Source organism: Hyperoodon ampullatus, assembly GCF_949752795.1.
Source record: "Hyperoodon ampullatus genome assembly, chromosome: 18".
NCBI lineage: Eukaryota > Metazoa > Chordata > Mammalia > Artiodactyla > Ziphiidae > Hyperoodon > Hyperoodon ampullatus.
This window is the reverse complement of record NC_136931.1, coordinates 28,728,817-28,800,905: the sequence shown is the minus strand read 5'-3', so window position 1 is coordinate 28,800,905 and position 72,089 is coordinate 28,728,817. Positions and strand designations below refer to the sequence as shown.

Genomic DNA, 72,089 nt, shown 5'->3' with positions numbered 1-72,089 from the left:
TTTGTGTAGCCATGGTAACAAGTCACCACCAGAACTGGTTTTAAACTTGTTCAATTGATCAATGACAACTTGCTTCAGGGAATGTGCTTTTGCAAATCATCAAATTGTTGTTAGCTCCTAGCTTCTGAAAATCAACCCATCAGGGGGAAACTTACTTTAATAAACACACTTCTGAGTGCCAACCAATCAACAGCAGTCTCACCCAAGTAAGCATGCTCCTATAGATTATGTCAATACACTTATGTTATCTAAAATCCACCAACCCCTGAACTCCATTGTCTAATTGGTCCTTGTGATTTTTTCCTTTGACCCATGTGTAATTTGGAAGTGTATTCCTTGATTTCCAAGTGTTTGGGAATTTTCTAATTATATTTTTTTTTATTGATTTCTGCATTATGGTCAGGGAATATATTCTGTATTATTTTAATACTTTGCAATTTATTAAGACTTGCTTTAGGGCCCAGCATGTGGTCTATGTTGGTAAATGTTCCATGTGCACCTGAAAATAATAATCTGTAGTTGTCCATCTAATATATGTCAATTAGGTCAAATTGCTTAATACTGTTGTTCAAATCTATATCTTTACTGATTTTTTCTGATTATTTTATTAATTATATAGATAGAGCTGTGTTAAAACTTCTAATTATGATTGTAACATTTTCCATTTCTTCCTCTAGTTCAATTTTTTCTTTATGTATCTTGAGCCTCTGTTGTTAGGTACGTACACAATTAGGATTTTTATATCTTTCTTATTACTGTATTTTTTTTTTCATCCACTAAAAAAAATTATATTCTTTTTCTCTGGTAATATTTCTCATCTTGAAATCTACTGTACTGAATGTACTGAAAATCTGTCTTAAATTGCAGTGCTTAGTCTGTTTTCATTAAGCATGTTTACTAGTATGGGTAGGTTAAAGTCTATCATCTGACTATTGGTTTTGTTTTTTTTTTCCCCATCAGTTCTTTCGCTGTTTTTGTGGTTTCCCCTTTCCTATTTTCTTTTAGATTAATTGAGTATTTTCTATGATTCTTATTTATTTATTTATTTATTTGGTCTCTGCTATTGAGTTTTTTAACTACACTGTGTAAGAAACTTAATGTAACATAGTTATCTTCACCTCCCCCATTTGTGCTATTTTGTCACATGTTTTACTTCTGTGCATCTTAGAGCTCCATAATACATTTGCATTATATTTGATTTATCATTTTCTTTCAGCGTGAATAATATACTGTAAGGTTGGTAGTAATGTTTCCACTTTCATTACCAATTTTAGTATTTTGAGTCTTTTCTCTTTTTGTCTTGATTAATCTAGGAAAAGGTTTTTCTTGTTTTGTTTTGTTTATTTTTTTTCAATTTGCTTGGTCTTTTCAAACAAATAGCTTTTGGTTTCATTGGTTCTCTTTATTGCTTTTCTATTCTCTATTTTGTTTATCTCCACCCTAATATTTGTTACTTTCTTCCTTCTGCTTGCTTTAGATTTAGTTTGCTCTTCTTTTTCTAGTCCCTTAAAGTGGAATATTAAATGATCTATTTTGGATCTTTCTTCTTTTTTGATGTAGGCATTTATAGCTATAAACTTCCCTCTGAGAACTGCTTTCACTGCACCCCATAAGTTGTGGTATGTTGTACTTTGGTTTCATTCATCTCAAAAGTATTTTTTAATTCCCTTGTGATTTCTTCTTTGACCTATTGATTGTTTAAGAGTGTCTTGTTTAGATTTCACATATTTGTGAATTTTCTGAATTTCCTTTGTTATTGATTTCTACATTCATTCCATTGTGGTAGGAGAAGATACTTTGTATGACTTCAAACCTTTTTATTTTATTGAGACTTGTTTTGTGGCCTAACAAATGGTATACCTTGGAGAATGTGCCATGGGCACTTGAGAAGAATGTGCATTCTGCTGTGTTACATAGAATTTGCTATATATGTTTTTTGTTGAGGGATGGGCCCTTGGAATTCCATAGTCCGTTTTCTCTGATGTCACTCCATATCTCCTGAAGAACATCCTTTAGTCGTTCTTGCAGTGTGGGTCTGCCAGTAGCGTATTCTCTCCTGAATATGTACTTATTTCTTCTTCATTCTTGAAGGATATTTTCCCTATGTAAAGAATTTTACAGTGACAATGCTTTTTTTTCATCATTTTGTTATCTTTTGCCTTCCATTCTTTCTAATGAAACTAACCATCATTCTTATTGTTTTCCTGTGGAATCCAATATGTATTTTATTCTTTGGCTGCTGGCAAGATTTTTTTAAGCTTTGGTTTTTAGCAATTGATTGTGATGTGCTAAGGTGTAATTTTTGTGCATGTGTTTATCCTGTTTTGGATATGTTGGGATTCTTAGATATGTGGGTTGATGTTTTTCATCAGTTTTTCAACCAATATCACTTCAAATATTTCTTCTGGGTTTGGATTATTCCAGGCCACATTTGAGTAAAACTCCCCTTTAACTATCAAATTAGATAGAAAAGCACATTCATAATTTTAAACTTAACATTTATTAAAGACTTGCTCTGTCAGGCTCTAAGCTAGTCATTGATGGTAAAAGGTAAATCTGATGTGTCCCTGCCCTCATGCAGTCCATACCCTGGTAGGAGAGGTAGATCTGAGGCAATATTAAGATCTGGAAGTCATTCATTGAATGAAAAGGTGACTGAGTCCCTAGGAAAAAGGGCTCTGCAAAATTATGGCAAGTATATACTGTGACAATTTCCTAGTTCTTCTCGAAAAGGACTTATGGCTATTTACTTGGGTGACTCTGTCAGCAAACATTTCCAAGATTATTGGACACAGAATTTGAACTGACATTAATATATGGAGACCCAAAGTGTCATCATGATGCCCTTATCAGAGTGGGGGCCTATAGAGGGACAGGTAATAAATGGAGTTCCAGCTAAATTCCAGCTCATAGTGGGCCCACTGGGTCAATGGACCCCACTCAGTGGTCATTTCTCCAAGTACCCAAGTACATAAATTGGGATTTATATACTTGGCAATTGGAGTAATCCCCCACATTGGGTTCCTGGTTTATGGAGTTAGAGCTATCACAAAGGGAAGGAGGGAAGGCCAAATGGAAACCTGTGACCTGCAAGAAGCCAGGAGGCCCCACTCCATGGCCAAAATGGGAAATAAAAAACAATATTGTATCCTGCAGGAGGGATATGGCATAGATTAGTGCCACCATTAAGGGACTAAAAGATACAGGGGTGGTAGTTCCTCTCACACATCCATTTAATTCAACTGTCTAGCATCTGTAGAAACTGAATGGAACCTGGAGAATGACCGAAGACTACAGTAGAGTAAACCAAGCAGTAACCCTGATCATAGCTGCTGTGCTAAATGTGGTGTCCTTGCTTGAGCACCCTAAAGCCTCAGCTACAAGGTATGTAGCCATTGATTTAGAAAATGCAGTCTTTTCCATTCCAATTTAGAAAGAAGATCAGAAAAAGTTCACATTTTCATAGGATGACTAATATTCATTTATAAGGCTAAGTCTCCACTGTCTGTCATAATATAGTCCAAAGACATCTAGACTGCCAGGTATCCCACAGAACATCATACTCGCCCATTAAATTTACAACTTCATGCTGATTGGACAGGATGAGCAAGGGGTGGCTAGCATTCTGTAGGCCTTGTGCTCCAGAGGGTAGGAGATAAATCCTGTGGAAATTCAGGGAGTGGACACTTCACTGAAGGTTTTAGGAATCCAGAGATTAGGAGCATATGAGGATCTTCTCTCAAAAGTAAAAGACAAATTTATTTAAATTGAAATTCCTAACAAAAGGAAGGAAGCTAGGCCTCCTTGGGTTCTGTAGGTATGACATTTTATACCGAGGCATGTGGCTTCACCCCAAATACCAGGTGACATGAAAGGCTGCCTGCTGTTTGAGTGATAGGATCTGCCAAGCCCTATGATGTTGGAGATGTCAGAGACAGGAAAAGATGCACTCTATAGAGTCTATGTCAAGCTCCAGTGGGAGAATCATCATACAGGTCCCTGGAATTCTGGAGTAAGGCCAGGCCAGCTGCAGCAATCCTATGCCCTTTGAGAAGCATCTCCTGGTATGTTACTGGTCCTGGTAGAGAAGAAATGCTAGCCCATGGGCGCCGAGTGACTGAATCTAAAACTTCCCATTATGAGCTGGATCCTGGCTACAAATTTCTTTAGGGTAGTATTGGGGAATTGCTTATTGGTAGTAACATTGCATAGTTCTTCCTTAAGAGTACCCAACATCCTTTATTCAGTGGGCTCAATAGGTTTTGAAAAATGGTTTAGATCTGCAAATATCTGGTAAGGTATTATGATTTTTCATTGTTATGGCTGACATAAAACTTCTGCTCACCAGCTCTTGACTTTTTCTAGTTTTACAAGTTAAATAATGTTCAAATTGGCTGCCCATCTATCTTCTAGGAATACCATTGTCTGTTATCCACTGTCATAAATCTCTATGGGCTAAGGCACCCTGGTTGCCACCTTGTCTTTGCTGCCCATTAAGGTAATTATTTCTTCCTTATCTGTAGTGGTTAAGTAGCACTACCTGGCCTCTGTTATTTCAGATTCATTCACACGGAATCTGGATAAAGCCTATTTTCATGGTAGAATTGATTACGGTCAACCCTGACCTAACAAGGACTGTCGCCATCAGGCTTCTCAAAGATGCTGGTGACCTTTACACTAGTGCATTCCTTGTTGCCCTTGTGAAGACAGCTCCTGGGTGCTCATGGTAAACATCATCAGGTGGTGGGTTCCCTCCTTTTAGGAAATAAAGGCATTCTAATTGACCCACAATCCCTAGCTTTCTTATCTCTTCATCAGGACTCTGCCATGGCAATTCTAGCATTCCCATCTCATTTACTATAGGCTGTCATCATGTCCAAGCTTCAAGGAGCCATTCCTGCAGCATATTAGACCAGCCTGAGGCATTCTTTCCAGACAATACATCCTGAGTCATGAGAACGTGCTTTTGTATTAATCAATTCTCTCCCACACAGTATTATGTTCTGCCCCATGCCTCAGGTCCACCACCCCCAAGAGTCACTCCCACACATGTTTTTTCAGTTCCTACCAGGACATATTAGCCATGTCATGCAATTAATTCAGTGAGAAGGCCATTTCCTCCCAGAGAAGGAGCTGTTTTCCTTGTTTAGGCTGAAAGCTGCCCCTAGCTATTAGCTTGGGGAAATGCATGGAGCAGGGTGATCTTGACGAGGAAAAGCATTTTCATAGGAGACACAGGTCATAGATCACTTATGCCCTCTTCTAGTGAGAAGGAGAGAGCTGCTGCTGCTAGTCTGGAGAGTTTAAGAGAATCTGGATGGTCATTTCTGAACTGTATACATCCAAATGTCTCCAACCCATGTCTCGGCGTCTTAATCATTTCTTATCTGGGACCTGACTTTAACATAGTGGATCTTTCACAGCTGCACATTCAACCTCCTTTGTAGCTCTCTCGCTCTTATGGTTGAATTTTGGGTCTAGCTTTCAGAATGATCTAACTATGGTTCCAGGAGGTAAGGTATCTTTCAGAACTGACAGAAGGCCTTCCAATTTTCATGGCATACTCTGTGTTAATAGCTGAGCCTGTCATTTTCTTTTAGGTTTCCAAGGAACTTAAAAGCTAGCCCAAACCACAATCCTTATAATTACCATTGCCTCTATACCTTAGAGTCAATCCATACCTTAGTGCTGCCCCTCCAGCTGGAGAGAGCCTTAGTGACATGATGCCGTCTGACTGGTGAACGATCCAGTTACAGAATCCCACTGAGGGTCTCCTTCCTAGGTCTCTTCCTAGTACTAATTGACTTAGTTTGGTTCCCTGAGAGTAGAGCCTGAGGCAGAGAGGTGAGGAAACCACAAGATCAGTGTGTATTACTGAGGCTGCTGCCATGAGCAAGGAGAGACCAATTTCTCTGGGACTTCCTGCCACCTGAGCAGTGCACAGAATGTCTCCAGATGCTTTAGCACAGGGTTACTCCTGGGGGCTTTAACCGTCCTGTAATTCCAGTCTCACTTGAACAAAGACAAAGAGGAGAAGGTCCTAGAGCAGAGAATAGAAAGTCACGTGGCCCACCCATGCTTCAAGTGGCATGCTGTCCATGCAAGATGAGGCTGAGCCTGCACAGAACTGTCCACTGCAGCTATGACTTAAATCAGAAGTAGGCTGAGGTTATGTGACCAAGTGTGAGTAATGTCATCGTCATCATCATCATCATCATCATCATTATTTGTGGCTAAACCAGCTATAGAACAAGGACAGAGTATTATAAATAATATAATAGAAACATCAACAAAATATATAGGAGGAAAGGGAAAAATGAATCTCACATTTGAGAATAAAGAGATCTATATGGAGGAGATGGTATTTCCATGAGATCTTAAAAGAGAAGTAGGATTTCATCAGGTGAAGTCAAGGCAAAACATCCAGGAGAGGAAAATGTAATTAACAAAGACTGTATGGTGTAATTAACAAAGTCATGGTGTACAGTGATGGGGTGCAGTGATGGGTGTAGTTATGGGGTTATAGGGATGGGATGTAATGAGGCATCTATCTGGAATGCCAGTGTTTGGGTTTAACATGAATGTGAAGTGAGTTTGAAGGAAGATTATAAGAAGGGAACTCTAAAGGTCCAGCTCTGGGCCCATGTGGGATGAGACGGGCATTGCCTGGTGACCTGATTCCATCCCCAGACCATCCTCCCTTTGTTTTGTCAACCTGTAGGCCAGTCTCCACTTTGAAGGCCACAGGGTTGCTCCGATGCCTTCAGGGTTCCTTCAGCCTCCCCTTATGAGAATCGGAAAGTGGGCTTTGATCTCCACTACCTATCAGCAGGGGTAGATTAGTGCATGTTTTAAGCCATGCCTCAGACTGAGGTACTCTCTCATTTTGGTTTCTCCCTCAGGGTTTCAGCAGAGCAATCTGGAGAACAGAGAGAGCCCATCAAAGATCTATATCTCTCTGGGGCCATCCAGGCCACTGGTCTGTGCTACTGATGGGGACATCAAAGTCCTAGGAGGTGATGTCAAGTGGTTACTCAGCTTCCTAGATGATTAAGTGATTTTTCATAGTCCAAGAACTGCAGAAGTCAGCCAACCTTCCCGATCTTATTGTTGTTCCTCATTTCTTACTCCATCTTCTCTAAATGGCAAAGCCTGCAGCTTGGAGGCAGGAAATCTGGGCTCAAGTCCCAGCTGTGCTGCTTTTCAGCATTGTGATATTTGATAATTCATCCTACCTTGCAAAGCCTCAGTTTCCTCATCTGCAAAATGGGAATCATTGCATTAAATTAGGGAATGGCTGCAAAGCATTTAGCCCTGGGTCTGGCACGTACAAGGCATTCCATACATGAAAGCTAGTACCATTGTTTCCTGACATATATTAGTGTCTCCCAAAGTGGAGTTCCTGTACATTAGGGGACACCTGAGATAATCAAAGGTGACCTAGACAGAACAGCAAATAGAAGATATGCAATTAGGAAGCCATATCCTCTACAGTTCTCTTTCAGTACTGATTTTGCAGAAAAGATAGACTCAGTTTGGTGGTAGCATATTTCATATATACATACATACATATATATATTAGTAAGATATATGTATATATATCTTATATATACACATATATATGATATATATACTTATATATCTTATATATTAATAAGATATATGTATATAATTATCTTAATAAGATATATATGTATATATATCTTGTTAATTTCCCTTTATAACAAAGAGAGAACACCCTTGTCCCTCCAGTTAATGGGAAAAAGTTACATTGTGTTTAATCTGGTAAACTCAGTCCTATTCAATACTTTAAACAGTCTGTTTAAGTAACATAAGCTTTTTCAGGTAAATGCATGGCCTCTCAGATTTGCTTCCCATCCTCCCTCCACCTCTCCAAGATGCAGTCTGGCTGTATGAGTTAGGGGAAACATATATGACCATATGAGTAGAAGTGCAGAGGGAGCCTGGACCCACTTATGAAAGTACTCTCGTTGTGGTGGTCTCCACAGCAACTTCCCTCTGCACCAGGTTCCTGGGAGGATGATGAATTCTAACATGGTGAGTTCGTGGTCTGTCCCCTTGTCTTGATCAAAGTTCGTGGGTCCTCCCCTGCTAACTCAGCCCCCCACTTTGGCTCTGACCAGCACTCAGCACTGTGCTCCACCCAGGTCAAATTGTGGTTCCACTTTGTTTTCAAGCCTGGGAAGCACCTCTATAGGCCCCCTGCCCTCTTCCCCCTCCAGCTCCAGCCAGGTTCTCAATCACCTCTGAGTTCCCTTCAAGTCCATATCTGGGGTCCTTCCAAGGAATAGCAGGTTTGAGGGAAGTGGGCGCATCCCCTGAGATTTCTCTGTCTAACCTCTTTTATTTTGTTGTGGCTGCTGCAGGATGACTCACAGGTGTGGGCACACAGGTGGCAGCCTCCTCCTGGAGATCCAAGGTTGCTTTGAAACTCTCCCACCTCTCATACCTCCCACTTCGGGACTGAAGTCTAAGAGGGGGAATCAAGGCAACTTGTGGCATCCTCTGCTTTCCCTACCTCTGTTTCCTTCTCCTTCCCAAGGTCCACAGTGCAGGAGGGGCAGACTATCCGCTTTGTCCTATTTTGAGACCCTCTGCACCACACCCTCCTGCTTCACCGTAATGGCTGCCAGGGGAAATGGGAATGATTTTGCAGTATGACAATGCAAAACGTACTGGTTTACTCTTTTTAAAGTACTATCCCATTGCATTAGATATTAAAGATTTCTTTGATAATGAGAAGGCCAACAAAAACTAGAATAAGCCACAAGCAGTTATCCTTCAGAAGGTAAACACACATGAAATCTGATTAGTTCTTTATTGCACATGGAATAAATTATGAATGGCATTGTAATTAATTCCCATGTAGCTCACATGCCCATTCCTTTTAATATCCCTTTTAATAAATGTAACATGCAAATTGCTAATGTTTTATGTAAAGGCAACCTTTCTGAATACTGATGCTGTTATTAGGAAAGGCTTTCCATGAATGCTGGCAAAAACTCCAGGCCTTTTGTTCCCCACACTGGGCTTTCTTATTCCAGGGCAATGTCAGAACCTGTTGTGCAGGGTTCAAGGCTGGCTTCTCCCAGTGCCAACCCTGGGATTGTGCATTTCCATGTTCACCACAAGTCAATTTAAATAAAATTTTAAAGGCCAAGGTCAATTTAAAGAAAGGTCCATTTTTTTAAGGTCAATTTAAAGAAAAATATCAAGTGAATTGATAGTCAAGTTAGTAGTGGGAATGATACAAATTGTAAAGTTAGGAGGTCAATGGCTGTGTTTGGGGAAACACCAGGGTACACGGAAAAAGCTGTGATGGATACATGAATGGAAAAGACCTTCTCAAGGAGAAAGGCAGTCATGTACACAACTCATTAGGAAACAGGAGGGGCGGAAAAAGCAAAGCATTGAGTTGTTCAGGAGAACCTAGGACAGCTTTTTGGAAGAGGTGGCAGTTGAACTGGGTTTTAAAGGATAAGAAGCTGGAGAAGAAAGACTTCCAAAATGTGTGGGGAGAGATGTGACAATAAGACAGTACGTGTGAAGACACTTTCAAAACTGTTGAATGAGTAGTGGTATAAAGAATTAATATTGTTTCTGATTGGATGCAGGGACAGAATTATAGGGCAAGGAGAATCTTTTTGGTGGCAGTGAGGGAGGGCCAGAGTGGGGAGTTAGCCTAAGAAGGCTCAAGATTGTAGACAAGGTGGACATTGAAGATCCTGGTTGGCAGGGCCAGGGAAGATGCACTCTGAGCTGGCAAAATTTGTGCCTAAGAGCCAATCACTTATCCTGTCAGCAGCCTTCTTCCTCTTCTTGGAAACTTCTCTGCCTCTCCATACTGCTCTGGGTTCTTCTGGCATCACAGGCGGAATGGAAACCTCATTCGTACTTGGGTCTCTAGAATTTATAATCCTAAAACGTCTGCTCAGTTTTCATAAGATGGGAGACTGAGGCCCAGAGAAAAGAAAGGTTTAGATTCTGACTTAGCAAACACTACTGACCACCTACTACTATACAGCCCAGACATGAGCTAAGTGTTTTGATGTCTAAACAGCTATAATTCTTTTGAACCTGTTACAACAAGCATGTCTATAAATATTAAATGAATTAAAATATTTGTATGCTCTGGACATATATACACTACCAAACGTAAGGTAGATAGCTAGTGGGAAGCAGCCATATAGCACAGGGAGATCAGCTCGGTGCTTTGTGACCGCCTGGAGGGGTGGGATAGGGAGGGTGGGAGGGAGGGAGATGCAAGAGGGAAGGGATATGGGAACAGATGTATATGTATAACTGATTCACTTTGTTATAAAGCAGAAACTAATTTAAAAAATATTTGTATGCTCAATTTTTTTAGTGGCAAATAGGTTTTTTTAATAGTTCATTTTGCAATTTCAGGATGTTCTTTTTTTTAATTTATTTTTTCTTGAAGTAAAGTTGAATTAAAATGTTGTGTATAGCAAAGTGACTCAGTTATACATATATACATTCTTTTTCATATTTTTTTCCATTATAGTTTATCACAGAATATTGAATATAGTTCCCTGTGCTATACAGTAGGACTTTGTTGTCTATCCATTCTATATTTACCAGTTTGCATCTGCCAGTCCCAAACTCCCACTCCTACCCTCTCCCCCCACCCTTGGAAACCACCAGTCTACTCTCTATGTCCCTGATTTTATTTTTGTTTCATAGATAGGTTCATTTGTGTCATATTTTAGATTCTACATATAAGTGAGATCATATGTTATTTGTCTTTCTCCCTTACTTCACCTAGTATGATAATCTCTAGTTGTATCCATGTTGCTGCAAATGGCATTACTTTGTTCTTTTTTATGGCTGAGTAGTATTTATTCCATTGTATATATGTACCACATCTTCTTTATCCATTCATCTGTCGATGGACATTTAGGTTGCTTCCATGTCTTGGCTATTGTGAACAGTGCTGCTATGAACATAGGGGTGCATGTATCTTCTTGAATTGTAGTCTTGTCTGGATATATGCCCAGGAGTGGGATTGCTGGATCTTGTATGCTTAATGTTAAACCAAAATGAGTAAACCCTGCAGACAAGCTGGAAACATTTTAGATAGTCCCACCCCACCCCCCATTCACTTCCTGGGATTTACGGTCACCTCAAAGGTGGGCAGTTTGAACATTCAGACGTCTGAAATGGGCAGTCCCTTTCTTCCTTACCCCCAGTCCGTGGTTCTCATCATGCATAGGGACTGCTCTCCAGGTGTTCGCTGGATTTCAGAGGCAATTTGAGGGATTTTCAACATTTATTTGAACCATATGTGATTTTTTTGCTGAATTAAGGATCAAACCCTCACATAAGACTCCACCAAAGTCCCCTTTCCATAATTCTTAGTGCCGTCAGTGGCATATCAGAAATGGAGTTGCAGTTGGGAAGAAAGGTATTATTTACTGTAGGACTTCAAATCTGCAAAAGTTATGGAGCACCTGACTTGAGCAAAGTGCATGAGGCAGCCCCTTGCTCTGACCTTGAGGAAGGCCTTCCCTGCTTGTGCAGAGTTCTGTGCCCTGTTTGTCACTCCCCTGCCTCTTTTAGGAGGTGACTATTCTGGGAAACCTCCCATGCATTAGATTGATGCTTCCCAAACCCACTGTTGCTGTTGTTAAATTCCTTCCCCACATCTCCAGGGGGTGGGGCCAAAGAGCGCACTCTTCAACAAGTGCCCCTGATAATTCTGACTCCACCTGCCCAGCCCCAAATATTTGGGAAGCTCTATCCTGGACCCTTAACCCTAAGTGATGCATGGAGCCTTCAAGGGGCAGGATGGTGATGCTCCTGGGTCCTGAGGTGGCTCTTCCATGACCCACCAGTACTGCAATGAGATCCTGGAATGCTGAGGACAGGCCCCAACAGAACTGCTTATATTAATAACTTCACTCCCTAGGCTTGTCTCCTTATATTTACTGTGGGGGGCCTGGGTCTAGATCAGAATTGCAGAGTCTTCATCCACGACACAACTCAAGCCAGTAGAAATGCTGTGTTGGGCTCACATGGTGATTTTTTGTTAATTGAGATCACATTTAAGAATTGAGAGATATCATAGACTTCTGGTTTGGCCCACCTACATTGTCACAAGGCAAATGTTTACTGGAGTTGAGAAGTCATTGCCCCTTTAAACAGAGCATGTGCTGTCTAGTTTTCCACAGTCCCCACAATTCCCTGTTGTCTCTCCTGGCCAGCTTCATTCACAGCTTGTTTGCTGCCTTCCTGGCCTTTATAGATATCTGAGTTGATGCCTCTGGCTTACCTGAACCCAAATGTACTTTCTGCTTCTACCATCCTGTGAGCCCAAAGCCTATCAAATTATCTTTCCCCCGCTCAAGAGTTAATCATCAGCTTCTTATGTAAATCAGAACAGGAAAGTCTTGCTTGGCCAATTCCTCCAAAAATCTTAGTCTGATGCTATTATTGTTCACTGAGCCTGTGTCCTGTGTCTGCCTGCTCAACACTTGTCTCCTAACTGGAAGCCCTTTCTTGTCCCCGACCGAAGATCCCTGAGGCCAGCTGTGGCCGCGGATGTCCAGGGATTTCAGGCGGGCCAACCAGATGAGTGGGGAGTGGGTGCACCCAGGACAGACCCTGATCTGGGCTGTTTGGGTCCTTGCAGCTGCCACCGAGAGTGAGACACCCAGTGGGAGAGGATGGCTCCTCAGGAGATGGGATAGGAAATTTCCCTACCTTGGAGGATTTTCCCTGGTGGAAATGAATTTACTTCTCAGGAGTCTCTAGGGGCCCATGGAGGGCTGTGTAGTAACCTCAGGGCACCTGACCAATGTCCTGGTATTACTGAGAGCCCTAAGCCAGGGTCTTCTCAGGTGTGGGTAGAGCACAGAAGACCCTGTCTTGTCCTTGGGTTGTTCGCACCTTTGGGAGCTTGGAGAGCCCTCTGTCCTAGGCAATGGAGGGGGGCGTGGGATGGAGCCTGTGCTTCTGTAATCCCAGGGAGGACTGTCACTATTGAAATGACATTAGAATAGATAATGCCAAGAAATCTGGGTCCTGCTAAGTAAATAGTTGAGCAGCTAACTTCTCAAGGCTCCATATTTGATGTAGAAACTGAGAAGCTTGCATTGTCCTTCTCCCTAAGAATTATCCTCATACCCCTGGATGTGGATGAGCTGATTTCAGGTGGCATCTGCAAGAGAATTTTTTATGTTCGTTGTTGCATATGTATTTTCATGTGTACTCAAAAGCATATACCTAAGTCATCAAAACCACAATTCCATAGATGTTATTGTTTAGAGTTCCTCTAAACTTTTAAAAATTTATTTCAATTTAATTTTAAGAAAAGATAAAAGCCAGTAGTAGTCACACGGGTGATACACAGACATGCCAGCAATTGTGCTGATGGGTATAAAAATGACTGAAATGTGGGAAACTTTGAGCCAGAAGATTTTTGTAGGGTCCTAGGATCTATAAAGGCTGGTGTGTATCAGTTCCATAGTAAGGGAAAGTTTGTGTGCAGCAGAAGGGAGATGGGTTCCTGAATTAAATTTTGGAAGATGGTGTGGCTTGGTGCTGTGCTCCTAGGAGAAATTAAGTGGGTACTCTGATGCAGATGAGTTCTAAGGGAATGTTGAAGGAGCAGTAGACATGGGTTCATTGAGAAGGAATCCAAATACTTGCACAGCCTCTGGGTTGAGAAAGAGCATCCCACTGTGGGGAGCTCTGAGTCTGGCTTATTCCCAGCCTCTTCCCTGCCAGCTCTTGATTCCTCCATGTGTGTTTCCCTAGGGCCAGCTGCAGATGCACCAGTGAGGAACACCAGGCTGGGATGGGTCTGGGGGAAGCAAGCTACTGTGCTGGGAAACGACATGCCTGTGAACGTGTTCCTTGAGATCCCTTATGCTGCACCCCCTGTAGGACTCCTGCGATTTGCAAAACCAGAGCCTGCATTGCTCTGGAATGATTTCCAAAACGCTACATCCTACCCTAAATTGTAAGAGCTGGCTCGGTCCTATGGGTGGCCTGTGACCTGGGCGTAGGGGCAGAGCACATGATAAAGATTATGCAGCCCAGTGGGAGGATGTGGAGGGTCAGATGTAGGTGAGGCTTCTGTGATGGCATGGCTCCCCGTCTGGTTTAGAACAAGCAGATTCCCTGGGCTCCCTTCCAAACTTCCTAAATCTGAATCCCCAAAGCTGGGCGTGGATAACTGGATTGTAAAGAAACTCTCTAGGAAGTCTGAGGACCAGTCAGGTTTGTGAACCACTGTGATGGGCTTACTGAGTCTTTTGGTTAGAAGGGGTTGTTGAAGCGTTTTCATGTGACCTCTCCCCAGGCTTAGTTTCCACAGTCAGACTAGGTAAGGGCTTTAGAGTGGAATGGATACATGAGAGTGTCTCTGTGCCCCAGGGGAGCTGGGAGGGCAGGAGCTCTCAGACACTGCAAATTTTCAAGCTTAAATGGGCAAGAAGTTCACAGGTAAATTTTGGAGGTGTCTCATGCATTGGATGGGAGGTGAGACTTGGAAATCGCCAAGAATCTTTTGACTCTCAGATTCTGTGAAGCCCTCAGGTTGGGCCATGTTGGTTCTTGGCATTGGGGTCCCAGGCAGAAGGAGTAACCTGGTGCCAGAAAACTCACTAAGCCACAGAAGACCCCATGTGGTCCAGAGACCAAAGACAATAAGCTGAATCTCATCTGTTCATTCATTCATTCATTCATTCATTCAACTGATATCCACTGAGAACCAACAATTGAAATATAGGGTCTAACTGGAGAAATTTCAGAAGGCTTCTTGGAGGAGGTAGCATTTTGACAGAATCTGAAAGAAAGGGAAGAACATGAGCAAGAAGATCTGGGGAGAGAGCAGTCTAGGCAGAAGTACCAGCTTAAGCGAAGGTCTGATTGCAGGAATCTCCCTGCTTGCCTACCTCAGTTGGTTCCTGGTAGAAGGCCTGGAAATGTCCTTTTGTTCCTGTAGGGGAAGAAGGGGGAGCTGCCAGAGTAAAACCCTTGATACGCAACCCAGTGTCCTACCTTTTACAGCTTGGGGAATTGTTGAACCACCTTGAGTCTTTATGTGTGTGTCTGGATTATTGTGATGGGGGTAGGCATGGGTGGGTGCTGGCGGTTAATGGTATAATTATTCTGTATGATGTGCTTTCTTACCCAGGAACCAGATCACAGAGAATTATAGCTTGTTTGTTTGGGCCACCATAGGGGTTGGGGTATTATTAGACTTTGTACCAAGAGTGCTGTATGCCTCTACTGCTCAGGCACAGGAGACCATTAGGCCTCCCTGCTGTCACAAGAACTGGTCCCTCCCAAGGAAGTTTGCTGACAGCAACTCTGGGGGTTTCTCCTTCCCTTTTTCAAGGTGCCTCCAGAACTCAGAGTGGCTGTTCTCAGATCAACACATTCTCAAGCTGCATTATCCCAAACTCAGCGTGTCAGAAGACTGCCTGTACCTTAACATCTGTGCACCGGCCCATACGGACACCTGCTCCAAACTCCCCGTAAGGAGGCCTGCCTTGTTGGGGGCTCCAGTTGGCAGGTTCTGGGCCTGGGACCCAGGCGGAGTGGCAGGATGTCTGGAATCAGATCTAGGCCCCCACTGGGTAAAAGGGAAATGCAATCACTTGACATGTCAATAACTTCCTTAAAAAATCATTCTAATGACAGATTTACTTTATCTCCTTTTCTGATTGCTTCCTTATTGGCAGTGACTTGCTCTTTGATTTTTATTTTGTTTTGTTTTTCCCCTCTGTTGGGTATTTAATGGTCTGTAAACATTTAGAAAAGACTCTGCTTCAGAGGACTCTGATTTTTCAGCTTGGGAAATCCTGTTTTAAAGAGGAGAAATGCCTTTTTCAAATTTTCTGTTTTCAATGAAGACAGTCAGGTAATAATGTGAAATGTTTCACTTAAGAATGTGAAAGATGGGGGCTTCCCTGGTGGCGCAGTGGTTGAGAGTCCACCTGCCGATGCAGGGGATACGGGTTCGTGCCCCGGTCCGGGAAGATCCCACATGCCACAGAGCGGCTGGGCCCGTGAGCCATGGCCGCTGAGCCTGCGCGTCCGGAGCCTGGGCTCTGCAGCGGGAGGGGCCGCGGCACTGAGAGCCCCGCGTACCGCAAAAAAAAAAAAAAAAAAAAAAAAAAAAAGAATGTGAAAGATGGCTGTACAAGTGAGTGGAGAAGGTAATTCTACCATCTAATTTTGAACCACAGCCTCTATTACCCTCTCTCCCCTTGCCACTGCAATGGAGATTCGCTCTATTGTATCGTAACAGCAACACCTATTGAGGGCTGACAATGTGCCAGGCACAGTTCATTATCTCATCTAACACCCACAATAACCCAGTGGGTGAGGATTATTGGACCTATTCTACAGATGAAGAAGCTGAGCCACAGGAGGGCATAAGTGACTTGGTCCATGTTATACACACAGTAAGTGGCAGATCCGGGTGTCAAAGCCAATGCTTTGTCTAGCTCTCCTTTTTCCTCCGTGGCTTTCTTCTCTTTTCCTGCCCCAAGAGTTGTAGTCACTAATATGACCTTAAAAAAGAGAAGAGGAGGGATTTATTATTAATTATATAAATTGTGATAATACCATTTGAATGTTTGATGTTTCCTGGTCCCAGTTTTTCTAATCAGTATAGTAAAGCTTCCATACTTCTCTTCCCGTTTTTCCCTCCTCTCTTCTCTTTTTTCTGTAAGTAGGGAAACGTCTTAGAAAAGCAGCTTTTCCTCTCATATATGGCTTACAGTGATTTCCATCCTCCTGTGGGTGAACAAGTTCAAAGACATTTAATTAACATTTTCTGAGCACTTGAAATATACCAACATTGTTCTATGGACTTTGGATGAAGAATTTTATTTAAACCTAATGATAACCTCATAAATGAGATACTTTCATTCTTCACATCTTACAGATGAGAAAAACAAACCTCAGAGAGGTTAAGGAAGCTGCTCAAAGACACACAGCTAGTCAGTGGCAGAGCTGGGAATCAAACCCAGGCACTCATATGCCAGAAGCCACATGCTTAATCCTGGGCCTTCTTCAAAAGACAAAAACCTCTGATGCTGCTTGGAAAGGAAAGTGAGACATTCATATTTCCCTAAAGAAAGAATGTCCCAACATGCATGGGGAGGGGATATGGGTGCCTGGTGGGCTGACTGGAGAGTTCCTCTCCCCTCCTTAGGTCATGGTGTGGCTCCCTGGGGGTGCCTTGGAGACTGGCTCAGCATCCATCTTCGACGGGTCTGCCCTGGCTTCCTACAAGGACGTGCTTATTGTGGCTATCCAGTTCCAGCTAGGAATATTCGGCTTCTTCAAGTGAGTCTCCCCAAGTGATTGACACCCCTGATCCCCAAGGGGCAGCAGGACAGCAGCCACAGGAGGTTCAGTGCCCAGAAACCTAAAGAGAAATGAGCCTTTAGTGACATTGAACAAATTTGGCCCAAATTAGTTAGGTAATTTTAGCGGCTATAACATGTAAACCCCCAAGTCTTAGTGGCTTAAAACAATAAAAATCTCCTTCTTACTCAACTAAAATCCAATCAAATGTTTCTGACTGACAGATGTTCTTCTATGTGGTCAATCAGGGACCCAGCCTCCTTCCATCTTGTGGCTCTGCCCTCCTCAAGGGCCCCAGATCCTCTTGGATCTGCTGTACTTGGACAGCAGATGGAGAAAGAGCATGAAGAGGATGGTCTTTCTGGGTCAGCCTGGAGGTGGCAATTATCACTGTGTTCACATACAACTGGTAGAACTCAGTCATAATAGCCACACCCAGCTGCAAGGGGGATGTGTGCCCTGGAAGGTGAGGAAACAGGGTGTGTGAGCAGTTCATAGTCTCTGCCATAGGGCCCACATCAAGGCTCCTCAGGCGCTCACCTGAGAGTAATCACTCCATTGCATGGCTTCCCTTCCCCCAGTAACATCGAACATGTTTCAGGTGCTCACCATGAGCCAGGCATGGTGCTGTGCACTTGCTATGCATCCATTATAGCTCACTCTCAGAATAATTCTATGAGAAACATACTGTTGTTATTCCCATTTTACAGTTGAAAAATAGAGGCACAGAGAGGTGAAGCAACTCTGTGAAGAGGTCACAGAATAGAGCTGGGGCTCTTGGCCACTTTCATTATCCTACTTAGAACATGGCAGAACCTAAGCCCTGGCCAGGATGCAGTGTGAGCCAAAGGAGTAGTGAGAGGCCACGGTCAGAAACTGCGGGGAAGGTGGCAAGGAGTCCAGCGTGAATCCTACCCTCGAGAGGCTCTCAGTGTCATGGGGGAGATAACACAGGGACACAAATACCCTACCAGGCAGGACATGAGTAATGCTCTGAGGGTGAGAGGCGACAGAGCTGTAGAAACAGAGGGAGCTGCCAGAAACCAGCGAGGCTTCCTGAGAGAGGTGGAATTTGAATTTCACCTTAAAGATGAGGTTGGGTTTGGGGAGGAGGGGTTGGGAGAAAGCACACTTGGCAAAAGGAGCTGTCTGAGCAACGGCTGGGAAGTTGGAAAGAAATGTAGCAGCACCTGGGCCTAGAGCAATACTTGCAAACTGGGCTTTGAGCACATAGCACGGGGAGGTGGCTATGGGGTTGCGGTGGAGGCAAGAAGGCCTGAGAGGGGTGCCCTGATTACACTTTTAGCAGGTCTGTACATTGGGATTCTGCCTAAGATGGCTTCGACAGAAAGTTTTCCAAAAACTGCTTATAATGTCTGAGTTCTAGTAGACAGGTAGGTGAGGATATAACCGGAGATGGATGTGAAAAGGTAGGGACAGGCCTGACTGGGAAAGACCTTGAATATTAGGCTGTGCACGGCAACTGGTTTTTATTGGATAAAGAAGGAGGGACAAGCGACTTCCCTGGTGGCACAGTGGTTAAGAAGCCGCCTGCCAGTGCAGGGGAGATGGGTTCCAGCCCTGGTCCGGGAAGATCCCACATGCCGTGGAGCAACTAAGCCCGTGTGCCACAGCTGCTGAGCCCACGTGCCACAACTACTGAAGCCTATATGCCTAGAGCCCATGCTCTGCAACAAGAGAAGCCACCGCAATGAGAAGCCCACACACCACAGTGAAGAGTAGCCCCTGCTCACCACAACTGGAGAAAGCCCACACGCAGCAATGAAGACCCAACGCAGCCAAAAATAAATAAATTAATTAATTAAAAAAATTTTTTTCTAAAAGAAGGAGGGACCCAGGAGTGCCCTACAGAGCAGTATAATAGGAAGGTCACTCCAGAGCAGAGTGCAGGCTGGGCTAGGGGCGCCTGGCCTTCAGATGGGGAGTCCGGTAGGGAGGCTGCTGTACAGCATAGGCGCAGGTCATGGGGTGAAGCAGGCTGGAGGGATTGCTAACATATACATGGCACTTGCTGTGTGCCTGCACCGTCAATCTTCACAACAACCATGTGAAGCAGGCACCGATATTAACCCCATTCAGACATGAGAACATTGAGGCAAAGCAAGTTAAGTGGCTTGCTCAAGGTCACCCAGATCATAAGTGACCAGATTATGAATCAAGATAAACAGAAATGGAGAAATGGGGACCAATGTGGGGCCTATGATGGAATGGAGGTAAAATTGGCAGGGCATACGTGGCTCCTGACCAGATGCGGAGGCTGGGGGAGAGAGAAGGCAGAGTCAGGGCCAGCCCAGGGGTCATGGACAGAGAAAGGGAACCAAGGGGAGGAGGGGTGTGGGGGACTGGAGGACAGAGGAGGAGTAGACTATGATCCCGGGGTTACTCTCATACATGGTGGGTACCACACGAATGTTTTGGTCTAGGCGTTTCTTTGATTCTGTGTTTTTCCCCTTGTTTCCCCATTAATTGTCCACTCATCCTGGGAAACAGGCTATTCTGCAGGGGCAGCAGAATGGAACATGGTTAGGAGCATGGACCCAAATCTGCAACTTTCTAGCTCCTGGGCAAGGGATTTAACCTCTCTGTGCCTCCATTTCCTGTCTGTGAGAAGGAAACGATGAATCCATCAGTATCCTTAGAACATGCTTGCAGATATCATTGATGGGCGTGGGGGTGACATGAGCTGTGGCTGCAGAGAAATGCAGCCACTGCCCAAACCACTTCCCAGCAGAGGGTGGTGGGGCATGGGGTGCCAGAATAAACTTCCCAGTCCCTTAGTATCCCACCCTGAACCCCCGCTGGTGTCTCCCACTGGCCGCAGTTCATAAAGATCAGTCTTTTGAGAACAGGGTGGAGAAGGGTGAAGAGAGGACCCAGAGGGATAAAGGAGAAAGACCAAACCACCTACCTCACAGGGTGGGAGGATTATAGGAGCATCAGCTGTAAAGCCCTTGGGACAGCATTGTGCACGATGCTGCAACAGCTGCTATTATTATCATTATTATTCATTTAGTCATTCATTGGAACCCCTGTGCCCAGGGAGGTCTTGCTTCCTGGTGCAGACCAACTCTCAGGAGCAGGACTTTTCTGGAATCCATGGATTCAGGGGAGCCTATGACTACCCTGAATAGCACATAGAAGATCGTCTGTGCATTTTTCTGGGGTGTGGAGCTATCATCAGATTCTCAAAGAAACCCAAATCCCAGCAGAGGGTGAGAATTAAGCCTGGTTTTCCCAGCTGCCCCAGGCCTCTGACTCTCAGCTCCTTTCCAGCTGAGGTGGCGATGCCCTGACACCAGCCCAAGGCCTCTGCAACCCACTCCCTGGGCTGTGAGAAGCAGACAGCGGCCAATGGAGCATTCTCACCCTGCCTCTTGTCCACAGCACAGGGGACAAGCACGCACTGGGGAACTGGGCCTTCATGGACCAGGTGGCTGCCCTGACCTGGGTAGGAGAACATCGAGTTCTTTGGTGGGGACCCACACTGCGTGACCATCTTTGGCGAGTCAACAGGAGCTATAAGTGTTTCCAGCCTTGTGAGTTCTTCTCTTTGGGACTTGAAGGAACCTCGGTGTCACCTCATTTTTGAGGTGACAAAAATGAGGACAATGAGTCATTCACATCTAATTGCTGCTTACATGTTGAACAAACACTTATAAACACATTGCCTCCCTGGAGCCTCACAAATACATCGTGAATTAGGGGCTCAGTCTCATTTCAAGGATGGGGGGGTGAAGGAGCTCGCACTCCCATGGCAGAATGCTTGACCTCCAAGTTCATGAGGAACCTGGGGCTCGGAGAGGTTAGAAAACTTGCCCAAACCTTCGCAGCTAGTCCTTGAAACCCCCAAACCAGGACTTTTTTTCCCTCTAAGTTTAGAGCTCTTAAGAAGGCTTCCTGGGAAGTTTTCTTTAACGAAGGGCTGGGTTTTGTGTGTGATAGGTGGGGATCCCTCTGGATAACTTTTCCTGGGTCTCCTGTGTTCTCTGTCCAGATTCTGTCCCCCATGGCCAAAGGCTTATTCCACAGAGCCATCATGGAGAGTGGGGTGGCCATCATCCCTTACCTGAAGGCCCCTGATTACGAGAGGAATGATGATGTAGGTATATTGTTAACTCTTCTCCAGCTTCCTCTCCTTGGTCAGGAGAGAAATGTGGTCAGGTGTCCATAGACCATGTGCTTGGCTATCCTTACTGACCATGCCAAAGGATCTGATGTTGGCCCAATGTGATCCTTGTTGCTCCATGGAAGGGCTGGTTCAATAGGAAATGGGTCCAGGTACACAATGCACTACTGCTGGTGTGCATGAGTGTGTGTGTGTGTGTGTGTGTGTGTATAAGCGTATGTGTAATAGTTCTTACATCTTATCCATTACTCTTTGCTTGTGATATATAATTCAGTCCTCTGTATTATGTACGGCTTTTCTCCTGTACTAAATCTACTCCACCTAGAGTACTATGTTAAGGAAGATTCTGAGGTTGTTTCCAGCTCAGTGTGAAATAATGTTGTGACTGATAAATGCTGTCTGGCATGAGATTGTGAGGGGGAAGTGAGGCATATGCCCTAGATATTTGTCATCTATCATCTTGTCTTAGTGCTGTACCAGATAAGAGGACCTAGAGACCAAGGTCTCTATATCTTTCATGTCCCAGCATAATGTCTGGTGTATATTAGGTGATTATAAATGTTTGCTGAATGAATGAGTTAACAAATGAGCTGATTCATTCACTGAATATTAATTAAGCCCTGGACTGTGGAGCCATCTCCTGGGTATTATTTACTTTAGTGGTGCATTTTCTTAAACACCTTGTAGAAAATAACAACTTACACCAAGAGTGGGAACATAAAGTTATAATATGGTAAAAAAAATACCCTCAATACACAGGGAATATTGATTTTGGTAACATGATATATCAAGCTTTTTTTAGTTTGTGCATTCGCCACACACATATTGAGTGCTCATTGTTTTCCCTGCTCTATTTTAAGACCCATGGGTTTATAAGTGGAGAAGACATATAATAACTTGAGAAGACTATAATCTTTTTATGGCAAGGATTTTTAACCTGGAATCCATGGAAAGTTTGAGAGGTGGTCCTAGAATTCCTACAGTTGTATGGAGACTCTATGTTTGTGCATTTTCCAGAGAGAAGGTCTGTAGCTTCCATTGGATTCTCAGAGCATCCATGACTCCCAGAAGAGTAAGGACCACCACTCTCAAGGGACAAGTTCTACACATGTGGGAAGTCCAATGACAGGGCAAGAAGGAGTTTAGCAAAGAGCTAGGTAGAGGAGGTGAGGACACTTGGAGTAACAGGGGATTAGAAGAGGAAGGGGCTCATGGGGGCTGCAATGGTCTAAAAGAATATCCTGGAAAAGATGGAACTTGGGCCTCAAAGAATGAATGGAATTGGTATAGAGATAGAAAAAGGATGCTCAGGGAATGTTCAGATGTTCCAGGCTGGGGTGGGGCTGGATCAGAGCTGATAAGCTGAGATCGATCCAGCTCTGGTGATTGCTAAAGATGACAAGGAGGGTCAGGCAAGAGAGTAAGGATGATGCAGTGCCAACCTGTCCTCAATGTGTGTATTCCATTATGGGCACATGGGGGTGGGGAGAGGCAGCAGGCCGGACTTCATATATAAAGCACCAGCCTGGGACTGGATTGAGGACATTTTCCAACTTTCATTTTCCTGGAGGCTTTCAGTCCTGTGCGCTGACCTGTTCCTTCTCTGGAAATAGTTGCAGATGGTTGCAGATATTTGTGCTTGCAACGTGTCAGACTCCGTGGCCCTGCTACAGTGCCTGCGGGCAAAATCCTCCAAGGAGTTGCTGAGCATCAACCAGGTGAAGAGGGAGGGGAGAGTTTGGGGACAGTGTTGCCCTTTGAATGGAGTGGTAGACAAATCCTACCACTCTCTTATTTATTTTGATTTGGGACTTGGACAGATGGGAGTTGGGGATTCATAATAACGGCTGTAAAAAAGCAATGTGGCATATAGAACCCTTATAGGTAATTTAAGGACATTGACAAGCCAGGGTGCTCCTTAGCTTGGATAAGACCCAACAAAATACAAAGGTTTCTCTATATCATTGAAGGCATCTCACTGGAAAGAGAGACCACATTTGCTCCACAGGCCACTAGAAAATAAAGTCCAGATCAAGAGCTGGAAGCTGGGAAGCTATTTTGGCTTGAGATGACCAAGAACTTTCTAAAAACTCAGCTGTCTGAAAAAGGACCAGCTCCTTTAGAAGGCAGTGAGATACTCACCTCTGTAGGTATGCAAGCAGGGTCTACATGACTGCTGACGAATTTCAATCACTGGATGATTCATTGGACTGGATGGTCTTTTATGTCTAATCTTCCAATCTTGAGACCCTCTGGTAGTCCTTGAGAGAGTGAGATCCTTACCTGTTCGATTCTAACATTTGTTAGATAGTTATTTGGCATGGATTGAGAATCTGCTGTGAGTTTTACTAGGGTCCAGGAAATGGGTGATAAGTTCTTGACCCAGTGTAGTGTGAAAGCTCTTTTGTGTGCTCCCTTCTACCCCTACTCCCAGAACAGAGACCTAAAAACAAATCATGAATAGAGCCAGGTGTTGCTTCCTAAGACCCAAGAAATATCCATCCAGACCTAAGGCCCAGTGCTGAGGAAGATGCCTCAGGAAGATGCTCACACCAACCCACACTACCCTGGCCATCCCCTCCCCTCACCACTCTGCCCATTGCATTTGGCCGCTGGTTCCACACTTGAGCATGCATCAGAATCCCCTGGAGGGCTGTTTGCTGGGCTGCACCCCCCAGAGTTTTGTATTCAGCAGGTCTGGGATGGGGCATGAGAATTTGCATTTCTAACAAGTTCCCAGGCGATGCTGATGCTGCTGATCCAGAAGCCATGCTCTGAGAACTGTTGTGCAGGGCTATTATATTTCTTAGGGTATTACTATTATTATCCCTATTTAGCAGATGAGGAAATTAAGGCCCAGAAAAGTTGAGCCCCTTTGCCTAAATGAATGGCAGAGCTGGCCAGGCAGCACTGATGTGTTGGGATGGGCCAAGAGTGGCTTATTTTTCCCTTCTTAATGCCCTTTGCTATAGTGGGTTGGCTCAGGTAGGCTAGGGTTTGGGGACAGCAGATTTCGTGGAGAGAAACAGGTGCCGATTTTTCTCTTCTTCCTTATTTCAGAAAACCAAGTCTTTCACTCGAGTGGTTGATGGCTTTTTCTTTCCTCATGACCCTTTAGACCTGTTGGCTCAAAAATCATTTAAGCCAGTTCCTTCTATCATCGGAGTCAATAACCACGAGTGTGGCTTCCTGCTGCCCATGGTAAGAATTCCTGCTGTGCCTCCTTCTGCTCCCTCAGCAGTGAGGCAGCTGTTTGCTTCACACTGGGTACGCCCATAGATTTCACCCAGCGTTATGAGGGCTGGAGCCCATCACCCAAGTACGCAGTTTGGGTGTACTTCTCATCTTTCCTCTCTCTGAAGGAAGAGAACTGCGGATTGGGGGTAGCCGTAGCAAGTGTCCACCCTGCTCCTCGTATAGGTTTAAAGAAACAACTCTACAAAAAAATAAGAGAAGATTGGACCCATTTGAACTCTGTTCGAGACATTACAAATGATTGTTTCAAATAAGCACTGCTACTACCTCAAAGGTGAAATTCATACGAGTTTAGAAAACTTCAGTCCTTTACACTCTCATGTCCAGCCTTGGTTCTGGTATTTGATTTCCAAGAATGCTCTCTAAGGCAGTGCAAGTTGCAAAATTATTGAATTGTTTCATTCATTCAGCAAGTATGAACCAAGCATTTACTATGTGCCCTGCACTCATAAAAAACCAGCATTCGGCAGTGAGCAAGTCACATGGTTCCTGCTTTTTGCCAGCTTACATTCTCAAGGGGAGAGACGGGTGACATGCAATATTGAAAAGATGGTTTCAGAGAGTCTAAGTGTTATGAAGGACATAGACTGGGAAGAGGAGTCTTCTTTAGGGAGGGAAGCAGGGGTCGGGAAAGGCTTCTCTGAGGAGGGATCATTTGAGCTGAGGCCTGAATGCTGAGTAGGAGCCATGATTTCTTGACCCTGTAGTTTGAGAAGACCCTCCCCACTCAAAATAAGCTTTTCATCTGTCCTCAGAAGAGCAGAGTTGCTCAATTCTCAATATATCAAAGCTCATTTCTGCAGACCAACCTCTGCCTTGCAAGCTGGGGGAAGTGCGGTTATGAAATACAGAAGTTTGTCGAGTTACAAGGCTAGTTGGTGACACTCTAGAATCAGAATCAGAACCCTGAGTTCACTGAGCTGTTAAAGGCATATTCTGGTAATTATTAATTTGACACATAGAGCAATGTTTCGGGGTAAGTAGGGTTGGGGACTTTTTCCCTCGTTGTAAATGAGGCAACTGAGTTACAGGATGTGGCTTAAGTTAGGTCTTTTAATGCTTTCTGGATCTGTGCTAGAAAAAGGAAGGCAGCTGCTACTGATAATAGCCATGCCACCATAACCACTGTGACTGAGTGCCTTCCATAAGCCAAGTGCATGTTGTCTGTGCAACTTGCAAACAGGCATTATTATCCCCATTTTGCAGCTAAAGAAACTGAGACTCAAAGAGGCTAATGTGACTTTCCTAAGTCTTTTAGCTAGAGAGGAGACAGCAGTGTATAAATTTTGTGTATTTAGGCTCTGCCTGTAAATGCTGAGTTCTCTATTTACCTGCTGTGTGACCTTTAGGGAGCTCCCTAACCTCTCTGAACCTCTGTTCCCTCATCTATGAAATAGGGCTAATGTTATTACCCACCTCACAGGTACACATCAGGTAGCCTGGCATATAGTCTAAGTGCTAAGTAAATGATAGATATTGGAATTATTCAAGTGGGAGACCAGAACTTGGTGCCCAGGTCTGCATGCACAAGAGGCTGGATGGGTGCTGTCATTCTGTGTGACCATTGCTGGTTGTTTGAGACCATAGGAAATCTCCAAAAACTAATCCTAGCTCCTGAACGTACAGAGAGGGTTCTTGTAGTTAAAATGTACTTGTGGATTACTTCAGTGACTCTGGGAGAAGACAGATATGTTTAAATATCTGTCATGACTCGTTACCCCAAGATTTTCAGCAGAAAATATACCAGAGAAATTCATTTGACAAGTGAATACTACTTCTACCCCCTCATGTTTTTAAGCTGTGATATTGGCTAGGGAAGGTCATTTTAAAAATAATTGCTCGTAGCTCTTACTCTGTACCAAGCAGCCCCTGTGTTTTTAATCATCCTGTCTGCAGCCTCACTAAGCTGCCTGCCCCTGCCAACTGCTGGCTTCTGAGACTCTAATGACAAAGGTCTTTAGAAAGAGAGCGATAAATAAACCATTAGTTTTGAGATTTTCAACCTCTCTTTTAACTTGCTGTTGAAGCCAAGTGGTGGCCTGTATTAGGTTCCTAGGGCTGCCATAACAAAATAACACAGACTAGTGGCTTAAACGACAGAAATTTATTTTCTCAATGTTCTAGAGGCTAGAAGTCCAAGATCTAGGTGCTAGCAGGTTTGGTTTCCTCTGAGGCCGCCCTCCTTGGCTTGTGGGTGGCCGCCTTCTTGCTGTGTCCTCACAAGGTCTTTCCTATGCGTGCGCACCCCTGGAGTCTCTGCACGTCCAAATTTCCTCTTCTTATAAGGACATCAATTGGACTGGATTAGGGCCTACCCTACCGTCCTCATTTTAGCTTAAAGACCTCTTTAAAGACCCTCTCTCCATATACAGTCACATTCTGGGTGTTCAACATAGGAATTTGGTAGGGGACGCACTCAGTCCATAACATGGCCTTTCCACAGGGCAGCCACTCAGCTCCCACAAGACTGCAGGTATGACGGGGAATGGCTGCCTCTTATCAAATGTGAGGAGAAGAAACTTCGTTGCTCAACCAACCCACTGAGGCTGCTCCTTACACGTGGACCCCTGGGGGCTGAAAGGGTTCCTGCTCTCGCCAGCCTCCCCTCTGAAAGGCGGGTGCCTGGGCCCTCAGGGAGACCAGTTTCCCTTCTGATGACCTGCTGTGTTCACAGAGGGGGCACCTGCTTCTTTCCACAGAAGGAGTTTCCTGAGATCCTCGGGGGCTCCAACAAGTCCCTCGCCCTGCAGTTGATACACTCAATCCTGGTAAGTGAGCCTGACTCTCCAAGATCCATTCATTTCACAGACCTCCTTGGGTCACACACAGGGGTAGCTCTGGGTGTACAGATCTTCCTCATTCATTCATTTAATAGATCTTTACTAAGCAGAGTTCTGCAATCCCTTATCCACAATCTCAACATCCAAATCGCGCTGACAACCCAAAGGTTTCTTGTAATTCACATGGCAGCCAAAATTGACCTAGACCGATACGTAGCCATTGGTCTTTATTGTTGCTATACGTTCATTCACTTTATCCCACCATATGTTTCTCTGTGGGCATATTAATGTGGGGGCTGGGGTGCTGCCCTGTCCCCCCACCCCTAAACATATCACATAATATGCAGCATATGTACTGAATTATCTGTCTACGAACGGAAAAGCTCTGAATTCTGAAAACCACCTGGGACTAGGGACCCATATTCACTACATACTTACATACCAGCCAGGCACTGTACTAGGTTCTAGCAATACCAAGGACCATTACTCACTCACTCCCTGCACTAGGGATATAGAGATATATTTATCCTAGACACTAGGATATAGAGATGGATTTCTTTCCTTCCTTCCTTTCTTCTTTCCATAAACATTTATTCAGTGTGTATTTTGAGACAGATTCATTTCATTCATTTTTTATTGAACAAATGTTTCTTATCCATCCACATGCCCCAGAACTTCCCGAGGCACTGGGTGCGGTGATAAGCAGGCACTCCCCCTGCACTTGAGGGACTTTGAGACTGTTGCGGTGGACGGACATGACCGGGCACTTTGGTACAGTGCTGTACACACCAGAGCAGAGATGTGTTCGAGGCCCTGTGGTGCCCGCAGGAGGGAGCAGGTGACTTCCTCGAGGAGGAAGGCTTTGGAGGATGAATTAAGTTTGTCTGGTTAATGGAGTAGCAGGACTGAGGGGAGCCAGCGGCGCTGAGAGGACCAGTTAGGAGCAGAGAAGTGTAAGAAGATCAGTGGAAGAGGCTGGCTGCAGCAGGGGAGGATGCTGGCAGCTGTTTCATGCTATGAAATGAATAGAAAGTTTATTCTGGGGGCTGGGAACAGAAAAAGAGAAACATGCTTTGACTTCCACTTTAGAAATAGCCCTGTGGCTGCAGAGTGGCCCAGACTTAAGGCAAGGGATCCATCAGGTCCTAAGGCTTAGAGGGGATGTTTGGTGAGTCTTGGTTGTCTGGTGATGAGAGTTGAGATGAAGGTTTCAGATATTTAAAATATGTTGGACAGAGGAATTTCTCAGGCTGGATTGGAGATGGCCTCATGGAGGAGGAGGCCATTGATCTGGGCCTTAGCAAAGGGGAACACTTGAGCAGGAGGGCATTTCAAGAGGAGAAGGTATCTTGAGCTAGGTCCCAGCAGGTGGGAAGTAGGGTGTGTGGGAAGCTGCAGGAGGACCAGAAGGGCACACAGTCTCTCTTCCTCCCAGTAGCAAGGCAGGAAGTACTTTCCAAATGGTAAGTAGTTTTCTCATGCAGAAGCCATAGTTTTGCACCAGAACCCTAGGGGTCTGCACTGTGACTGCCCAGCTGGGGCTCGCCAGAGGCTCCACATGGCATATGTACCCCCCTTGGATACCTCAAGCACCAAGGTGTCTGCTGGTCCTATGGGCCACGCAGGGGAACTTGCACCAGAACCTGGACCTGCTGCAGAGCCCTCACTTGCTCTGGGTCTGATTAAAGGCAGTCGGCCTTCAGAGGACCCAGTGAATGTGTCCAAGCAGCATTCCCTGGCGTGGTATACGCTGCCTCCAAATCCCAAAGAAACCTACGAAGGGCTGTGCCTCTGTCTTAGTGTTAGGGGGTTGAGGTGCAGTAACTTTTCCCAGTGTTCCCCAGAGCACCAGACTCCCAAGAACATCACCAATGTGGCAGACCTTGAAACTTTATGATGTTTCCCTTCCATCCTCTGGCATCTGTGCTGGAGCCACACTGAAGGACTGAAAACTGGGAGGCAGCCTGGTGTCAGGTCAAAAAAGCATGGGATGCTCTGTTAAAGGACTTGGCAATGGGTTTCAGAGGGAACTGACAGAACTGAAGGCCTGCTCTGTGCCAGGCAGCATGCTTTTCTTTTTGTATCTTGTGTGATCCTCTGAACAACAATTGTTGTTGAACAACAACAACAATAAATAAACAACAATTTTTTTTTCATAGAAGAGGTAACTCCAAGAGACCAACTCGCTTAGATCAAAGAGCAAAGGTCTGGAGACAGTGCTGGTACCAGGAGCAGGGCCAGCCTCAGGAGTGTGCAACCTGTGTAGTTCAAAGGGCCTCATGCTTAGAAGAGTCCTATACTTGGTTGAATGTTCAGTTGTAACTACCTTGAAATTCTTCGAGTTTTTGAAAAAGGACCTCACATTTTTCACTTTGCACTGGGCCGCACAAACAATGTAGCCAGATCTGCCCATGGGTGGCTGTTTCTGAAATATTTCAGAGAGGCGTGCATACTGTGATTAGAGAATGAGATTTGGATGCAGATAGACTTGTGAAGGAATCATGGTTCCACCACTTTGGACAAACCACTTAACCTCTCTAAACCTCAGTTCCCTCACCTGTTAAATGGGGCTGATTTTGATACTTGCATCATAGGGTCACTGCGTGGATTAAATGAGACAATGCATGTAAAGCACTCAGAATTTTGCCTGCAAAGGCAAATGTTTGACTGTTGTTGCTGTGTGTTGGCTATTGCTGTTGACCTAGATCTCTTGCAACCATGATGTTTTACAGCATATCCCTGACCAGTATTTATACTTTGTGGCTAATGAATATTTCTACAACAAGCACTCTCTGACTGATATACGAAATTGCTTCCTGGATTTGCTTGCAGATGTGTTCTTTGTGATCCCTGGGCTGGTCACAGCTCAATATCACAGAGGTGAGTCTCCTAGCACCGCTCCTCCTGCAAGGCTGGTGGCTGCAGGGATCCCTGTTGCCTGCTGACTGTCCACCTGCTCTGCCCTCTGTTCCTTTGCTGAGAGGGAGTTCCCAAGGCTGTCTGGGATATAGCCCTGCATGCTGACCTTTGCAGTTTCCCTGCCTTTCAGAGTTCAGGAATGTTGATCAGTCCTTGTTGTTTATATTCCTTCACCTTCTTCAGGACCATGTAGAAAAATTCTACCCCTCCATATTTTCTGGGGCCTGGACTCCACTTTCCTTCCTCTTCGGAAGTGTCTTCCCAAATATCTTAACTCTAAGCAGTAGTGGAGCAATCAGAAAGAGAAGATTACTCGTGGGGAAGCAAACCTGCCCTTCTTTCTTTTTAAACAATTTTTATTTTTATTTATTTTTTAAATTGAAGTATAGTTGATTTACAAAGTTGTGCAAATTTCTGCTGTACAGCAAAGTGATTCAGATATATATATGTGTATATATATATATTCTTTTTAATATTCTCTTCCATTATGGTTTATCACAGGATATTGAATATACTTCCCTGTGCTATACAGTAGGACCTTGTTGTTTATCTATTCTATATATAACAGTTTGCATCTGCTAACCCCAAACTCCCACTCCATCCCTCCCCACCCCCCTCCTGCTTGGCAACCACATGTCTATTCTCCATGTCTGAGTCTGTTTGTTTCATAGATAAGTTCATTTGTTGTCATATTTTAGGTACCACATATGAGTGGAATCTCATATGGTATTTGTCTTTCTCTTTCTGACTTTCTTCACTTAGTATGATAATCTGTCCATTCATGTTGCTGAAAATGGCATTATTTCATTCTTTTTATGGCTGAGTAGTATATATATATATACACCCCACATCTTGTTTATCCATTCATCTGTCGATGGACATTTAGGTTGTTTCCATGTTTTGGCTATTGTGAATAGTGCTGCTATGAACATAGGGGTGCATGTATCTTTTTGAATTATAGTTTTGTCCAGATATAAGCCCAGGTGTGGGATTGCTGGATCATATGCCAACTTTATTTTTAGTTAGTTTTTTTTTTTTTTTTTTTGCGGTACGCATGCCTCTCACTGTTGTGGCCTCTCCCGTTGTGGAGCACAGGCTCCAGACGCGCAGGCTCAGCGGCCATGGCTCATGGGCCCAGCCGCGGAGGATCCTCCCAGACCAGGGCACGAACCCACATCCCCTGCATCGGCAGGCGGACTCTCAACCACTGCGCCACCAGGGAAGCCCTATTTTTAGTTTTTTGAGGAAATTCCATACTATTTTCCATAGTGGCTGCACCAACTTATATTCTCACCAACAGTGTAGGAGGGTTCCCTTTTCTCCATACCTTTTCCAGCATTTGTTATTTGTAGACTTTTTAATGATGGCCATTCTGACCGATGTGAAATGGTATCCCATTGTAGTTTTGATTTGCATTTCTCTAATAATTAGTGATGCTGAGCATCTTTTCATGTGCCTGTTGGCCATGCCTATGTCTTCTTTGGAGAAATGTCTATTTAGGTCTTCTGCCCATTTTTTGATTGGGTTGTTTGTTTTGTTGTTGTTGTTGTTGAGTTATATTAACTGTTTGTTTATTTTGGAAATTAAGCCCTTGTCAGTCGCATCATTTGCAAACATTTTATCCAAGTCCGTAGGTTGTCTTGTTTTGTTTATGGTTTCCTTTGCTGTACAAAAACTTGTAAGTTTGATTAGGTCCCATTCGTTTATTTTTGCTTTTATTTCCATTCCCTTGGGAGACTGACCTAAGAAAACATTGTTTCGATTTATGTCAGAGAATGTTTTGCCTATGTTGTCTTCTAGAAGTTTTATGGTGTCATGTGTTATATTTAAATCTTTAAGCCATTTTGAGTTTATTTTTGTGTATGGTGTGAGGGTGCGTTCTAACTTCTTTGATTTACATGTGGCTGTCCAGCTTTCTCAATGCCACTTGCTGAAGAGACTGCCTTTTCTTCATTGCATATTCTTGCCTCGTTTGTCAAAGATTAATTGACCATAGGTGTGTGAGTGTATTTCTGAAACCTGCCCTTCTTTCCTTTCTCCCTTCCTTCCTTCCTTCCTCCCTCCCTCCCTCCCTTCCTTCCTTCCCTCCCTCCTTCCTTCTTGCTTTCTCTCTTTCCTTCTTTCTTTCTCCCTTTATCTCTTTTTTCTTTCTTTCTTTCTTCCTTCCTTCCTCCCTCCCTCCCTCCTTCCTTTCTTTCCTTCTTTCTCACTACTTTCTTTCTTTCTTCCTTCCTTTCTTTCTTTCTTTCTTTCTCTCTTTCCTTTTCCCTTTCTTCCATCCCCCTTTCTCAAATCAATAACCCAACCTTCCACCTTAAGTAACTAGAAAAATAAGAGCAAAGTAAATCCAACCAGAAGGAAGAATATAATAAATATTAGAGCAGAGATAAATGAAATAGAGTATAAAATCAATAGAGAGAATGGATGAATATAAAATTTGGTTCTTTGAAAAACAACAGAGACTTCCCTGGTGGTGCAGTGGTTAAGAATCTGCCTGCCAATGCAGGGGACACAGGTTTTATCCCTGGTCCAGGAAGATCCCACGTGCCGTGGAGCAGCTAAGCCCATGTGCCACAACTACTGAAGCCTGCACACCTAGAGCCCATGCTCTGCAATGAGAAGCCACCGCAATGAGAAGCCCACACACCACAACGAAGAGTAGCCCTCGCTCGCTGCCACAACTAGAGAAAGCCTGCACGCAGCAATGAAGACCCAACACAGCCAAAGATAAAAGTAAATTAATTAATTTTAAAAATAGGGCTTCCCTGGTGACGCAGTGGTTGAGAGTCCGCCTGCCGATTCAGGGGACACGGGTTCGTGCCCCGGTCCGGGAAGATCCCACATGCCGTGGAGCGGCTAGGCCCCTGAGCCATGGCCGCTGAGCCTGCACGTCCGGAGCCTGTGCTCCACAACGGGAGAGGCCACAGCAGTTAGAAGCCCGCGTACCGCAAAAAAAAATAAAAATAAAAGTGTCTATTGAAAAAAAAGAAAAACAACAAAATTGACAAACTTTTAATCAGACTGACCAAGAAAGAAAGAAGACTCAAATGAGAAATGAAAGTAGGTGCATTACTACAGACATTACAGAAATAAAAAGGATTATTATGAGCAGGTGTATGGCAACAAATTAGGTAGATGAAATTGAGAAATTCCTAGAAACACAAAAACTACAAAAACCAATTCAAGAAGAAATAGAAAATCTAAATATACCTATGACAAAAGAAATTATTGAATCAGTAAGCAAAGACCTACCAACAAAGGAAATCCCAGGACCAGTTGTCTTCACTGTTGAATTCTAGCAAACATTTAAAGAAGAATTAAAACCAATCCTTCTCAACCCTTTCAAAAAAGTGAAAGAGGAGGGAATACTTCATAACTCGTCCTATGAGACCAGTAGTACCCTGATAGTAAAGCCAGACAAAGACATCACAAGAAAAGAAAACTATAGACCAATATCCCATATGAGCCTAGTTGCAAAAATCCTCAATAAAATCCTAACAACTGAATCTAGCATATTAAAAGGATTGTATACGATAATCAATTGGGATTTATCCCAGGAATATAAGCATGGTTCAATATATGAAAATCAATCAATATAATATACCTTATTAATAGAATACAGGAAAAACACACAATTATCTTATTAGATGCAGAAAAAGCATTTGACAAAATTCAACACACATTCATGATGGAGACACACAACAAACTAAGAATACACAGGACCTTGTTCAAACTGATAAAGGACTTATGTGAAAAACCCACAGCTGATATCTTACTTAATGGTGAAAGACTGAAATCTTTCCCTAAGATCAGGAACAAGATAAAGATGTTTCCTCCCACCATTTCTATTCAAGTTCTAGCGAGGACAAATTAAAAGGAATCTAAATTGGAAAGAAAGAAGCAAAACTGTCTATTCACAGATGGCATGATATTATGTGTAGAAAATTCTAAAGAATCCACAAAAAACCATGAGTTAATAAATTCAACAAAGTTTCAGGCTACAAGATCAGCATACAAAAGTCAGTTTTATTTCTACACACTAGCAGTGAACAATCAAAAAATGAAATTAAGAAAACAACTTCATTTAGAATAGAATTAGCATCAAAAAGAGTAAATTACTTAGAAATTAATGTAACCAAAGAGGTACAAGATATGTGCACTGAAAACTATAAAACATTGCTGAAAGAAATGAAAGAATAAATGGTTTGGAAGATTTAGATTTAAGATGGCAATACTCCCAAATTTAATGCAATTCCTATCAAAATTCTGACTTCCTTTTTTGCAGAAATGGACAAGCTGATCCTAAAATTCATACAGAATTTCAGGGGACCCAGAATAGCCAAAATAATCTTGAAAAAGAACAAAGCTGGAAGACTCACATTTACTGATTTTAAAACTCACTTACTACAAGGCAATGGTAATCAAGGTGGTGTGCTACTGGCATAAGAATAGACAAACAGATCAATGTCCAGAAATAAACCTATATATATCTATGGTCAAATGATTTACACAAGGCTGCCAAGACCATTCAATGGGGAAAAAATAGTCTTTTCAACAAATTGTGCTGGGACAACTGAATAACACATGCAAAAGAATGAAATTGAACCCTACCCTCACACCATAATCAAAAATTAACTCAAAATGGTTATTTGTAGTGAGGTGGATGGACCTAGAGACTGTCATACAGAGTGAAGTTAAGTCAGAAAGAGAAAAACAAATACCGTATGCTAAAACATATATATGGAATCTAAAAAAAAAATGGTTCTGAAGAACCTAGGGGCAGGACAGGAATAAAGACATAGAGAATGGACTTGAGGACATGGGGAGGGGGAAGGGTAAGCTGGGACAAAGTGAGAGTGTGGCATGGACTTAATATATACTACCAAATGTAAAATAGATAGCTAGTGGGAAGCAGCAGCATAGCACTGGGAGATCAGCTCAGTGCTTTGTGACCATCTAGAGGGGTGGGTTAGGGAGGGTGGGAGGGAGATGCAAGAGGAAGGAGATATGGGGATATATGTGTATGTATAGCTGATTCACTTTGTTATAAAGCAGAAACTAACACACCATTGTAAAGCAATTATACTCCAATAAAGATGTTAAAAAATAATTAACTCAAAATGGATCAGAGACCTAAATGTAAGAGGTGAAACTGTAAACGTCTTAGAAGAAAACAGGGTACATGTCTATGACCTCAGATTTGGCAATGGATTCTTAGATATAACACCAAAAATATAAACAAAAAAGAAAAAATTGGACTTTATCAAAATTAAAAATTACTGTGCATTAAAGGACAATATAAAGAAAGTGAAAAGACAACCCACAGAATGGGAGAAAATATTTGCAAATCATATAGCTGATAAGGGTCTATTATTCAGAATATATAAAGAACTCTTACAAGTAAACAAACAAACAAACAAACAAAAAGCCCAAACAACTCAAATAAAAAATGGGCAAAGGATTGAATGGACAGTTTTCCAAAGAAGATATATAAATGGCTAATAAGCACATGAAAAAATGATCAACATCATTTGTTATTAAAGAAATGAAAATCATAACTACGAGATACCACTTCACATCCACTGGAGTAGCTACAATAAGCAAACAAACAAAAAACAACAACAACAAATCCAGAAAATAACGTGTTGTTGAGAATGTGGAGAAATTGGAACACTCATATACTGCTGATGGGAATGTAAAATGGTGCACCCATTGTAGAAAACAGTTTGGCTGTTCCTCAAAAAATTAAACGTAGAAGTGTCAACAACCCAGCAAATACACTCCTAAGCAACTATACTCCAATAAAAAAATTTTTTAGATAAGTGGTCAAACAAAAATCTTACATGAGTGTTCATAGCAGCCTTATTAATGGTAGCCAAAAAGAAGTAACAACCCAAATGTCCATCAATTGGTGAATAGATAAAGAAAAGCTGGTGTATATATATACAATGGATTATAATTTAGCCATGAAATATTGATACATGCTACAATATGGATGAATCTTGGAAAAACTGCTAAGTGGAAGAAACCTATAAAAGGCTATATGTTGTGTGATTCTATTTATGTGAAATGTCCAGAGTAGGCAAATCTATAGCACCATAAAATTCCCAAGGGCTAAGGGGAGGGGTGAGTGAGGGAATGACTGCTTGAATGGGTCTGGGTTTCTGTCTGAGGTGATGAAAATGTTCTGGACCTAGATAGTGGTGATGGTTGGACAACATTCTGAACGTACTAAAAGCCACTGAATTATACACTTTGAAATTGTTAAAATGCTGACTTTTATGTTGGTGAATTTTTTTTAATTACTGTGAAGCAAAAGCAAGCCACAGACTGGAAGAAAATATTCACAATACAAACCTGACAAAAAATTCATATCCAGAATAGAAGAACTCTTACAGTTCAGTAGTGAAAAGACAAATAATCCAATTACAAATGGGTAAAAGGCTTGAAAAGACACTTCACTAAAGAGGATGAATGAAAGCAAAATGCACATGAAAAGGTGCTCGACATTGTCATCAGGGAAATGCAAAGTGAAACCAAAATGAGGCAACCATTTACACCTGCTAAAATGGCTAATATTAGAAACTCAAACCATATACCAAAAAGTATTGCCAAGGATGTGGAATGTTCAGAACTTCTGGTGGGAATGTGAAATGGTTACAATCACCCTGGAAAACTGTAAGTTTCTTATAAACATACACCTACCCTGTTACTCAACCACAGAAAAGACTTGTATATGGATAGCCACAGCAGCTTTAATCATAATAGCCCAAAATTGGAAAGAACCCAAAATGTCTATCATCAGATGAATGGATAAGTAATTTATGGTATATTCATGCAGTAGCTTACTACTTGGTGATTAGGAGTCAATTATTGATACAGGCAAAACATGGATGAACCTCAAAAGCATTATGCTGAGCAAAAGAAGCCGGATACAAAAGAGTACATTTTGTGTTATTCTATACAGAGTTCAAGAACAAGCAAAATTAATCAATTGTGATAGGAATAAAAACTGGTTTTCTCTTGGTAGAGTGACTAGAAGGAGATACAAGGGAACTTCTGGGGTGATGGAAATGCTCTGTATCCTGCTTGGGGTGGTGTTTACATGAACGTGCATGCATTTGTAAAAACTCATCAAAATGTACACTTAAAATCCGTGCTTTTTATTGTCCATACATGATACTTCTATTAAAAGAGAAAATGAGAGGAAAGGAAGCAGAGATAATAAGGCAACTTCACTGTAAGGCTTGCTAGAAGGGATTTAGAGAAATAAGCCAGTAACTGGAGGGGAAGTTGAGACCAAGAGTATGTATTGATATGTTTGTGTGTGCTTCTGTGTGTGCCCATATGTGTGTGCATATATGTGTGCAAACGTGTGTGTGCTTTAATGAGAGACTTTGTAAGCATGTTTGCTACTGATGGTGATGATCCAATAGAGAAAAACTGATGATGCAGAGAAAGAGGGGAAATTACAGAGCAAAGACCTTTAGAAGAGAGGTGAAGAAACATAGGATGCAGCAGAGCATCTTGGTAGTAGGAAATAGTTTTGTTCTGTTTTCCCCGGACAGTTGAACCAGGGTCAAACAAAGGAAGTCACAAGGAGGTAGATCTCGGATCAGTATAAAGGGGTTTTTTTTTTGAGAAGTAGTACTGTTGCCCTCTCAGGCTGCCCTGAGGGGTAGTGAGTTCTATCTCCAGGGGCATGAGGGCCACTGTAACAGGAAACACTAGCCTCACATTGTCTCTGGGCTGTTCCACCCACGAGTCTGTGGATCCCAGACTAGATGGACGGAAATGCAGGGCCAGCCCCTACTGCCCACTGCATGCATGCCTGCCACAAACCCTTCCTACCTTTCTGCAGATGCTGGTGCACCTGTCTACATCTATGAGTTTCAGCATCAGCCCCAGTGCTTAAAGGATAAGAAGCCACCTTTTGTCAAAGCTGATCACACTGATGAAATCTGCTTTGTCTTTGGAGGTGCCTTCCTGAAGGGCGACATTGTCATGTTTGGTAAGAAACTGGCTTCAGGGGCTCCTGCTCTTGCAGGAACATGAGCTTGGGATGAGTTGGGGAGAAGATGAGAATCTCCACTGTTAGCGCAAAGCCTCACCAACCGCAACACTATGCAGGGGCTGGGAGGACTGGCAGGGTGGTTTACAGACACAACCTTTCCCTGGAGAATGTCTCCACTCGTAGTTTTAGAAAAAGGGGCCCCGCAACATTTGCTTGATGAGTGTTTTTCTCTGGACTAAAGCCTATAGGGGTGGGCACTTGGGGGCACTCATGCAATCTGATTTTTTTGGAAAAAAAAAAACAACCCACTTACTTCCTTCTCTTTGACACCTTGTCTCACCCTCCCTGCCCTTCCCAGAGCTCCCGTGAGGCTGCCATTCAGGGCTTTCAAAGGCAAGAACCACATTTTTCATAACTGCAGCTGAAAGTGGTCTGGATCCAGGTGATCTAATGTAAATGCTTGTGAACTGTTTCTGGTGAGGTTAGCTCATTTATTCCTGAATTTATGACCTGTTCAGTTCCTAAAATAATAAGCCAATCAGATGAGGTTATCAAAATTTAAAAAACCATAAGAACTACACACAGGAGTTATGACTAAACTATTTAGTTAAAAAATTGCACAGTGTAGGCTCTTAACCAGTTCATGCTAGCCTCTCCATGAAAAGGACAGAACCTCTCCTCTAGAGTGTGTCTGTGCAGTGTGGTCTGTTCATTGTTTTATTTATTCTGTCTTATCTTATAATGCCAATACTAACAGAACTACCTCCTAGGTTGTCATAAGGATTAAATGAAACAATTCTCATAAATAATATGGTGAGTGCTTAAGAAATACTACTATTATTATTACTCAGTAACCATCACTGAACCTGTACTATGTGATGGGCACATGGACTCTCAAAAATGGAAAAAAATGAACAACATATGTATGTATCAAAGGGTTAAATTCCTTGATATCTAAAGAGCTCATAAAATCAATGAGAAAAACACAACCCAGCCAAAAACTGGGTAACAGATATAAATAGTTTATGGAAAGGGAAACATGTGGCTTTTAAACATAAAAATCCATTCAACCTCGCTCATAGCAAAGAGGATTAAAAACTAACCTTGACCAAGGACTCATTTTTCATAGATCAAGGTTGGGAAGAACATTTTACATAACGTATTTGAGCAGGTGGGGGAAAATTGACAACCTCATATGTCAATGGAAAACTCTATCAAAATTTAAAATGCATGTAGTTTTTAGCCCAGCAATTCAACTTCTGGGATTTTTTGTGCAATTATACTTCCACATGTGCAAAAATATACACACACACACACTAAAACATTGCTTTTACGAGCAAAAGATTGAAAAAATGTCAAGACCCATCAATACAGTACTGGATACATGAATTATATATTTACACATATATATTTATGTATTATATATTTATAGAGCAACAAAGAACAGTAAATGGAAGGTTTATAGGCAGCAATATGGAACTAACTCCTGGATACAATTTTAGTGAAAGAGAAAGATTATAATGTGTGTCCACTGTAGCACCAAGTGTGTTAAAAGTGTCTGCTTAAACCCTCATGCATGTCTAGACTCCTTCAGAAGTACGCTCAAGAATGTGGTAACAATGGTTGCCTCTGAGGCTGATAACTCGGTGACTAGAGGGAAGAGACAGGGAGAAACTTACTTTCATTAGATATACTTCCTGCATTTTGAATTTTGTGCTTTAAGCAGTGTTACATTTTCAAATAAAGAAGTACAGTAATTGATTGATTGATCGAGAGAGGGAGGTGTCTCTGTCCCCAAGGAACTTGCAGTCCCGTGGAAAGGGCAGGAAGAGCGTTGGATGGTCAGGGAAGATGTGTGTTCAGCCTCCACCATTTGGGACCATGATTCCTCAAGCAAGTCAGTATCTGCAAGTACACGATGAATGCAGTGACTTGGTAGGCTGTTAAGGATGAAATGGGAGGAAAGGTGTGAAAGTGATTCATCCAATGTGAGGCCCCTTAGGCTTCTGGCGAATCATTGTGAGAGCGGGATTTTGTGCTTATCTCCTTCGGAAGGAGCTACAGAGGAAGAGAAATGGCTGAGCAGGAACATGATGAGATATTGGGCTAACTTTGCTCGGATTGGGTAAGTGAACCTCCCAACATCCTCCGTAACCAGGTGTATGAGGCTGAAAATCTCTCACTTCCAGGAATCCTAATGGGGAAGGCCTGCCCCTGTGGCCGGCCTATGGTCAGACCGAGGATTACTTACAGCTGGACTTGAACATGAGCGTGGGACAGAGACTGAAAGAGCTGGGGCTGGAGTTTTGGACGGACACCCTCCCCCTGATCATGTCCTCTTCCAGAACTCTCCTTGCTTCTCTTTCTTTCTTAACCTTCCTTTCTCTGCGCCTGCCTTTCATTTTCTCTTTTGCTCCTTGACAAGTTATCTTTGTGTGATTCTGGTTTTCCTTCTCCTTCTGCGGTTTCTCCCACAATCATTAGCTTCATCTGTGTTTAGCTACTTTATGGAATCAACTGCTTTAGCTGATGTTTTGGGAACTTGGGGATGATCTTTAAAGAATTATTTTCAACGTCAAAAAATGCAGTTTGCCTTGGAAAGCTACGAGGTTTCTTCAATAAATCTGCAGGAGGGCTGGCCTTTTAGTTGGCATCATAATGATCTTGTTACTCATATAAAATAAAATAAGAATGCAAAATATGTACAGGGAGCAGAATTTAATTATGGGCTGAAAACTCTCCCCCTCTACCCCAGCATCCAAGATGAAGTGAACGTTCTAACATACTTGGTGTGTGTTACCTGAATTATGTGTCCTCCAACCCCCATCTAGGTGGGTTTTAGCCACAAACCAAGCATGGATGTCCTGAACATCACTGCCTTGAACTGGCTCTCTTCTCTGGCTCAGGAGTTATGTCGGGGAGAGGGACATACCAGAGACCCTGCTCAGAAATGGAAACCGGATATCCTCCAAGTTCTGGAATGCAGAAGTCAAACACCAGGCAGCAAGTTCAGTCGGAGATACCAAGAAGAAAGGATGTTTTACTGATGAGGTGGAGACTAATCCATCATTCAATAAATCTACATTGGGTGCCTGATATGCACCAGCAATAGCCCCACTGGGGAGACAACGGTTAACAAAGACATACCCTCCACCAAATGGTGAGCAAACAGACAGTAAGCAAACATTCACACAAGTGACTATCTTAAGATATAAAGCTGAAGAGTTCACTTAGTAAAGGAAGCTGTTTTAAGAAAGTGTAAGAGGGGAACCTAATTTAGGTGAAAGTCTTAGGAAGCTCTCTCTGGAGAAATAACATTTGTAATAAGAAAGGATGAATTAAAGTTAACCAGATGATAAGTAGGGAGAATGTTATACATACCATCATTCAAAGGATGCACTTTTACTTTTTATATCCATATAATTCCTGTTACATCCATGTAATTTACCCAGGTAATTACTATTTATTTCTGATTCCTTCAAAATTACATGAGGTACATAGAATAGGAGGGCCTCTGAAATGTCAGTAACTTACAGTTTTTCTGGGTCAGAGATCTTCAACTTACAGCCTGAATCTGACCCCCAGAAGAGTTTTGGTTAGCTCACACAATGTCAAATATGTTTTGGAATTAGTTTCCACCTAATTTTAAATTAGGGACATTTCACATTAAAAGCCATATTTCCAGCTTCTCAAAAACAATAACAGAACCGACAACATTAGAACTGTATCCCCACATGGTAACTAGGGCTTCTGAAAGCCCATATAACACCTTCGTGCAAATTAGAAGGTATCCTTTCCTCAAAACCCTCTACAGAAAATATCTACATCTATGATATGAATGACATGTCCTCTGAAATAGTGTCCTTGTGCAGTGCACAACCTTAATAACTGTTCTCAGCAACCCTGATAAAACAATCTTCAGGAGCTGAGGAGTGGCTATCCCTTTACAAAGGCATGAACTCTCAACTTTCCCCAGTCCTCACTATTCTCCATTGTCTTGGTCCTGGCCCATTTCACTCACTGATATTACCTGCCCCCTGAAGGTGTTTAAGTTTGGACCCCTTACCTCTCATTTTACAGTAATCTGCAAGGGTGAAGGGACTCATCCAAGATCACTTGTGAGTTAGCAGCAAGTCAACACCAGGCCTTGAGTCTCTTGTCTCTCCAGCGCAAGACTCTTCCTGCCATGCTGCCTGCCTCCCTCAGCAGATGGTCCAAAGCTGTTGGATTATCTCTAGTTTAGGTGATTTTTTTTTTTTTTTTTTTTTTTTTGCGATATGCAGGCCTCTCACTGTTGTGGCCTCTCCCGTTGCGGAGCACAGCCTCCGGATGCGCAGGCTCAGCGGCCATGGCTCACGGGCCCAGCCGCTCCGCGGCATGTGGGATCTTCCCAGACCGGGTCACGAACCCGTGTCCCCTGCATCGGCAGGCAGACTCTCAACCACTGCGCCACCAGGGAAGCCCAGTTTAGGTGATTTTGAGAGTTGTGGATCAGTGATGTTCGGGCCATTTTATGGCTGTTAAAAGAGTGACTGAGCCACATACAAGCAAGCTGGAAATTCAGTTGCCTCTGCAGCTGCAAAAAGCTAATTTCTACATTGGTATTTGGCAAAACTAACAGCTAGAAAAATATCACTCAACTCATATTTTTAAATATTATTATATTAAATGAAATTATACATTATTTATATACTGCTTGCAGTCCTAGTGTCATCAGATATGGTTCTTATTTTGGTTGGTACCTTGCAGGAGGGAGCATGTATCCACTTCATCCAGATACAGGGCCCTCTTCCCTCCTTGTTCCTGTCCACATGCAATCAAATGTTTTATCAAATTTAAAAAACATCCAGGTTTTTTTCATTTAATTCAGAATTTTATATGGGGTGTAAGTAGAAGATACACTTGGAGGGTTTTTCCAGAATCCAGTGCCCTTCCACACCCAGTCCAACTTAGGCATAATCTTCTTGGGTAGGACTTGGGAATCTATATTTTCAGTTTTTACATGTTCAGTGCACACCCTGAATAAGAACTGCTGAGCATTAAGCATGTGTCATATGTATTTTCCAAGTTGCCAGAAGGTCTTTAAAAAATCAGCTCTTATGGGGCATGGCCAAGATGGCAGAGTAGGAAGATCCCAATTTCACCTATTTTCATGGGCACACCTAAATTACACCTATTTACAGACCAACTATCAATGAGAATGACCTGAAGACTAGCAGAAAAGATCTTGTATAATTAAAGATATTAATTTTAAAAGGAACTACAATGAAATGGGTATGAGGCGCAGAGATGTCATATAGTCCATATCCATACCCCTGCATAGGCAACCCACAAACAGGATTATAATTACAATTGCAGAGGTTCCCCTCAAGAGTGAGGGGTCAAAGCCCCACACTGGGCTCCCCAGTCCAGGGGTCCTGCACTGGGAAGATGAGCCCCCAGAACATTTGGCTTGGAAGGCCAGGGTCTAACTTTCATGAGAGACAGAGGGCTGTAGAAAATAGAGACTCCACTCTTAAGGGCACACACAAAATTTCACATGCTTGGAGATCCAGGGCAGAAGCAGGAATTTGAAATGACCTGAGTCAGACTCATTACAGAAGGCGAACATCACCCTGATACTGAAACCAGGCAAAGATATCACAAAAAAGAAAACTGCAGGTCAATATCACTAATGAACATAGATGCAAATTCCTTAGCAAAATATTAGCAAATTGAATTCAACAACGCATTAAAGGGAACATATACCATGATCAAGCAGAATTTATGCCAGACATGCAAGGATAGTTCAATATCTGCAAATTGATCACTGTGAAACACCACATCAACAAATTGAAGAATAAAAATCATATGATAATCTCAATAGATATAGAAAAATCTTTTGACAAATTTCGACATCCATTTATGATAAAAACTCTCAAAAAAGTGGATGTAGAGGGAACAAATCTCAACATAATATAGGCCATATATGACAAACCCACAGGTAACATCATACTCAATAGTGAAAAGCTGAAAGCATTTCCTCTAAGGTCAGGAACAAGATAAGGATGCCCACTTTCACCACTTTTATTCAACTTAGTACTGGAAGTCTTAGCCACAGAACTTTGAAAAGAAAAAGAAATAAAAGGAATCCAGATTGGAAAGAAAGAAGTAAAACTTACTGTTTGCAGATGACATGATACTATATATAGAAAATCCTAAAGACACCACTGAAAAAAAATTAGAACTCATCAATGCATTCAGTAAAATTGCAGGATACAAAATTAATATACAGAAATCTGTTGTGTTTCTATACACTAACAATGAGCTACCAGAAAGAGAAATTTAGAAAACTATTCCATTCACAATCACATCAAAAAGAATAAAATACCTAGAAATAAATCTAACTAAGGTGATAAAAGACCTGTACTCAGAAAACTGTAAGACACTGATGAAAAAGTTGAACATGACACAAACAAATGGAAAGATTTACCATACTCATGGATTGGAAAAATTGACATTGTTAAAATGACCCTACTACCCAAGGCATCTACAGATTCAACACAATTCCTATCAATATACCTATGGAAATTTTCACAGAACTAGAACTAGTATTTCCAAAATTTGTATGGAAATACAAAAGACACAGAATAGCCAAAACAATATTGAGAAAGAAGAACAAAACTGGAGGTATCATGTTTCTTGATTTCAAACTCTGATACAAAGCTACAGTAATCGAAACAGGATGATACTGGCATACACACACACACACACACACACACAAAGACACATAGATCAGTGGAACAGAAGAGAGAGTCCAGAAGTGAACTCACACTTATATGGCCAATTAATGTAGGACAAAGTTAGCAAGAGTATACAATGGGGTAAAGACAGCCTCTTCAATAAATGGTGCTGGGAAAACTGGACAGCAACATGCAAAAGAATCAAACTAGACTGCTTTCTCACACCATATACAAAAATACATTCAAAAGGGATTAAAGACTTGAATGTAGGACCCGAAACCATAAAATTTGTAGAAGAAAACATAGGCAGTACATTATTTGACAACAGTCTTAGCAATATTTTTTTGGATCTGTCTCCCCAGGTAAAGGAAACAAAAGCCAAAACACACAAATGGGGCTACATCAAACTAAAAAGGTTTTACACAGCAAAGGAAGCTATCAACAAAACAAAAAGGCCATCTATTGAATGGGCGAAGATATTTGCAAATGATATATATGATAAGGGGTTAATATCCAAAATATACAAAGAACTCATAGAACTCAACATCAATAAGACAAACAACCTGATTTTAAAATGGTCAGAGGACCTGAACAGACATTTTTCCAAAGAAGATATACAAAGGCCAACAGGCACATGAAAAGATGTTCAGCATCACTAATCATCAGGGAAATGAAAATCAAAACCACGATGAGATATCACTCACACCTGTTAGAATATTCTGACTGTCATCAAAAAGACAACAAATAGCAAGTGTTGGGGAGGATGTGGAGGAAAGGGAACCCTTGGCACTGTTGGTGGAATGTAAATTTGGTGCAGTTACTATGCAAAACAGTATGGAGAATTCTCAAAAAAAATGAAAATAGAACTGCCATATGATCCAGCAGTTTTACTCCTGGGTATTTTTCCAAAGGAGACATAAACACTAATTTGAAAAGGTATATGTATCCCAATGTTCATTGCAGAATTATTTACAATAGGTAAGATATGGAAGCAACCTAAGTGCCCATCAATAGATGGACATAGAAGATGTGGGGTGTGTGTGTGTGTGTGTGTGTGTGTGTGTGTGTATGGCTGAGTATATATATATATATATATATATATATACTCAGCCATAAAAAAAGAATGAAATCTTGCCATTTTTGACAATATGGATGGACCTAGAGGTTATTACGCTAAGCAAAATAGGTCAGACAAAGAAAGACAAATATGATTTCACTTATATGTGGAATCTAAAACACAAAACAAATGAACAAACATAACGAAACAGAAACATAGTCGTAGATGCAGAGAACAAAAAGGTGGTTGTCAGAGGAGTGGGGGTTGGGGAGAAGAGAAGAACAGGGGAGGGAGATTAAGAAATACAAACTTCCAGCTGTAAAAAAATGAGTCATGGATGTGAAATACCCAGTGTGCGGAATATAGTCAATAATTATGTGTTATTGTATGGTGAGAGATGGTAACTAGACTTATCATGGTGCTTTTTTTGAAATATATAGAAATAACAGATCACTATGTTGTGTAACAGGAACTAACTGTTTTAGGGCAATTACACTTCAAAAACAAACAAACGAGCGAACAGAAACTAGCAAACTTATACAAAAAGAGATTGTATTTGTGGTTACTAGAGGCAGGGGTGAGGGAGGGGAAATTGTATGAATGTTGTCAAAAGGTACAAACTTCCAGTTATCAGATAAATAAGTACTAGAGATATAATGTACAGCATAATAAATATAATTAACACTGCTGTATGTTTAAAGAAAGTTGTTAAGAGAATAAATTCTAACAGTTTTCATCACAAGGAGAAAAAGGTTTTCTGTTTCTTTAATTTTGTATCTGTATGAGATGATGGCTGTTCACTAAACTTACTGTGGTCATCATTTCATGATACGTATAAGTCAAATCATTATGCTGTACACCTTCAACTTACACAGTGCTATATGTCAATTGTATCTCAACAAAACTAGAAGAAAAAAATCAGCTTTCATATCTGACTGATGTGGATATATCACAATCTCTTTAGCCAATGGTGTGTTCCTGGATATTTATGGGCATAATTTGATGAGTAACTTTGGGAATGAGTACTTTTACTTTTTTACTTTTTTTTTTTTTTTTTTTTTGCAGTCCAGGTCTTTTATTTTCTTTACACCCATCATGCCATGAATTCATAGGGAATGGGCTCCAACAGTTCAGGCTCCTTTCCGTTGGTTCTCATGAAGTGTGCTTCTCTGGGTGGAGCAGGCTGGCACTTCAGTTGACCCCAAGTACCTCTCTCTTTGGCTTCCTTCTTTTTCTGACCATTTTCCTTCACCGGTTTCAGGAAGCTATCTCGGCTCTTAGAGTGCTTAATACGCTCGATAGGCACATTAATTCTCTTGGCAAGAATCTTGCCCTTAACTTGTTTGTTTATAATGATGCCAACAGCATGCTGGGTAACATTGTAGACTCTCCCAGTTTTACCATGGTAACATTTGTGGGGCATTCCTTTTTGAACAGTGCCCATTCCCTTGATATCTACAGTATCACCTTTCTTGTAGATTCGCATGTATGTGGCCAAAGGAACAACTCCATGTTTTCTAAAAGACCTAGAGAACATGTAGCAGGTGTTCCTCCTCTTTCCCTTTGTGTTGGTCATTTTGGAGAATTACTGGAAGATGGCAGTTCCGGCCAAAAGGTGAGTACTTTTACTTTTTAAAATTACTTCTGGCTTCTGGATTTGCAGAAGACCAACTGGATCAAAGGCCCTTTGATTTGATTTGATTTTTTAATGATTTATAAATTTATTTATTTTATTTATTTATTTTGGGCGGCATTGGGTCTTCGTTGATGTGCCTGGGCTTTCTCTAGTTGCAGAGAGGGGGGGCTGCTCTTCATTGCAGTGGGTGGGCTTTTCACTGCGGTGGCTTCTCTTGTTGCAGAGCACGGACTCTAGGAACGTGGACTTCAGTAGTTGTGGATCGCAGGCTCCAGAGCGCAGGCTGAGTAGTTGTGGCGCACAGGGTTTAGTTGCTCCGTGGCATGTAGGATCTTCCCGGACCAGGTCTTGAACCTGTGTCCCCTGCATTGGCAGGCGGATTCTTAACCACTGAGCCACCAGGGACACCCCAAGGGCCCTTTTAAAATTACTCTCCTTACGTTCTACAAATTCAATTCCGTAGGGTCACATCACTTCACACTCATCAACAATACAGGTACATGTATTTCACAATCACTTCCGCTTTTTCATCATTGTAAAAACATAAAATATTTAACACTTTCTTGTTGTAAATTTTAAAAGTTATTTATTTACAGAAAAATCCTTTATTTTTTTCAAACAATCTTGAATTTGAATTACTAAATCAAACCCAAACAAAACTTTAGAGACAAATCAGCCTTCACCTGTGAATTTCCTCTCATCCAGCAGAGGTCAGCAATGTAAAAGGGGGAAAAAAATTCCCTTCCCTCAGGGATCCTGGGATGCAGGTGATATGATACCCTAGAACTTAGAAGGAAAAGAAAACCATACAAAATAGTTAAGTTACAAACCTATACCATTGATCATTGTCCCTTTTCCCTGTAAGATTTGGAAAGGGGAAAAGTACAGTTCATTACCTCAAAAGACTGAAATGACTCCCAGGCGGAACAGAGTTTGGGGCCAGCAGTTTTTTTCTTTCCTGTTTTTTCTACTTTCCCATCAAGTCCCTAGGAGCCTGCCTCAGATGGGCAGAAAGTAGTTCCTTCCCCTGTGTGTCCCTATTCTTTCTACTCTTGCCTCAGTGGCCCTTTGGACTCTGGACCTTTCTGCATGACCCCCAAAGCCCGATTCTTCTCCCTCTCAGCCTCTGGTCTTGGCTGAAAGTCATGGGTTTTCCCTCCTGGCAGAGGTGGAACAAGGTGCAAGGTAGGCTCAGGACCTGTACCTGGGAAGCTGCCGTGCCTGGCACTGCCCCAGGTAACAAATCTACAAGATGAACCCCCTTCCCACAGCTGAGACTGACCCAGCCCGCCATAGCCCTTCTGCTCTGCTAAAAGTTTGTAAGTGTGCACCTCATTTTATTCCCTGGGAAGGGAGGAGTGGGGAGAGAAAAACCTGTCACTTGATTATGTCCAAATACAAGGGAATTCCCAGGCAAAGAGGTTGCTGTGCACCATGGATGGGTTGGGTCTCAAACTGGGACCTAAAGAATGGGTGGGGGGATAAAGGCCAGCAAAGGTGTGTGGAAGCTCGACCATAAATGTGCAGGGCGGGGAGAGGGCCAGCCCAGTGGGCAGCATGGCTGGTATTGTCACAGTTGCTAGAGCACAACTTTGAGGCTTAGGGAACCGCTTTTATACCTTGACCTGTAGGAAACAGATTTCTTTGTTTAGAGTGGGATGATTGATAAGAGGTGAATTTATCTACCCATCCATCCATTCATCCACTATCTATCATCTATATCTATCTATCTGTCTATCTATCTATCTGGGCTCGTTTATAGGCATCCCTCATTTTATTTCACTTGACTTTATTATGCTTTACAGATATTGCATTTTTTACAAATTAAAAGTCTGTGGCAACCCTGTGTGGAGCAAATCTGTTGGTGCTATTTTTCCAAAAGAATTTGCTCACTTTGTGTCTCTATGTCACATTTTGGTAATTCTCACAATATTTCAAACATTCTTCATTATTATATGTGTTATGGTGATCTGTGATGAGTGATCTTTGATCTATTGTAATTGTTTTGCGGTGCCAGGAATCATGCTCATATAAGATGGCAAACTTAATAAATGTGTTGTGTGTTCTGACTACTCCATCGATGGACCATTCCCCTCTGTCTCTCCCTCTCCTCAGGCCTCCCTATTCCCCAAGAAAAAACTATATTGAAATTTGGCCAGTTAAAAACCCTACAATGGCCTCTCAATATTCGAGAGAAAGAAAGAGTTGCACGTCCCTTATTTCAAATCAAAAGCTAGAAATGAGTAAGCTTACTAAGGAAGGCATGTTGAAAGCTGAGATAGACTGAAAGCTAGGCCTCTTGTGCCAAACTGTTAGCCTCATTGTGAATGCAAAGGGAAAGTTCTTGAAGGAAATTAAAAGTGCTGCTCCGGTGAACACACTAATGATAAGAAAGCAAAACAGGCTTATTGCTGATATGGAGAAAGTTTTAGTGGTCAGATAGAAGATCAAACCAGTCACAACTTTCTCTTAAGCCAAAATCTAATCTAGGGCTTCCCTGGTGGCGCAGTGGTTGAGAGTCCGCCTGCCGATGCAGGGGACACAGGTTCGTGCCCCGGTCCGGGAAGATCCCACATGCCGCGGAGCGGCTGGGCCTGTGAGCCATGGCTGCTGAGCCTGCACGTCCGGAGCCTGTGCTCCGCAACGGGAGAGGCCACAACAGTGAGAGGCCCGCGTACCGCAAAAAAAAAAAAAAAAAAAAAAAAAAAATCTAATCTAGAGCAAGGCCCTGACTTCCTTTAATTCTGTGACAGCTGAGAGAGGTGAGGAAGCTGCAGAAGAAAAGTTTGAAGCTAACTGAGCTTGATTCATGAGGTTTAAGGAAAGAAGCTGTCACCATAACATAGAAGTACAAGGTGATACAGCAAGTGCCAAAGTAGAAACTGCAGCAAATCATCCAGATTATCTAGCTAAAATCATTAGTGAAGGTGGCTACACTAAACAACAGATTTTCAATGTAGATTAAACAGCCTTCTATTGGAAGAAGATGCCATTCTAGGAATGTCATAGCTAGAGAGGAGAAGTCAATGTCTGACTTCAAAGCTTCAAAGGACAGGCTGACTCTCTTGTTAGTGGCTAAAACAGCTGGTGACTTTCAGCTGAATTCAGTGCTCATTTACCATTCTGAAAATCCTAGGGCCCTTAAGGATTATTCTAAATCTACTCTGTCTGTGCTCTATAAATGGAACAACAATGCCTAGATGACAAATTTGTTTGCAACATGGTTTGCTGAATATTTTAAGCCCATTGTTCAGACCTATTGCTCAGGAAAAAAAGATTCCTTTCAAAACATTACTGCTCATTGACAGTGCACCTGGTCACCCAAGAGCTCTGATGGAGATGTACAAGATTGTTATTGTTTTCATGCTGCTAACATAACATCCATTCTGCAGCCCATGGATCAAGGACTAATTTCAACTCTCAGGTATTGTTATTTAAGAAATACATTTCATAAGGCTATAGCTGCCACAGATAGTGATTCCTCTGATGAATCTGGGCAAAGTACATTGAAAACCATCTGGAAAGGATTCATCATTCTAGATGCCATTAAGAACATTCATGATTCATGGGAAGAGGTCAAAATATCAACACTAACAAGAGTTTAGAAGAAGTTGATTCCAGCCCTCATGGATGACTTTGAAGGGCTCAAGACTTCACTGGAGGAAGTAACTGCAGATGTAATGGAAATAGCAAGAGAGCTAGAATTAGAAGTGAAGATTCAAGATGTGACTGAATTGCTGCCATCTCGTGATAGAACTTTAACAGATGAGGAGTTGCTTCTTATGGATGAGCAAAAGAGTGACTTCTTGAGATGCAGTCTACTCCTGGTAAAGATGTTGTGAAGATTGTTAAAATGACAACAAGGATTTATGATACTATTGTACATAAATTTAATTGGTAAAGCAGCAGCAGGGTTTGGGAGAATTGACTGCAATTTTGAAAGAAGTCAAACTATGGGTAAAATGCCATCAAACAGCATTGCATGCTACAGAGAAATCATTCATGCTACAGAAAAATCATTCAATCAGTCAGTGCACAGACTGCATTGTTGTCTTATCTTTAAAAATTGCTGTAGTCAATCCAGTGTTCAGCAACCACCACCCTGATCAGTGAGCAGCCATCAACATCGAGGCAAGACGCTCCACCAGCAAAAAGATTATGACTTGCTGAAGGCTCAGATGATTGTTAGTGTTTTTTAGCAATAAAGCATTTTTAAATTAAGATATGTACATTGGTTTTCTAGACATAAAGCTATTGAAGACTTAATAGACTTGTTGTAGGATGTAAATATAACTTTTTTTTTAAAACATCTTTATTGGAGTATAATTGCTTTACAATGGTGTGTTAGTTTCTGCTTTATAACAAAGTGAATCAGTTATACATATACATATGTCTCCATATCTCTTCCCTCTTGCATCTCCCTGCCTCCCACCCTCCCTATCCCAACCCTCTAGGTGGTCACAAAGCACCAAGCTGATCTCCATGTGCTGGGAAACCAAAAAATACAGAGATTGCCCATCTCCTCACTTTCAGTCTGTGTGCATCTTTAGATCTGAAGTGAGCCTCTCTTTCTCTTCACCCCTATAATGTGAATGTTATTCTGCATGCTGTTGTCCTATAGGTCCCTTAAGTTATCTTCACTTTTTTTTTTTTTTTTGCGGTACGTGGGCCTCTCACTGTTGTGGCCTCTCCCGTTGTGGAGCACAGGCTCCGGACGCGCAGGCTCAGCGGCCATGGCTCACGGGCCTAGCCGCTTCGTGGCATGTGGGATCCTCCCAGACCGGGGCACGAACCCGTGTCCCCTGCATCGGCAGGCGGACTCCCAACCACTGCGCCACCAGGGAAGCCCGAGAGCTGCACTCTTGATGTGCATAAGTTGGGGGTATCTGCATCCCACACTTTCACAGCTACCTGGCACCTCTAATCCAGAGTGTTGTCTACTGTCTCCATTCTGCATCCATCTTTTGGGGCCTCCCTCCTCCCCATGCATCAACTTTCACTCTCTCTGCCCTAAAAACAGTGATCATTGTTCTGTCATCTTTCAGCTTCCAGAGTGCTGTTGCCATCGTCTCCTCTTCCACTTTGGACACGTGGGCTTGTGCCTTTACAGACTTTATTTTACTGTCCTTTTAGAAAAACTGGGGGAGGGAGTGAAAATTCAGGGTTTTATCCTCCTTCTTTAATAGCAAGTGCCAAACTGCTTTTTTTAATGAACACTTAAAAACAATATTATGTATGTTTCTACACTTTTGACTGCTACATAGCATCCCATAGTAGAAATACTTAATAAATTATTTAACCATTTACTATCGTTGGTCATAGGTTATTTCATACTTTTTACTACTATCAGTATCATTGAGGTGAACAATCAGTCTGATACAGACATCTTAGGGCTCATTCAGAATTATTCCTCAATAGAAAATAGCTAGGGCAATGAAGATACCCTTCTTAAGTATTTGGATAGATTTTGCCAAATTGCCCCCAAGAAAGGCTGTACTAATTTATCTCCCACATCAGTAGTGAAAGTTCCTGTTTTTCTACACTCTTGTCAATACTGGCACAACCATTAAAATAGTAGTGAGATGATTCCTTGCCAACTTGACAGGTACAGTTTGAGTGTCTGGTTTTAATTTGCACGTCTTGATGTTCATGCTTATTGTATATTGAAATGACATTTTATATGTGTGTAGCTTGAAGGGTACTTGAAACCTGCGTGATGGGTTGGGGGAACCATGGACTGACTCAACCTCCCACATACACACTTGTGCCCGCCCCTCAATGTGCTCCCAACCTGCTACCATAGAAGGACAAGTAGGCACAGAACAGACAATGATTCAGGGGATCTCAGTAGGTTACAACTTCCCCGCATCTCCTGTGACCTTTCAGAGTGAGAACTGAGAGCTCACATCAATAGGTCCTGGGATTTGGCAAAACTTTTTGCCATATAGCGTTTTGGAAATGCTTATGTCATTATTCTTGCTGAGGCCTGTGGGAGCCCCAAAGACCAAGCTTTCACCTGCAGAGAACTTATCTGTCTTTGGAAAGGAGAGCTCACCCTCCACCCTCCCAGTGAGTGTTTGGGAGGTTCCTTTTCAGAGTAACCCTCTTGGCCTCTCCAGTGGCTTACCTGCTTCTGCCAGATTCTACTTTTGGAAACACCCTTGTTATCTTGTCATTACCATTGCAATGGTTCCCCATTGTCTGTCCAGGGTGAAACCCAGTTCTCCTTAGCTTGGCACTCGTGCCCTCTGTCCTTTATTCACCTTTCAGCCCCTGCTGACCTCCCCAGGAAGCCTTCAAATCCACCTTGCTCTGCTGCTAATGTCCTTTCTTCTCTGTCCTCCAAATTCTGTTCACCTCTTAATGCCCAGTATGATCAGAAGTCATGGAAAGTTTTGAGCATTTATATATATATGTATATATTTTGACAATTCCAGGATTAAAAAAACACAAAAAACACTTCTGTAGTTGGAGGTCACTGTATTTGCCCAGATGTCTGTAAAAACTCTATAATAATAATTTGAACTTTTTCCAGAATATAATTCAATCTTAACTTTTCTAGGTCTAAATTTTTACATGTCTTTCTGATTCACCCTTTTTCCTTTTTGACTCTTAAAAGGCTGAAGGAAAGCTTTATAGAGTAGTCCTAGCAAGTAGGGACTGGATTTACAATCAGGCTACTGTAATTTAAATCAAAGAAACAGAAAAACTCAGTGTTTACCAAAGTGTAGTACTTATTCCCAGAGTTATGCAAGGTCATTTTAGATGGTGTACAAACAAACTTTAAAGGGTTTATATAATGGTTATATGTTTATTTTGCTATGAATTAGGAAAAAAAATCTGTAATATCAAATCCATGATTTAATGGCTATTAATTGTGGCAGGAATTGCTAGCTGTCCATTAAAATCCATCCTGCTTTGTTAGGTGCACAACCAGACCATGTTTCCCAGCCTTCCTTGCAATTAGACTGACCGTGTGCCTAAGTTCTTTCCAGTAGAACCTGAGTGGAAGTGAGGACTGTCAGGTCCAGGCCTGGCCCAATTTTCCCCAATATTCACTCCTTCCTGCTCCTCCCTACTCCAGCTGGACTAGAATTAACACCTACTACAACATTAGAAGCCATGAATTAAAGATGGCAAAGCCACCACTGTCTAGATCAGGGGTCAGCAAACTATGGCCCATGGGCCAAATCTCGTCCACCACCTGTTTTTTTTTTTTTTTTTTTTTAACATCTTTATTGGAGTGTAACCGCTTTCCAATGGTGTGTTAGTTTCTGCTTTATAACAAAGTGAATCAGCTATACATATACATATATCCCCATATCCCCTCCCTCTTGCTTCTCCTTCCCACCCTCCCTATCCCACCCCTCTAGGTGGTCACAAAGCACCGAGCTGATCTCCCTGTGCTATGCTGCTGCTTCCCACTAGCTATCTGTTTTACGTTTGGTAGTATATACAAGTCCATGCCACTCTCTCACTTCATCCCAGCTTACCCTTCCCCCTCCCCGTGTCCTCAAATCCATTCTCAATGTCTGCGTCTTTATTCCTGTCCTGCCCACCACCTGTTTTTAAAGTAAAGTTTTACTGAAACACAGTCACGCCCATTTGCCTAGGTATTGTCCACGCTGCTTTTGCTGCAACAGTAGAGATGAGTAGTTCCATGGAGACCGTATAACCTGCGGAGCCTAAAATATTTACTATCTGGTCCTTTATAGCAAATGTTTGCTGACCCCCTGGCTTGATCCCTGAATGGAGGACAGCCACCTTGTTGACCTGAACCACACCCAAGTTCTTTATATAACAAGAAATAAGCCACTAAATTCTGAGCCTATTTGTAACCATAATTTACTCCCCTCTCTCAATGCATTCTCAGTCAACAGGAGCTAAAGTAGGCAGTCCCACGTGATTGCCCTTTGGAGACAGCATGACCACTAGTTGTTTGTACCATGTAGGGTGACCACTTGTGCCCATGGTGAGTGACTCTCCTCACTGGGAACCACCCCCAGGCCAAAATTTCCACAGGTACTCTGCCTCAGTCAGTCCTAGGACTGGACTGACCCCAGGGTGTCTAGCAACACAATTACAACAGAGCATCAAAGGCCTTGAGAGGTGTGAACATAATGTGATTTCTGCCCAGTGATTTAAGTATCAAAAGGAAGAAGGTCCCTGAAGCTCAAGGAAATGGCTATAGTAATGATGACCCTTGATGAAGCCAATGCCTCGTCACCTAACAGGTGGTCATATGGTGGACAAGTTTGTCCCTGCCCTTATATTACTAACTGACCATCATTGGTCCACTTTTCCCAATGAGTATTTATTTTCAGGTGTACACTTTTGTAAATCAATTAGAGGTGTTATTACCTATATACTTACTCACTTTTTATTTTTACCATTTTAATTTTTAAAAATACAATGACACATTTTCCATGCTTACTGTTAGTACATAGTAAGTTATACAGGTCTTCCCTTTATGGAAATGGTGTAAAAATTTTTTTGAACAAGTTTGTTAAAGTAAAAAGAATTAATCTAAAGAAAACTGGTAATAGTAGTACAGATGGTATACTGATGTGGCAAAAAAACATGATGTTGTTATGAGAATAACTGAGGTTCCAGAAACACTGCATATGTCTAGGCTGCATTGGAAAATGCCATATAATTCTAGATTCACAGAATGTTGATCCAGGGTAGGTGGTGCATGAGAGATCACCTCACCCATAGCCACCCCTGCCTCTCACCACTCCCTTTCCAGAACAGATGCCCGAATGTCACCCAGTGGGGTTCCCAGATTTCTGGTCTCCCAGTGCAGTGTTCTCCATCATAGACAAAGCCCAGTAATGGGCCTAGTAGGACACAAGCTCATACTTGTCCAGTGCTTGTTTTGGTGTATGCTCTCCATATAGCTTTTGAGTAAATTGATGGAGATGGAAAGGTTTGGGGGTAGCTAATTTGGAGGCCCCACAGGTGTCTTCTCTCCTAAGACCTGCCCAACTGCTTAGGAGTTAGGGTTAGTTCCTAAGATTTTACTTTCCAGATCATTTAGTTTCATATGGGAAACCTTAGGGAGTTCCCCAAAGGAAAAGTGATAATCCCAATCAACTTCCACTGAAACCTAAGAGCTGTATTACTTATAGCTAATGTGATGCCAAAAGATTATACACATTAAGTGAAACTGAGGTTTGGCTTCAGGTTTGGTAGGCTTCAGCCTCACCCACTTCTGCAGAGTCCTTATGAGCCAGGAATGGGCATCCAGACTGCAGCCATTCACAGCAAGGTATGGAAGGGGCTGCCTCTGTTTTTGAAATTATGGGTGTCACAATTGGGTATGTGATTGAACAGTGAGATTAGGAGAATAATTCATCCCTTCTCTTTGTATTTTGCTAAGACAGCATCCTACAGTCTTCATAGGCTAAGAACTAGGGCTGTGTTCCTAGGTTAGAAAGGCCAGATGGCCAGGGCAAAAGGCTGGATGGTTATTCCTTGACAGGTGTGTGAATTTGTGTTTGAGTGTATATGTGGTGTGGTAAGTGATTAGAAACAGCCTTGTTTTCTGCTTAGGAGGACCACCTGGATTGTCCCATGTGGATAGAATTAGGGGTGCTCTTTATTAGGGTGCTCCTATGGCCCATGATTCTTTCCCAGATAAAAGTAAGGGAAGAATCCCAGAAGAAGTCAAATTTCATAGAAGCAATCTTCTCTAAGGGCTAACTCTAATGCTGTCACAAAGTCCCCGTTCCTAACACAGGGCTCCCCCTTACTGGCCTGCCATAGTGGCTAGAATGAGTGAAAATGAGCATCCTTTATAGAATTTTGGTCTCCAGAAGCTTCATTTCAGCTATAACCTATGCCCTTAGCCAAGAACTCATGAGCTTTTCTGGGATTGTCTTGTGTTTTATAGATGCTGGTTGCTTAACTCCCTCTGATATCAATATTGGTCTGGCCTGGACAAAAGCAGGCTTGCTAAATCAAACTGTGAAAGCAGTGTGAGCATAGGGAAGATACAGCTGCCTCTTACTGTGCTGGCCTGACTTAAATTTAAAAATGAAACTATAAAGTCTCTTTGCATCTGTCTGTATGTTTATGTGTGTAAATATGCTTGCTGTAGATGTGTGTGTATTTTCTGCCTCTAGATGGCATTTCCAAAATTAATTTGTAAAAAGAGCTCTATTTAATTGGTTTAAGAAAAATTAAGTGCTTATATAAGTCAAACTCTCAGAAATATAATAGAAACTAGCCCAAATGTTTCTCAAATTCATATGATCTAAAATAATCTTTAGTAAATAAAAGCTAGTTTAAGTTTATTGGGATTGTTAGTAAACATAACTTGTGCCACATTGAGAAATTTACTATGAAAATTTATGTTCCTAAAAAATATATTAAATGTATATTAAAATGTTTAAATAAGTTGAATGAGTTTTAATATCAAAAGTAAGCTGGCACAAAATTAAAATTTGGTTTTATCACTGTTAAAAGGACAGTCTTATTGGACTATTGGTCTGTTCTTCATAAGAGATTGTGAAAGGTTTTTCTTTACCTTTTAAAATAATCTGCCTAGAAAACAAAGATCTTGAGGCTTGTTAAAATAATCTACCTGTGTTTCTGTGTTGTCTTTGATTACTTAGGTAAAACTAGTCCTCTCAGTATTAAAAGAGCTAAATTTTGCTCAGAGTATATCACCTTCTATATTTGCCTGAGAAGTCTTTAATTGTCACTTTGGTTAAGTAGATAACTAAGTATTGTCTCACAGTGACCTGTGATCCTATTTGACTGAGTGTTTTTAAACCTTTTGTTATTTTTGACAAACTTCCCCAAAATCAAATTCTAAATGAAATCTTTTGACCTCAAACTAACTTTGGGATTTTTTGAAGGGTTCCTGGAACACCTTAAAAAATCTATTCTCTCTCCTTTAAAAAAAGAAAGATGTTAAACTAATTCAGTTTATTTAATATGTTAACTTACATGGGAAGCATTGTCAGAAAAGAAGTAATACTAAACTTTTTAATGTTGCATTTATGTTGGTATGTATTATCAGTGTTCCAGAAATTGCATGAAATTCCTAAAATCTGAGATGTCCTAGTATGTTATCACTTGTAATTCCAGTTATCATCTTAAAATGTTGTGTGTGTCACAGAAATAACCAAATTTCCATATCAATTGCATTGTAATGAACTCTAATCAGATCTTTAACCATGGCTATCTTAAGTCTTTTGTTATTTACATATAGTTATTGTTTTACTCTGATGCTTTTGCAAAAGCATTCTTACAAAAGTGTTTCATCTTCAGAGGAATTCATAGAAAGGATTCTGACAGGTACTCTAGAATACAGATCCCTGATAACTTTCAGATCATACCACAAAACTGGGTAAGAATTTTCAGAACTCTAAGGAAAAACTAGATTCATAAAATTGCTAACAAAATATCGAGGTCAACAATAATTAATTACATAGGACTAAATGAACTGATAAAGATCATTATAATTTTTGGTGATGACTTTTTGTTTGAAACATTGCTGGTTTTCTTATGTTTTGTTTCTCCAGATTTAAGGAAACCTGTTTTCTTTCTCTTGAAGCTATTGACAAGTTAAATCAGTTATACCTTTGTGAACAAAAACAAAACCTTTACTTTTTCTCCCTACCCAATCCCTTCAAATTTCAGAAACCCTTGAGTATTCTTTCCATGCCAATATAGTTTGCTGTTTCAGTAAGTTCAATAAGAGTCTGTTCTCCTTGTAACAGAACACAATAACATTGGATAGATTATCAAAGTTTTTTTATTAATTAATTTACTTATTTATTTTGGCTGTGCCAGGTCTTAGTTGAGGCATGCAGGCTTCTTAGTTGCAGCATGTGGACTCTTAGTTGAGGCATGCATGCAGGATCTAGTTCCCCAATCAGGGATCGAACCTGGGCCCTCTTCCTTGAGAGCGTGGAGTCTTACCCACTGGACCACCAGGGAAGTCACATATTACCAAAGTTTTGACTAGAATGTCATATTTAAAAGAGATGTAGGGACTTCCCTGGTGGCACAGTGGTTAAGAATTCACCTTCCAATGCAGGGAACGCGGGTTCGATCCCTGATCGGGAAACTAGATCCCACATGCATGCCGCAACTAAGAGTTTGCATGCCACACTAAGGAGCCTGCTGGCCACAACTAAGGAGCACACGTGCTGCAACTAAGGAGCCCTCAAGCTGCAACTAAGGAGCACATGTGCTGCAACTGAGCCAGCAAGCTCCAACTAAGGAGCCCACGGGCTGCAACTAAGGAGCCCACCTGCCACAACTAGGAGCCGGTGCAACCAAAATAAATAATAAAAGAAAATAAATTAAAAATTAAAAAAAAAATCCCCAGCTCCCTTTAAAAAAAAGAGAGAGATGTATAAAGGCTCAAATTGACCAGACAACTTTAAGGAACTGCTTGAAAAAATCAGCCTGATACCTTGCTTACAGGGTTCCCAGCAACCTTACTAGGTGAGTAAGGCAGGTAACTTCCTGGCAGACCCAGGAACCTCAAGAAGAGAGGAATTTACCCAAACTATAGGTATTGCAGGTAAAAACTGATGGTGAGTTCTTGGCCTTAGAGACTTTTTAATAGTTCAGTCTGAGATTCCTTATGAAAAGTGCCAATGAAGCAGTCTCAAAAAGAACGTATATGGTCAACTATTCTTGCTGCACTTATGTAAATAATCAAGCCAAATTTAATACAAACAAATTAAGTTTTACTCTGATTATCCTTGGAAAATAAGAAATGTGGATGGTTGTAGAGAGAAAAATTATTTTTGCATAATCCTGATAATTGCCTTTGAGGTTTTGCTATATACCTGTTAATTGGACTGGATCTTGAATTCTTCTAGTTTCCTCAAATATCTGGCTACAAATCTCCAAACTAATGTTTCCAATTATCTCCCACCCTTCTGATTTAGAATCACTAAGAACAAAGACTGCCCTTGGATCTCCTTGGAAGGACCCAGGTCTTCCTCCTACTACTCAGACGGCAGCCAAACTTCAGGAACTTGAACCTTAGATATATATCTCACAGCTGAAAAAGGCTCCGCCTGTCATCTGGTCCTGTACAAATGCTGGAGGCCACCAAATCAAATTGACTGGAGAGAAGCAGCTGACATCAAGGTAGACTTCTTCCACCAAAGATGTAGGATTGGGACTTCATACTTTAACTAAATATGAAAACTTTTTTTTCTTCTCTTTCTTTCCTTTACTCTGGCATTGGCCTAGAAAGATGATGCCATTATCCATATCTCCAAGACCATTGCTAAAGGGGGTAAGTTTTCAGACTGCTGGATTTGTCATTTTAAAAACTCTTATCTGTCTGTGATGCCAGGGTCACCCTGGTCCATTTCCTTATCTCTGGTTAACAGCCCCAAACTTGGGAAACCTTGTGTCCAGGCTCTATGCAAAGAAAAGTACATGAGGAAAGGGTAACCAGAATAAAACTGCCTGTGTGGTCTTCAGACCCTTTTACTGGCCTCCATGGCTGTCACCTTTCCAATCCTGAGCCAAAAATTTAAATGGGAATTACCAGGAGGCATTCAATTTTCAAGATTCCGCTTCCTTTGAAGGAAGGCCCTACTTCCCTGGTTAGGAGTAAATGTAAATGAGGCTGTGATCAGGAACCTCTTCTTAACTCTTGAAAGTATTATGGAATCTGCCACTAAAGCAATAGCTCAGAAAAATTCTGAGACTCTGGCCAAAGTTGTTTTTTTTTTTCTTTACAACTTTATTGGAGTATAATTGCTTCACAATGGTGTATTCGTTTCTGCTTTATAACAAAGTGAATCAGTTATACATATACATCTGTTCCCATATCCCTTCCTTCTTGCGTCTCCCTCCCTCCCACCCTCCCTATCCCACCCCTCCAGGCGGTCACAAAGCACCGAGCTGATCTCCTTGTGCGGTTACTTCCCACTAGCTATCTGTTTTACGTTTGGTAGTGTATATATGTCCATGCCTCTCTCTCGCTTTGTCACAGCTTACCCTTCCCCCTCCCCATATCCTCAAGTCCATTCTCAAGTAGGTCTGTGTCTTTATTCCTGTTTTACAAAGTTGTTTTTGATAATAGGATAACCCTTGATTATCTTTTAGCTGAGCAAGGAGGTATCTGTGCTTTGGCCAACACCACTTGCTGCACTTGGATTAACATTTCTGGGGAAGTAACTTAGTTACATAAGAACAGTTATGTAAGATCACTGAGCAAGCCACTTGTCTTAAAAAAGTGACTTCTTCAATAAGTCTTTCTTGGACTTATTTGATTTTGATTGGTTTGGGTCTTAGGGACCATGGCTCTAGAGTGCATTTCAAACACTGAGAATTATCCTGCTAATTACAATCGTAATCATTTCTGTGGTGCATTGTATTCTCTCAAAGGTTTTAAATACATGTTCCCAGCTGCTAACTACCACAAAAATGATCTCACTAAGATAAAGACACAGACCTGCTAGAGAATAGACTTGAGGATATGGGGAGGGGGAAGGGTAAGCTGTGACAAAGTGAGAGAGTGGCATGGACATATATACACTACCAAATGTAAAACAGATAGCTAGTGGGAAGCAGCCGCATAGCACAGGGAGATCAGCTCGGTGCTTTGTGACCACCTAGAGGGATGGGATAGGGAGGGTGGGAGGGAGGGAGACGCAAGAGGGAAGAGATATGGGAACATATGTATATGTATAACTGATTCACTTTGTTATCAAGCAGAAACTAACAGACCATTGTAAAGCAATTATATTCCAATAAAGATGTTAAAAAAAAAAAAGAAAAGAAGGAAAGAGAATAACCACTTAAGTATTATGAACCTGAAGCCATGACCTGTGACCGTCACAGGGATTAGACAAAAACATGATGAGCTATGGATACCACACAAAGGATCCACAAAAATTGTGACCGGTAGCTGAGAGTGGTGCTGATGCCTTAAATTTTGATCACATCTCTCAGTTAAGCCAAGAATTTGATCAAAAGAGGGGAAATGTTAAAAAAAAAAGAAACAACAGACCCCAAATGCAGTCACTTTTGCTAAGCCCTCGCCACCAAATGAAGATTTAGTACCTAACTTAATTGTAGTTTCAACCTTCCCCAGGAATCCCTGCCTGAAATCATCATTTTTGTTTGTTTATGACTTCCTTGTCCCACTTCCTCTCTGCCTTTAAAAACTTTTCTTCTTGCTAGATGGGATGCCGCTTGGTTCATGAATCATTTGAAAAGCCAATTAGATCTTCAAATTTATGAAGTAGAACTTTGTTTTTTAACATGGGATATTATACATGATGGGATTTTTAAAATATTTATTTTTTTGAAATACAATACACGTACCATAACATTCACCTTTTTAAAGTGTACAGTTTAGTGATATTAGTATATTCACAAAGTTGTTTAACTATCACCAGTATCCAATCTCAGAAAATTTTCATCACACCTAAAAGAAACCTTATACCCGTTAGGAGTCATTCCTTATTCCCCTCATCCCCAGCCCATAGAAACCTCTAATCTACGTTCTGTCTCTGTGGATTTGCTTATTGTGAACATCTCATAAATAGAATCATACAATATCTGGCCTTTTGTGTCTGGCTTTTCCCATTAGCATACTGTTTTTAAGGTTCCTCCACATGGTAGCAAGTATCCGTACTTCATTTCTTTTTATGTCTGAATAATATTCCATTGTGTGGTTAGATCATATCTCTTTGTCCATTCATCAGTTGATGGACATTTTGGTTGTTTCCACTTTCGACTTTTTTGAAGAATGCTGCTATTTGAGTACAAGTTTTTGTGTGGACATATTTTCAATTAGCTTGGGTATATACCTAGGAGTGAATTTGCTATGAAATATGGTAATTCTAAGTTTAATTTTTTTTATTTTTTTCTAAGTTTAATTTTTGATGAACTGCCGGACTGTGTCCCGAAGCAGCCATAACTATTTTATAACCTGTTTTATTTTCCTTCACAATGGATCATGACTGTATTCCCTTGTCCATATGTAGAGGTATGCATCTCTAGTTTGAGTGAATGTGTAGTATTGTCTTAGCCAGCTAAGTATCAATATCACAGTGTATTTGGAGAATTCTCTTTTATTGGACACGTAATGATTCAATGAAACAGGCTTTGAGCATCTTCCTTGCATCCCCATCAGGTAAATGACACTCTTCCAGGTATACCCAGAGCACTTTGTATCCCTCTATTTTGGTGCTTTCACATTGCATAGCAAGCCACCCCTTCCCCCTTCTATCTTATCTATTACATGGTGAGCTCCTCTGGGCACTAGAACATGTCTTAAATGTATCTTTGTATCCATACTACCTAGCACAGAGGCAGGCATTTGATAAATGTTTGAAGAATGAATAAATAAAGGGAATAATGAATAAATGGAAGGATGGATGGTTAGAGCCAGGGATTATGAAGAGATGGAGTTCCTTTACTATAAGAACACTCTGTCCAAAGATCCCTGCGTGGAGAGGTAATGAATTCCCTGACCCTGGAGGTGTGCAACAGGAGGCTGAGTTAATTGGCAGGAATATTGAAAAGTTAATCCAGGCATCTAAAGGGAAATGGGATGAAATTTAAGATGCTTCCAAAGTGGAAAGCATGGCACTCTATGAAATAGAAGCTCAGGGAAGCTAAGAGATTTGCCCTAAGTTCTCCAGCTGGGCAGCTGTGGAGCTAGGAGTCACTCTGAAAGTTTTCAAGTTGTTCTGAGGACCCCAGGCCAAAGCCTCCCCTTGTCCAAAGGCCTCTGTGTGCTGGTGTCTGCCTTGGGTAGCCCACAGCACACTAAGGTTAGAGTCCAGGAAGGGAAAAACACTTATGAAACAAGTTGTTGAATGAGTAGGTGGCTATCTGTAATCAGAGAGTTTAATTCAGACTCTTTTGATAAAAGAGGGTAAACTCTGGGTGGGCGGAGCTTGGAGGCACCAACAGCCGCCCGTTGCATCTTTGGGAAGGGGGAGAGCTTTTCTGTTGTCTCTTCATCAGGCTATTGGGTGGCGGGGGCAGAGCTGGGGGTGGGAGCTGGAGCGGGGCGGGAACTGGGGGGTGGACTCATAAGGCCCTCTGTTGGCACAGAGACCTGCAGGCCCAGAAGTTGCTGTCCTTCCACGATGTGGCTTCTCCTTCTGGTCCTGACCTCCCTCGCCACTTCCATGGCTTGGGGTGAGTCCTTCTGAAATGCAAATAGCGGGGGCATCTTTGGAAATCTTCCTGGGGGACAAGGTAGAGGAGATGTGTACAGGGCAAAGGAGTGAAAGGCTGGGTTCTGCAGTAGCACGTGCTATCAGGACTCTGAGTCTCTGCCCAGCCAGCCCCAGCGACAGGAGACAGGGAGGAAGATAACTGGGCTGTGCCACGTGCAGGAGGGCAACCAGCTAACCTCGCCCCTGGCAGTTGAGGACTTTGGCAAGCTCCATATATCAAGGCAACCCCTTGATTATTAGTCCAGATATGGCCAAAAGTGTGTTAGCAGAATATTGATATCCACTCTGGGGTCAGAGTGTGTGGGTTCGCGTCCAGCTCAGCACTTAGTAGCTGTGTGTTCTTTGACAAGGGATGTCCCTCTTCTGTGCCTCGGTTTTGCATTTCTAAAATGGGGGTGACAACTGTATCTACCTCACTGGGCTGTTGTAAGGTTGAAATGGGTTGTTGTTTCTAAAGAGTGCCTGGAATGGAGAAAGAAAAACAAAGGAATTCATAAATAAAAGGGTTGCTTTAAGATATAGTGTATTAATAGACAATCTGAGGTGTGGTAAGGCCACAGATCAGGAGCCAACTGCCACTGAAAAGATAGTTTGTTACCCACAGCTCCCCAGAGGAGGGGGAGTGACACCACCATGGTGGGCCACAAGGTGAGGCACCTGGTGCATCAGGAGGCAGAGGAAGGAAGGAGGAATTGGGTGCAAGAACCTTCATCTTGGTTGCTGGGGGGAAGGTAGAGGTGAGGCAGGATAAGCAGGTTTGGGATTGGCAGCCGATTGCAATGGGCTCTGGGGCTTAGGGAGTTCCCACAGTTGTCAGGTACTTGGCCTGGAGTGATTAGGGCAGGATGACAGTGGCCAGATGTGGAGGGCCTGGTAAAGAAGGTAGTTGGGGTATAGGCTCCGGCACACTTGAAGGGGAAGTTCATTCCTATCATTAGGGATGGGCGAACTCTGGGAGGGGCAATCCCTCCAGAATCAGCAAGGCCCCAGATGTCAAGGCATCAGAATACAGAACATAAAAGACCTGGTTAATACAAGGGTGCGGCAAGAGACCTCAGAATGCATCTGTGCCATTTTATAGATGGAGAAACTGAGACTCAGAGAGGGAAATGTACATGCCCAATGTCAACCAGAAAATCATGCTCTGAATTCTCTATCTCCTGAATCCAGAGCCAGTTCTCTGGCTGTCAGTGCACTGACAGCCCAGGCTCCACTGGATTTTATCTTCCTCCTGGTGCTATGATACTGTGAGAGGCCTGGAACTGAGGGTAAGAGCAGAGTAAGAACCAAATTAGGGGCAGATTATTCCCTTACTGCTGTTTACCCCCTGGCAGGGCCATGCCAATTCTACCTTTAGAAAGTCCATACTGGCTGCCTCCATTTCCTCAGTTACCTCATCTGTAAAATGGACATATTAATGTCTACCTAGCAAGGCTTTTGTGAAGATTAGTTTAAAGGAACTGGAATGCCCATGTAGCACATAGTAAGTGCTCAATATACAAACATTACATATAACACAAGTGGTAACTGCTGCCGTTACCAGGATTGCCTATACCTCTCAGCCAATCGCCCACTTTTTCACCCTTGCCATTTGGACATCTGTCCACTTCATCTCTCTTGAAGGTTATCATCGGATTTGTCTGTAAGACCAAATCTGGGTTATTCTTTTCTGTTCTGGCCACATACTTTGAGAGAGAGTTTGACCTTCTGTGTATATCTAAAGGGGAACAATTGGGAGGATGAGAGGCTGGAAATCATTTCCTGTTAGGATGTTTAAACAAACTGAAGCTGTTGAGGACAGACAAGAGAAGACTTGAGGGATGGGTATGAACAGGGGTCACTAAGGCTGCCTGTCACATGAAGGTTCAGGATGTCCCAGAGCAGGTAGGACCAGGACTGATGTGGCAGCTGCAGGGAGTTGCATTTCAGCTCAGTGAGAAAGAACTGTCTGCTCCACGAGAAGGGGACAGATGGAATCTGAGCCCCAGTCTCGCTCCCTCTGGATGACCCTGCTCAGAGCCAGCAGAAGGGGCCTCTTCAAGCTGATTGTGTCACTCTCTTTTACTCCAGGACGGTTCACTGCTGCTCATTTACCCACTAAATAAAGCCCGAATCACTGGCCTGGCGTTTGAGACCCTCCCAGACATGAACCTGTCTCATCCAGGATTATGTTCCTCCCCCATTACTCTCCCTGACCCAAATGGGCCAATCGCTCTTCCTCAAGCAGGTCTTGCACTTTGCTATCGCAGAGCCTCACCTCTGCACAATCTCATCTCTGTTTATACCTTTAAGCACCCTCTTCCACCTCCCCTTGTCACTCCTTCCACTACTGCAAGTCCCAGCTCCAAGGTCACTGCCTCCATGAAGCCACCAGTCAGAAGGCCTCGCTCCCTCTTCTGTCTCCTATGGCACCTTACTTGGTACCTCTCTCAGGACATGGACCACTTTCTTCCCAGCAGTAGGGTCAGGTATGTTTGTGGCTCATCCTCCACATAAGGCCAGATTTCTGAGAAGAGCAGCCTGCTCTTGTTCATCCTCTCATCCAGCGTGCAGCTTGGCACCAGCGTCCAGTGATTGTTTCTAGATGCTCCTAAGTGTGGAAACTGAAGGCCTTCTTCATTCCCAGTGGCTCTTCTTTTTGCATTTATGTCTTATTGGATGCTGTTATACCTCCAATTCCAATTCGCTCCTTCAGAGAGCGCTGTGAGTTAAGAAGGACAGTTAGCTTCACTCTCTCTTACATAAGAAGAAACTGAGGCTTAGAGAGTTGAGGGGACATTCAAGATCATGTGGCAAAAGTAACAAAATTCACCCAGAGTCCAGTTCACACCTTCACCACTGACATGTACTCATTTCCTCTCAATGTCCAGCAGGGCAACCACCCTCACCGCCTGTTGTGGACACCGCGCAGGGCAGAGTCCTGGGGAAATATGTCAGCTTAGAAGGTTTTGCACAGCCTGTGGCCGTTTTCCTGGGAGTCCCTTTTGCCAAGCCCCCTCTTGGATCCTTGAGGTTTGCTCCGCCACAGCCTGCAGAACCATGGATCTTCGTGAAGAATACCACCTCTTACCCTCCCATGTAAGTCAAGGTGTGACTCTGGCATCTTCCAGTGGGGATGTTAGCCTCAAAGGGACACAGGAAGGAGCCAAGGCAATCCTCTGAGTGGCTCATACTTTGTTCTGGAATCCTCAAGATATTGTAGATCCTTACAAACATTTCAGAACTCTCACAGCATTCTAGAGCCATTTATTCAACAAATATTTACGGAGCACCTCCTGTGTGCCAGGCGTGTTCTAGTTTCCTGGGATCCATTAGTGAACAGAGCAAAGATCCCACCCTCATGCAGCTTGCATTCTAGCAGGGAGAGACACACTGAAAAATATGCAAAGCAATAGGTAATGTAATATGTTAGAGTAGGATAAGTGCTTTGGAATAAAATAAAGAGTTGAGCAGGTGAGGGGGATCAGAAGTAATGATTCTATTTATTCTCCTGTCTTGAACTTTGCTGTAGTTGAGGAGTGAGGTGGGCCAGATGTGTAGGTGGGGAGTTTTTGGGGTGTTGACCAGTCACGTTCCTAACTCCCAGGTGTGACTGTTACCTAGTAAGGAGTAGAGCACTGGTTGGTGTATCCTGGTCGCTCTGGCCACGTTGGGCCAAGATGTTGAAGTCATCCCCCAGGACACCTGGGATATCTACGTGCATGGATTCAGACCCTTTTCATCTCAGCAAGGCATTTCTGGGAATTTCCAGGGTCCCGCCTCTTCCTGCTTTTTTCTTTTCTTTTCTTTTCTTGTCCTTTCCTTTCCTCTTCTCTCCTCTCCTCTCCTTTTCTTTCTTTTCTCTCCTCTACTCTTGCCATCCTCCCTCCCTCCCTCTCTCTCTCCCTTCTTTCCTTTCTTTATAATATTCACTGTTTTTACTTCCTGATTGCAAGTGTAATACATACTTATTACAAAAAAGTGAGGAAGTAAAGGTAAGAAAATGAAAATTATATATACTTCTACTACCTAGAGAGAACTGCTGTTCATATTTTAGATTCTGTTTTTGTAGTCTCTTACCTATTGCATATTTTATCCCTTAAAATGTAACCACGTAAGATTCTGCACACAATTCCAATGTTTATTTTCTTTTTTCCACACCAGCACACAATTCTCTGACACCATCTGGGTGTCCTACAATTCAACTCAATTCTGACACTAACCATCTGGAGACAGCATCATATTATATGGGTTAAAGGCTCAGTCCCACAACACTGCCCTCTGTTTCAGATGATATCTCAAGTCCAAGTTGTTACCTCTGCTTCTGATCAAATGGCTATAAGTCACAGGTTCCCATGACCCCCTCCTCGGGTTCCATTAATTTGCTAAAGCAACTCATAAAACCCAGGATGCTAGTTTACTCACTAGATTACTGGTTTATTATGAAGAATATTAAAGGGTATGAATCACCAGACAGATGAAGAGATACATAATGTGAGGCACAAAGGAGCTCCTGTCCTGCGGAGTTCTGGTCCCAGCACGTTGGCACTTGGAAGAGTTCTGGTTCACCAACCTAGAGGCTCTCTTAACTCTAGCCTTTTGGGCTTCGGTACATGGGCAGGATTGATGAAATCATTGACCATTGGTGATTGATTCAACCTCCAGCCCCTTTCCCTTCCCCAGAAGTCAGGGGGGTGGATCTGAATATTCCAAACCTGGAATCACATGTGGTTCTTTTGATAATCAGCTCCCATCCTTAGGTAAGGTCCCGAATCACCTCATTAACACAACAAAAGACACATTTATCACTCTCATCGCTTAGGAAATTCCAAGGGTTTTAAGAGCTCTGCCAGAAATGGGAAGAAGACCAAAAATATATTTCTTATTATATCACAGGATACAGATACTTTGAATGCCTGCTTTGCTCATTTATAAATGTATCATGAACATCGTTATATGTCATTAAATATCACAGCCTGACATTATATTACACTGGGTACTGAATAATAATTTATTTACCCAATCTCTTATTTGGGATCATTAAGTTGTTCTTGATGTTTCTGATAATATAATTAGCACCGTGATGAACATCATGTAGCCAAACCTTTATGCACATTCACAGTATTTTGGGATAAGTTCCAAGAAATGACATTTCTGAGGAAAAGAGTATCACCTTTTGTTAAATTTCCTTCCAGAAATGTTCTAACTACACTCCTTCCATTAATATATGAAAACTTTCATTCACCAGACCCTTGCCAATGCTTGGGATTATTAAAAAATTGTTTTGACTATTGGATAGGCAAAATAATAATAATTATCATCATAATTATTTATATAATTTTAAAATTTACTCTGCAATTATCTGAATACTAGTGATGTTGAACTCTCTTTCCCTTTTTTAATTTTTGAATTTCTTCTTATATGAATAATATGCCCTTTGCCTTGGTGATCTGGGGAAAGTTCCCCCACGATGGAAATCAAGAGGCTGTCTTTGCCGCTCTGACTCTGCCACTTGACAGCTGTTTCATCCAAACACCTCAGTGCCTCAGTTACCTCATTGACATACTGGGGGCAGTCATGCCTGCTTTCTGGAAATCTGGAAGTGTTGCTTATAATGTCCTCAGAAACATAAGCACTACATAGAATGGCTCTTCCTGGCTGTGTGACCTTGGGCAGGTTCTGTAACCTCTCTGTGCCTCAGTTTTCTCAAATGTAAAATGGGGATATTAGTAGAACCTATATCATGGAGCTGATCTGAAGATTAAATATTACCAATTATCTCTGTTGGATCTTTAAGATCCATTATATGGGCAACAAATAGCACTTGACCAGATGGGTTGATGATAGAATCTTAGCATGTCAGTGCTGCAAGACCCTTACAGAAATCACTCCCCTCACTTAGACATGGCAGACTGGGGCCCAGAGCCGAGAAGGAATTCACCCAAGATCACCCAGCACATAAGTGGCTGAGGCAGGACTAGAATAAAGTTATCCTAATGTTGCACCACAAATATTTTGTCCTTGACCTGTTGCATGCCTTAAATGTCTACCAATAGAGTGACTTCTCATGGTTTTTGGAAGTATCCCATGGACTGGAACACCTGGTTTACCTGGTAGAGGAACGTGGTCACCCCGCACTCACTATGCAGAGCCCAGCAGAGAGTCAGCCATGACCAGGACATGCAGGAAACGATCCATTCCCAGGCATATAAGCAGCATCCTCTTCTTGACACAAGGCATCCTGAAGGCTCCTGGAAGGGGAAGGTGCCAGGCCTTCTCACTATTCACTCTCCCAGGAGACCTTGGTGAGCCCCAGGTCCCTCCATCGTGATCCCCCAGGTAGCCTCCTATGCATTCCAGTGTCTGGAATCTGGTAAGAACAACTCTATTTACAGGCTTAATTCTCCCGGGCCAAGACCTGGCCTGACCGCAGGAGACATCTCCTTGGTCAGCTCTGATTGAACTTCAAGAATTCTTTTCTCTCCTTGCCCCCTTCCAGGTGCTCCCAAGACCCAGTGGCGGGGCAGAGGATCTCAGAGCTCTTTACCAACAGAAAGGAGAACATTAACCTCACGTTTTCCGAAGACTGTCTTTACCTAAATATTTACACTCCTGCTGACTTGAGGAAGAGAAGCAGGCTGCCGGTAAGCAGTGGGAACAAATGGTCAAGGCTGGTGTAGACTGGAAGGGGATGAAGACAGTGCTGGGTTGGGGCATCTTGGGTCAAGGCTGTTCCAGGGTCCCCAGGCTGTTCCCCAGGGGCCCCAGGGCTTTCTTTACCACCACAGCCAAACTTGACATCGGGGAACACAGGTTTTCCACACCTCAGTTTCCCATAGTGACAGACATAGGGCCTCTGGGGGAGTTAGCTGTACGTCTGTAATGAACATTTTAATTTGTCTAAGGTCTCTCATGCTAATAGATGGACAAGAGGATTACTCTTAATTGTTAGATTAGGAATCTGATACCCCGGGTGGCTAAGACATAATTTCCCATAAAGTCAGAGCTGGGAGGAATCTTG

At 42.4% G+C, this 72,089-nt stretch overlaps 3 protein-coding genes across 3 annotated transcripts in view; 2 read left to right on the top strand and 1 right to left on the bottom strand.

Annotated features, from left to right (window-relative positions):
- Nucleotides 1-12,582: 12,582 nt before the first annotated feature.
- Nucleotides 12,583-40,906, top strand: CES5A (carboxylesterase 5A; the record flags this gene model as incomplete). The annotated part of the gene is given in 14 exon segments (XM_079723982.1): nt 12,583-12,685; nt 13,801-14,005; nt 15,389-15,527; nt 17,216-17,349; nt 20,776-20,841; nt 20,843-20,927; nt 21,386-21,490; nt 23,131-23,235; nt 24,578-24,718; nt 27,472-27,540; nt 30,285-30,432; nt 38,333-38,482; nt 40,541-40,610; nt 40,675-40,906. Coding segments are annotated over 14 exon segments (1,752 nt in total).
- Nucleotides 40,907-47,357: 6,451 nt separating this feature from the next.
- Nucleotides 47,358-47,840, bottom strand: LOC307066376 (large ribosomal subunit protein eL21-like; the record flags this gene model as incomplete). The annotated part of the gene is made up of 1 exon (XM_079723514.1): nt 47,358-47,840. The coding sequence occupies one exon, from the start codon at nt 47,838-47,840 to the stop codon at nt 47,358-47,360; it is 483 nt and encodes a 160-aa protein (XP_079579640.1).
- A 17,156-nt stretch (nt 47,841-64,996) lies between these two features.
- LOC307066815 (liver carboxylesterase-like) overlaps nt 64,997-72,089 on the top strand; it is a gene marked incomplete at both ends in the record, with an annotated part of 17,122 nt that continues 10,029 nt past the window's right edge. The window contains 3 exon segments of the mRNA XM_079724054.1: nt 64,997-65,048; nt 67,963-68,167; nt 71,568-71,712. Of these exon segments, the coding sequence (XP_079580180.1) occupies nt 64,997-65,048; nt 67,963-68,167; nt 71,568-71,712 (402 nt within the window).